This window comes from Nicotiana sylvestris, chromosome 1, assembly GCF_000393655.2.
Source record: "Nicotiana sylvestris chromosome 1, ASM39365v2, whole genome shotgun sequence".
Lineage (NCBI taxonomy): Eukaryota > Viridiplantae > Streptophyta > Magnoliopsida > Solanales > Solanaceae > Nicotiana > Nicotiana sylvestris.
Genome location: NC_091057.1, coordinates 140,560,963 through 140,633,051, shown reverse-complemented (window position 1 = coordinate 140,633,051; position 72,089 = coordinate 140,560,963). Strand labels below are relative to the sequence as shown.

Below are 72,089 nucleotides of genomic sequence, written 5' to 3'. Positions count from 1 at the left end.
GTCTTAGCCCCTTAATTTACTTTATATACTCAGATTGCACTGATCTCGAATTCAATGATCTCGTCTCACCCATTACGAACTACTCAGGCAATAAGCCACCCCAGACATAATCAAAAGCCGCATATGATGCCCCCAATATGCCAATAGGCTACCAATTCGAACGCGATACAAAAAAAAAACGAGCTCTGGAAGGAATTACCAATCCCACGCACTAATACGGACTTTCCTTAGAAAACAGGAAACAAGGCATACAAAATAGCATATAGAAAACTATACTCAACATCACACTGTTGCGGCGTGCAACCCGATCTAGATAACATACCCATGGCGGCGTGCCACCCAATCCACACATAGATCTCACATAAGGAGATGCACATCGAGCCAAATTTGCTCATTACAACAAAATACCGAGTATCGGTCGTAAGCATGATAAGTGCATAATAATATCTCTGAGGGACATATAGCGTTATAAGCTACAAAACTCAAGCACAACTGAGGTGCGATGTACAGTCTGAATTTCAAGAGCCAAGATGCTCATATAACGTCATTCCTACGCGGATTCTCAACACATAGCAATTTCTCAAGCTGTCTCACAACTCACACGGTGCAATGCATTACTACGCGAAATATCTGACAACGAAACATCAACCTAACTACTTTCCATGAGGACCGCATTACTAAAATGCACACATCTGGCCTGATATAGAGCCATTATTCACATTAAATCTATCCACCGACTGAAAGCTGATTCTGATCACACTGACTAGTCTGATAACCTTTTAAAGGTCCATAATAACTCCCATTTTTCTCATAACACACAAGAACAACCATCACAATCGGAGTAATCCTCCCCAGTTCACAACCCAATAAGCAAAGTGCCCTCCAGGCATTAATCTTCAATTTAACGACACCATCACAAACTTCATACTTGGTTTACATCTTTAATCAATCAAGTGATCACATGCCACACTTATATAATCTTTCCGTGGGACACACTCCCACAACCTACCACAACAATATCTGGAGCGTACCTCCAAACCACCGGTCGCACTAACGCTAAAGAGTGATCAAGAATCATTAACCAGGATGCAAAACCCATTTTACAAAACACCGATCTTAGGTGAGGCTGAAGACAATACCAACTTACCGTAAACATCGAAACTTATCTCCTGCTCATCCGAGCTCATGACATCTTGTCAAAATTTTCCTTCACTCGTGCCATTCTTGACCCAATAACCACAACCAGAACTGATTCATCAACATGCATCAAATCGGAACTAACATAGTACATAACTGCACAATCCGCTAACCAATAGCAAGCTCCCTAACTTGGCTCGAAGCCATAGATCACAACACACTATACTTATAACACATATACTCCATTGTTACCTCAATACCATAGTGAGATTAAACTCGATCCTTCATAAGCTTGTGGAAACACAAATCATTTAGAATTTTTAACTCTTCTGCAAATCTCACATTCACTCACACAACAGTGAAGCCCACTCTCTAGGCGATCCAATTTAAATTTCAACACATTTTATTCACTTGCAATTGAGGTCTTCTAATAGATAACATAAGGATAACACAACTTTAGAACACCCCGCAGGAAATGATCCACCTGCTTTGCCTCCAACTAACATTTCTGCATACCTTCCACCGCCATAAGCATTACGTAGTCACTTCATCTTCCTGAGTCTGTACTCATACCGCAACATGAAATTTATTTCACTCCCAACTAGGAGACATGAAAAGATTCTTCACACGCCCATAACTCGAGCTATAACTTGAATCGCGATGGACTTCAAGCATCTATTAGTTCTTCCATCATTCAGCAGACCCTCCTCATCGCTTCCAAATCATATAGATACGCCTCGCAGTACTAACATACTTATCACATAGCCACAACCATCATTTCCTCTAACAGGGACACTACCGAACATATAAATTCAAAAACACTTGTTCACACAATCAGCAACTCGGTGCTCCCGCCATAGGCAAATATCCAACCTCAAGTCCACCAGACTGGCCCACCATAAACTCACAGGGATAACACCTCGCCCCTCGATCGGGGAATCACAAGCCATTGAGGCACAACTGATACTGAGCACCCATGCGCGCATACGAACGCGTGGAAGGAATTTCAAAAGTTTCTTTTCAAGATGAATCAAGGACGCACGATAATAATTCAAGAATGTGAAGTTTTCCTAAAGGTTTTGCAGCCTCACAAGGATAAATACAGACGTCTCCATACCAATCCGCGAGACTCTACTAAACCGGCTCATGACTCGCGAGACCAAGTAACCTAGGCTCTGATACCAACTTGTCACGACCCAATTCTCGAACCTGGTCGTGATGGCGCCTCTCATGAAGACAAGGCCACTCATTCAACCCAATTCATCTTTTTAAAACAATTAATTAACACAATTATAGTATAAACATGGTTTAATAATATCCAATAGCGGAAAGTATAGATAAAATACGGAAAATCTAACCCAACTCAGCCCTAACCGGGGTGTCACAAGTCATGAGCTACTACAGAGTTTATTAAAAATTCTATAAAGTATAGAATTAAGAACAAAGTCTGAAGATATCATAAATGACAGAAGATAAGGGAGAAAACGGGTCTGCGAACACCATGCAGCTACCTCGATAACTCCGATGAAAACTGAACAGCAGAGAAACTCGCTCTATGCTTTAGGAATACCAGTACCTGCACACATGGTGCAAGGAGTAATGTGAGTACTCCGACCCAGTGAGTAATAAATAAAAATAATGACTGAAGGTAAGAAAACACGTTAAGGCACACAACATTCTATACAGAAGCAGTGAAACCATTTAAAATAACAATTCAGTGAAACATCATGTGAAATTTCTTTTAAACTGGTAAAACAGGTAATTTGGCAGTAAAATGACGAGTAGAAATCTACCCTTCGGGCTCAATATTAAAACCACAAGTAGAAATCTGTCCCTCGGGCTTAGTATCAAAATAATAACTAGAAATCTGCCCATCGGGCTCAGCATCTCAGAACAGTATCAGCCCCTCAGGCTCAGAACAGTACAAAGAAACCAGTCAATGAAATAAGAGCACATAATTATTATGGCAGATAATGCATATAAAGAATAAATGCATGAGTGCAATGCAATGTATATGACGATACCCTCTGGTACCCACTGCGGCGTGCAGCCCGAGCCATCCATATTTATTTATCGTCGACGGCGCTCACTGGGGGTATGTACAGACTCCGGAGGGGATCCTACAGCCCAAGCGCAATATCAAGCCATCTCGTGGCAGCAAATCTAGGCCCTCGGCCTCATATCAATCTCAGTATGATCACCCAGGCTCTCGGCCTTCATATCAATGTAATCAACCAGACTCTTAGCCTCAATATCAATGTAATCAACCAGGCTATCGGCCTCATTATCAATATAACACTGCTGCGGCGCGCAGGATCATAATCCCCTTGGCATTTGTAAAACAGTAGTTCTCAGCCCGAAATATCATTTAAGTTTTCAAATCTTAGAAAGATGGCTGAGTTTGCAAAACTGTATTTAAAATCTTGGACTGAGGTCAAATGATATGCAAAATATGCGAAAGCAGTGATGTCAATCCTTGAAGGATTCAAATAATTGGCAAGAAGCCTACAATTGGAAACATGACTGAGGATATAAATTCTTTAACAAAATAAGTGAGGAAAACCAGTCAAAAATCCCCTAAGGGTTCTACAGGTCGGCACAAGGCCCCAAGCATAGAAACAAGCCCAATTCACAATAATAAAGTATACGTCTCAACCAAAAATGTAGTAAAATATCTCTCGGGACGGACCAAGTCACAATCTCCAACGGTGCTCTACCCCATGCCCGTTATCCAGCGTGCAAGTCACCTCAATATAGCGTTACGATGTGAAATTCCGGGGTTTCAAACCCACAGGACATCATTTACATCAATTACTCACCTCGAACTGGCTAATTCTCTAGCTCACGACGCCTTTGCCCCTTGAATTGGCCTCCCCGCGTGTCGAATCTATCCAAAATCAGAACAAATATGTCACAATATGCTAAGGAAACAAAGCCCAAGCGAAAACATTCGAAAAATATCAAAAATCTCGAAATTAGCAAAACCCGAGCCCAGGCCCACGTCTCGGAATCGGGTAAAATTTACATTTTCAGAATCCTCATACCCTCACGAGTCTAACCATACCAAAATTATCCAATTCCGATATCATTTGGTCTTTCAAACCATCATTTTACATTTTTGAAAGGTTCCACAATTTTCTTCCCAAATTCCATCTCAAATCACGAATTAAATGATGAATTCAGTGATAGATTCATACTCTAACCAAATCTGAGTTAGAATCACTTACCCCGACCAATTTCTTGAAAAACCTTCGAAAAATCGCCAAAATCCGAGCTCTCTAGGTTAAAATATCAAATAAAACCCAAAACCTCGTATTTATAGAGTACCCCTCGGATTCCGACATCGCTAACCGCACAAAAATGAGGGCGGTCCGCGCAAAACCAGCGGGGTCCGCGCTAAAACGACCGCGGTCGCGCAGGTCTTGCTCTACAGGGACAGACTTAGGCATTTTGGCCATAACTTTTGCTACATATGTGCAAAGTACGATATCTTTATCTTTCTGGAAACTAGACAGAAAGGGCTACAACTTTCATTTTTGAATCACCTCAAAATCCCTTGTGGATCAAAAGATATGAGCTTCCGAAGTAGGACCAGTAACCTGCAGTCTTCAGTGACCGCGGCCGCGCCCACTTTGACGCGGTCAGCGCTAGGCCAGCGCGCCCAGCGCGAAAAGGAGCGCGGTCCACGCCACAACTACTGCCCCCTCCATTTTCTAAGTTCCGGGGTGTTCGTACTCGCTCAAAACTCACCCGAAACACGCCCGAGGCTCCCGGGACCTCAACCAAAAGCACCAATGCATCCTAAACATTATTCAATCTCGTTCCAATCATCAAAACACCTCGACTAACACCAAAATCATCAAATCACATCGAATTCAAGCCTATGAATCTCAAGAACTTCCAAATTCCATTTTTGATCAAAAACCCAACCAAACCACGTCTAAATGACCTCAAATTTTGCAGACAAGTCCAAAATGACATAACGAAGTTACAGAAACTCTCGGAATTCCATTCCGACCCTCGGATCAAAATATCACCTATCAACCGGAATTCGCCAAAATACTAACTTCGCCAATTCAAGCCTAATTCTACACCGTACCTCCAAAACCACTTCTGATCACTCTCCTAAGTCACAAATCACCTCCTGAAGCTAACCGAACCATCGGAACTCACATCTGATCCCTCTAACACATAAGTCAACATCTGGGTGACTTTTCCAACTTAAGCCTTCTTAAAAGAGACTAAGTGTCTTATTTCTTATTAAAACCAATCCGATTAAACTCTAACACGCCGAATACCGATAATGAAACATGAAGAAGCATAAAATGGGGGAAACGGGGTGGTAACTCACATGACGACGGGTCGGGTCGTCACACCGAGAAACAAGTTCGCGATGCTAATGTGATTCAGAAGAAAAAGTTAGACCCCAGGGTAATAGAAGTCGGCATGGGCTAGTGGAAAAAGATAAACTAAACATGAATTAGGGACTGAGTGATTTGATGGTGGTCGGCATCATGAGAACTTCATATTGCATTCCGGGGATAATAGAATGGACAACAGAGGAAGATTCATGAGAAACTTAGAGAATGGTTATTCAGGAAGACGCTTCCCTAAAGCAAGCAATGTGAGCAAAGTTAAGCTTAAAGGATTGTATGTGCCAGTTACACTAAGTATCACCCCTCGTGAGTGAGGAATTTTGTTATCCTTGGTACAGAAGGATTGCCGCAATGAGAGTAAGGGTCATTGATGATGTGAAAAGACGCCAAAGATGAAGAGGTAACACATCTACAGGTAGATCCTCGTGTCTTCAACTCTTAGTACTCCCCTAAAGGGATGAACATGGAGTGATGTGGTGTTAAGTCAGAATTAAGTGGTTCCAGTAGCTACGAAATGGTAAAGGGAGAATGTAATAAAAATAAGAAAGGGATGATATTGCACTATTCAAAGCCTATAGGTAGGCTACGATCCTAGAACATTATGCAAACACGACGTTAATCAGAAGAAGTGAGGCGTTCCTGCCCCGAATGTTATGGATAAATAAGGAGCCAGTGCGAGACGTAAGTTAAGACAAAGGAAATAACCCAAGAAAGATTATGTGCAATATTTATATGAGAATGGGATAATAAGTAGTTAGCAGTTGATTAAGGAAGAGCCTAGTTATGGCTAGACAGGAAGTTACAGACGAATCAACAGATCGTGCAAGATAAACATAGTAAAACCCAATATAGTGAATTCAGCTATGCAGTAATGTTATTGTAATACTTGAAATATATTTAGATATGAGTCAGGGGTAGTTAAAGGTACCGTATGAATGTTATGAGAATAAAAGAGAGTGCCACTAGGAAGACAGTCAAAATATCAGTTTAGAAGCAACCCTACAAGCAAAAGGGAATGGAGGTAAGCAATTACGGATATTTATAAGCAAGAAAGGACATCAAAAGGTCCATAATAAGCTCACAACTTTATAGTAATCAAGGGTTCTCCCTAAGTACTATAACGAAAGACTAGCTAAGGAAATAAGGAAGAAGGCTTCAACCTAAGCACAACGACCTAAAGAGGAAAGGGTCGTGTAACAACAGTCTCACACAATATTGTACGCACTCCAAAGGAAAGTGGCCCTACCGTGGATAATGAACGGAAAGAAAAATTAAAATTAATATTTGAAGGTCATATGAGTTGCACGAAAACTCTAGCATACGTGGAAACTAAGATAAGCTAAGTATGCACACAACAAGAGGCAAAAAAGACCAGGAAATTTAATAGCTTACATTGAAGAAAGCTAAGAAGAAACGAAAGAAATTATTCGATCAATGATCCCGAGTTGGTGACGTTATGAACACACTTAAGAGTTTGGAGTTTTATACCTACATCATATACAGCCATAGAAGATTCTGGTATAGGTTAAAATAAAGAATTGAACCCAGGTCATAGATGAAGGATTGAATTGTTAAAGGATTTTATCATAAATATTCCTCAGTGCCTATGAAATGCTAAAGTAATAACTAATACCAAGAGTCGTAGGTCGGAAGATATCTTAAGCCTACATAGAGGCTAATCAGAAAGAAGAGGAAACTAAAGAGTTACATCGACTAAGCAAAACATGAGGGACCAATAGAATTATAGACCTCAGGATCACTCTTAAGTAGCATAGGTATAAGAAAGATAGTACAGTAGCCATATTTTATAATAGCTCTATGATGAAGCCAACTAAAGAGTACCAGCCTCATAAGAAGTCAGTACAAAACTCCCACAGTATTGTGTATGCACCAGAGGTGTAAGAATTATAATAGAGCTTCAAGTTATGGACATGAATTATACCTATGTGGAAGAGATGTCATGAAAGAGATAGAAGATACGATGCGAGATTTTAAGGTAAGTAAGGTAAATGTGAACATCGTACGAGATACTCAAAGGCAGAATATGTGAATAGTCCATACTTCGGATAGAAGGCTAGAAGTGTTGGGATTCAATATCTAGTAATGATAGCGGCATAGTCAGTGGCATATCTCATAGCCTATGGTTTCTAGGTATCGAGGAGGCTAATTAAGACAGTAAATAAGTGTTAGAGACGATGTGATGTCTCGCTTGATGTCCCAGAATGACATAAGGAAATCTATGATGCAAGCAAGTTGAAAGGTTGCAAGTAATATAAATAGAGTTGTGTAGGTCGCAAGCCATTGTGTGGTGAAATGACAAGGTTCTAGAAGACAAGAGTAAGGATAAGAAAGGGCAAGTGAGAAGGTAACAAAAATGGATAAGTCCCCAGGATTAAGCCCATGAAAACAAGAAGAGCAGATGGTTTCTCTAAATTATGCAAAGCTCTCTATTGCCTGAATGAACTCAAAGGAGTCTAAGACTAGTAGCATTTAGAATGTCACCCTGGTAATAGAATGAGGGTGTAATTGTGATAGATAAAAGATGACGTTTGGGCCTTCGATTGAGTAATGATTCAACGAAGAAAAGAAATGGATCTTATGAATTGGATATGATTAAAGTACCCACGCAAGGTGAATCACATTGGGATGCTATGAGGTACAGTCATGAAAGCAAGATATCGCCTAGGGGGATCAATCTAATCATTTTAGACGTTCCCCGATAAAGCATGAATCCTAGCAGCAATATTACAAAAAAGGTTAAGTTATCAGTGGTATATTGTAGATTAATATTGAGGTGAATCAACAATGGATGGACAAAAGTTATAAAGTATGAAATAAGATTAGGTCGTCATTCTAAAGATGAACAGTAATGAAGAAGCATTAAAGGATTTAAATTTATACATATGGAATGGGCAACGAGAGTAATCTGGGATTTGGTAGCACACCTCCGCAACAATAAATTAAAGTAAGAGTTATGGCAGTAAATTCATATGAATGGTTAAATGGACCTGTGCGATGAGATATAACAATATTCGTGAATTCAACCTAGTACCGAGCGAAGAACTTTAGTATACTCATAATTTCCCAAAGGGACATCTTATCAAGCTCTACATGTGAAGCCTAGAGATTGGGCACACTTAAAAGATCAAAACTATACAGGCTTCATGATGAAAGGTAGCAACAGTTACGAGATTGAAAGGATTCTGACTACAAGTTGTGGTGTGAGAAGGAGGCCTAAGGGGGATGCCCTAGACTTTGGACTTATTCACAGAACAGTCGCCTAAATGGCAAGGAAATTCCTAAAGTATTCGGAAGATATAAGTTAAGAAAATGATAAGAGCATTAGTCAACATTCGAGGATGAATGTTCCAAAGGGGGGAATGTTGTTACACCCTGCAATATTACGTCAATATTACGTCCCGCAATATTATATTACGATAATGTTATGCTCTGCAGTAATATGTTACGATGATGTCACCATATGCGGTAATATATTACGATGATGTTATGTTCAGTAGTATTAAGTTACGACAGTGTTCTACCCTGTAGTATTACATTACGGTGATGTTACCCTTCACAATAATAAGTTACGACAGTGTTGCACCATGCAGTATTGTACGTTGAATTTGTCGTAAAGTAATTGACATCAGTCCAAGGAAAATATTATTTGGGGATTATAAAGCTCCTAAGTGATGAGTAAATTCGTGAAGGTAAGAGGGAAGTAAAATCGAGGAAAACAATTTTGTCAAAGTTTGGCATTTTGGGATAAAATACGACCTGAGCTAAAATACCCGTATTTATGGATTAGTGCCATACAAGGTACTACATGGCCATGATAGTAAGGTGTATAAGGTATGTGGGAAGTGAGTAAAATTTTAAGTAATTTGTGGTTATTTTTTAAATTATGTGGGTAATTGGTTAATTACCGGGTAACAGGACATTACCCGATTAACCAATAAGTGGATAAAAACTTAATAATCATTCCCCCAAACACGTGGCAAGAGTTCACCATGTCAAGAGTATGACTAAGAAGTCACTTATACCTAGGTGGCAACCTAGGCATAAATGAGAGATAATGACTAATTTGGTATCTGCTAAGATTCAAATCAAAATGAATTCAATATTGTTTATTCCAAGACTTCAAAGAACAAAAACATTGTTCCTTTCAAATTCCCAAGGAACCACAAAGGAAAACAACGTTTTCCTATCAAAGACTCAAGGAAACACGAAACATTTTCATCATTCCCAAATTGGAAATAGAAAAAAAATTCGTCCAAAATCTTGCCAAGATTTCAATTGAAATTTCAAAGTTCAACCATTAAGATTTAATTCCTTTCTATCTTCAATACACAAAACGTTAGAAGCAGAACAAATTCGTCCAAGAGTTCAAGGAATCTAAGTGTAAATTTTACAGAAATAGGTATGTTAAGGCTCTCCCTTCTTTCTTTTGGCATAGTCCAAATTATACTAAAGAAATGAGCAAATACACAGTTTTTATAAATTATTCTATTCATAGAAATAGTAGGGGTGTCTATATTCTTGATTCCCCATGAGAATTATTATTATCTTCTGTTCATGGGTTTCAGAATAATACGAAGTTGGAAAAGTTTATCCGGAAGGAAATATCGAGATTATTATGTATTTTTCATGCATTTTACTCATTTATACATGTGTACTGACCCATGACTAGATGGCATTATATACGCGTATATATGAAAATGTATGTATATGGGATATGAGAAAAGGTTACGGCGTTATTTACGTACCACCACTTGATCAGCTGGTATATGATGATGATGTTGCCCATAGTGGCTGAAATATGATTCAAATGGCGTTATATACGCGTATATATGTATGATATATATATGGGATATGGGAAAGTTTATGGCGTTATATATGCACCACCACCTGATCAGCTGGTATACGATGATGATTTTACCCACAATAGCTGATATGATGTGATGGGATGCCCTCAGAGGTTGATGATATTATGAAACATGTACCTATGCACGAAATGACATTCCTATGCATATGCATGACGCTAAAAGTAATGTATGATTTACAAAGTTATTTAGACTTACAGGTTGAGTCATGCACTCTATATTTTTTCTATGTCTCTTATGTGCTTATTTATGTGCCTTATATACTCGGTACATTATTCATACTAATGTTCCTTTCGCCTGGGTACACTGCGTTTCATGCCCGCAGGTCTCGATATATAGGTCGAGAGCCCTCCAAGTAGGCTATCAACTCAGCGGAAGATGTTGGTGCACTCTATTTGCTTCAAAGTTTATTGTTTGGTTAGTATGATTTAGACGTGTATTGTTCTGTATGGCGGGATTATATCCCAACCTTTATGATATTTATGTACTATTAGAGGCTTGTAGACATATGTCGTATACGTGAAAGATTGTACGGCCTTGTCGGCCTATGTTTTGAGTTTATAAATGATTACGTTGGCATATTAGGCCCGTATGTCACGTGTATATGATGATGTAATAAGAAAGATACGTTATGTTGGTATTCGGCCGAGTAAGGTACCGGATTCCCATCACAACCCATCGATTTGGGTTGTGACAGCTGCTTCGACCTCTCTTGCTACTTTATAGTAGTACAGGGTTGGCTTCGATCACAGCTTACCTCCCACGATTATCCAGTGCGGCGCCTCGCTCCCTTCACTTTCCATGGAGTGAGGTGGTACTATATACTAACTGTTGCATCCCATACCGGGGCAACGTCTCAAGAAGTGGCTTTACAGTAATGCCTAGCGAAATCCATACTAGCCAGATTTTTCACCCAGCCACTTCTTCGTTCCTTTCTACCCTTTCCGCGTCACTTTTCTCTTCTCCAACGCTTTCCTCTTCGTCGTCTCCCCTTTAGAAGATGCCATTCTGGGGAATCGAGATAAGACTCCTGATGGGATTGTGCTTGGAAGATATTGTCTTTGAGGATGCGTGCTTTAGGAGATGATGCCCGAAAATGGGCGCACCTTTGAGAATAGGCTAGGCTCTTAGGCTTTTATTATATGTACACCTTCCTGGTTCTTTGTTTTTATGTAAGGACCCCTCGTGGGCTTTTGTAATCATATGTAAGGACCCCTCGCGGCCTTTTGTAATTGAATATTCATGAATACAGAGATATTTCCTTAATTTTGATCTTTGATTCTTGTTGTATTCTATTGCATTTGTGGAGATTCTGCGTGCACGAATTTGTCTGTTGTTGCTAATACTGAACCCGGATGTGAGTATTCCTTCTGGCCTTTGGTTGATAAAAATGGCTTCGCAGGGGATCTTTTCCCGTTTCTCGAACCAAACCTGGATTGAACTACTTGTACATTTCACTCGGGCTTAATCAAAGATGTGGCTTGATTACCCTTTGGTCTCTTTTGCGAGTATAAGAGTGAGTGTCGGTGCCACGTCATGCACCGCAAACATTTCTATTGCCACATGTTGTTCCCCGTAGATGGTTTAAATCCTGTCCTTTGTCAGGAATTTCATCATTTGGTATAGAGTGGACAGTATTGCTCTCATGCAGTGTATCCACAGCCGTTCGAATAAGGCGTTATATCTCATGTCTTCTTCGATAACATGGAATTTGGCATTTTGGGTCATGCCGACCACGGTGACTGGGAGGGTAATTTCTCCTTTTGTTGTTTCACTTACCATGTTGAATCTGTTGAGGACTTGAGTAGCGGGCACGATGTGCTCAAGCAGTCCGAGTTGCTCTATAACCCTCGACTTGATAATGTTGGCCGAGCTACCTAGATCCACGAGTACACATTTTTTTTGGAAAGAATTTACAAGGAAAGAGATTACCGGTGCATCGTTGTGAGGTTGAGACAATGTCTCTGTGTCCTCTTTGATGAATGTGAGCGCATCCTCGGGTATATAACCCCGGGTTCGCTTTTCTCTGGTGATGGATATTTTTGTCCTTCTCATCATGGGTTCCTGCGGGGCGTCTACGCCACCCAAGATCATGTGGATGACATGTTGTAGCTCATTTGTTTCGTTCTTCCTAACCGTCTCTCTTTCTCGGAACTGATTCTTGGCTCGGTCACTGAGGAATTCTCGGAGGTGACCTTTATTGAGTAGCCTAGCTACCTCTTCCCGGAGTTGGTGGCAATCCTCGGTCCTGTGGCCGTGAATGTTGTGAAACTCGCACACTAAGTTATGATTCCTTTGTGAAGGATCCGATTGTACAGGCCTGGGCCACTTGGCGTATCTGATTTTGCTGATGGCAAACACGATGTCCGACACATCGACATTGAAGTTGTATTCTGATAAGTGAGGTGCCCCTGTTGGCCCCGTGTTCTTATCGAATCTGGCTCTATTGATTAGTCCCCTTGGATCTTGTCCTCAGTCTATCCCCCAATCATTGCGAGGCGGGTTATGCCTCGAGGCGTTCTTCCTGTCTTCAATGTATGACTGATATTTTTCTTTGTTTGGTTTTGGCTCCTTTACCAGGAGCCTGCTTGGGCATACTGAGCCCGAGGGGGCTCCCAACTGGTCATCTGCAGCCCTGATTTTCGATTGATACCAGTTGTGGACGTCCGACCAGGACACAGCTAGATACTCTATCAAATTCTATTTCAACTGTTTTGAAGCCACCGAGCTTCGTTCATTTAGGCCTTGAGTGAAAGCCTGCACTGCCCAGTCGTCGGAGACTGGTGGTAGCTCCATCTGTTCCATTTGGAAGCGAGATACGAATTCTCGCAGCATCTCGTTCTCCCTTTGCTTAATCTTGAAAACATCGGATTTCCTCATTGCTACTTTGATGGCACCGGCATGTGCCTTTATGAAGGAGTCTTCTAGCATGGCGAATGAGCCTATAAAGTTAGGAGCTAAGTTGTGATACCACATCATGGCCCCCTTCGAGAGTGTTTCCCCGAACTTCTTTAGTAATACAGATTCGATCTCGTCGTTTTTATGTCGTTGCCCTTCACTGCGTAGGTGTAGGAAGTAATGTGTTCATTGGGATATGAGGTCTCATTGTACTTTAGGAGTTACGGCATTCTGAACTTCTTCGGAATAGGTTTCGGGGCCGCTTCTTCGGGGAACGACCTTTGTATGAACTTCTCTGAATCCACACCTTTCTGGATAGAGGGTGCGCCCGGAATTTGGTCGACCCTGGAGTTGTAAGTTTTGACCTTTTTCTTGTTGGCTTCTATTATTTTCTCACCTGATTCGATCCTTTTGGTGAGGTGCTCGAGCCTTTTTACAATGACAGGGTCGGATATCGACCCGTTATTGCTCGACCTCTCAGGTACCTATTCGGCTGGGGGAGTTGTCCCCGGTGCTACCGTGCTAGGAGTTTTCTAGTGACTTTGCAGCTGAGCAATAGCTAGCTATTGTGCCTGCAACATTTAAAAAATAACATGACAGCTAACCTCACGTTCTTCCCTAATTGGGGTTTCCTGTGCTTCTTGTTGATCCCCTCGGTGCACGCTCATGTCAGTGTGGGAGCTTATGTCGATGCACTGGGCGTCGCGTGAGACCACATCTACGAGGAATGGTCCCGGTGCATTCGCAGGGTTTTGTGGTGGCACCACATCACCTGGAACAGCCACACCGTTTTCCTCATGGTCCTCAAGATTGTTGTTTTCATCTTCATTTACCGAGTTGGACATTTTATCCTGAAATCGAATATCTTGGACAAGAAAAAGCGTGAATGGTAACTTGCGTTATGTAGTAAAACCAGCAAAAAAATAATCACTATTATTTTTAGCCCCATGGTGGGCGCCAAACTGTTTACCGTGAAAATGGTAATAACGATTAAATTTGTTGATGGGACTCTAAAAATACGTGATCTACTTTTATGCTAGTTTGTTAAGCAGTTGATGCTAAGCATGCGAGGTTTAGAAACGAATAGAGTTAAGGATAGAGCTATAACCAAACCGGTAGGCCAATTATCGGGGCCTCGAGGTCGATTCCGGAGTTCGACTGCGAGGTATCGAGGAGGGTCGAAATATAACTAACAATTAGAATAAGATTGACGGAGGCTCTTTATGGCCAATGACAAACAATAAATGATCAACAGGTGATGATGTCCAAATCCACTACTCAAAAGTAAATGGACACGGTAGCATGCAATATATTTTACCCAACTATGAGTCGGGGTCGAATCCCATAGAGAACAATATGTAGGCGATTAGGAATATAAGAGAATTATCACTTGTTATGCAATGCCAAACATTTAGATTTTGGTTTAGAAAATATTTTATACCTAAATGCGAAAATGTAAACTAACCTAGAAAGCAAGTAAAATGATCAATGGCTACAACTATGGATGCATCCGGAATTACACTCAAGTAACGATCCAATGTATTTCACGATTTTACAAATACGAGCGAGTTTATGTTAATTAGCCACGGATAATAATTCTTAATTAGCTTCTTCCTAACACCAACAAGACTTCCTAATTGAATTATCCCTAAAATAATTAAGAGATTAAGCACACCCAGAATGGCTACAAGTAGTTCAATCCTATCCCTAGGTAGAATCTATAAAATGAGGGTTAAAACCTCAAGTTCTTGTTAATTAATCTTTCCCAACCCCAAATTATCTTTTCCAAATTTAGAGTTAATGGGCGAGTACTAGGGTTAGCTAATCCTTTTAGAAACATTAAAGAACAAGAATAATTAAAGAAACAACAACTCACTTCATAAATAAATGAAAATCATTCAATACATAAGCTCAACAAGGTATTTAATATATACATTAACTATGAATATTTCCATAAACAAGATTCAAGTGTTGGAAATAAATACTACACACTTAAATATTCAATACAAAGAAAGGAAATAAAGAAATAAACATAAATGAGTAAGAAATCCTTAATCACAAGCTTGAAATCTTCAAAACCCAAGTGTGTGTGCAAAACCTAGCTTCCGAAACTTGTTCTCTCTAGTCTCTTGGAACTGAAAATGAGACAAAGATCCTCAAAATATCTGCTAGGACGAGTATTTGTGGGTTTGGGATTGAGAACATGTGAAATACCTTAAATGCCCAGGTCTGATGCCCGTTGACTGCACCTGCGGAAGAAAACTCGCAGGTGCAGCTTTGCTAATACGGATAGCCCATCATAGAAGCGAAGAATCAATTATCTTTTGCCACCGCAGAAGCGGTCAACCGAGCGCAGAAGCGCCACCGCAGATGCAGTTTCTTTCACAGTCACTCAGTATTACAGATACGGGCCTATTCATGCAGAAGCAGAGTTTCTTCTCCAACCAATCTTCCGTAGATGCGCAATCACAGAGAGGTTTTGCATGGTTTTCACCCCTTTTTTGCTCGATTCCACTCCAATTGAATTCAAATCACTTCGTGGCATCATTTACCTGAAAATCTAACAATACACACCATCAACGACCTCATATTATAGTTAAAGGACATAAAAACTAAAGAATAGAGACTAGAATGAGCGGTAAAATCACCACTCATCAACATGTATGAAGATAATAATTGAAAGCAACAATATCAAGAGAGTATGCTAGAGAGAAAAGAAAATGTTCATGTATATTTCTTGTGGGGTAGTTGGAACAACAGAGTTTACAAAGTGCAATGGATCCCCCCTTATATATGAGGGGAAATCCCAACATAGTACAAAATACATTAATGATAAAGAAAAAGGGATGAGACAACTGACTAACTTCATGATGCAGGCTCAGACTAGCCTGACAGATTTTACCGACCCCGGCTGCACTCTTCGGAAACTCCCTATGCCCGTTGGGGCCTTGGCCAAAATTATCCCCAGGCAGGGTGAAGATAGGCCTCGATGGGGGGGTACTCAGTCCATGGTCTCGAGCCTTCGAGTTGATCTTTCGAGACACCTTATTAACGAGAAATTGGGTCCCCCGATTTCACCGTATACAATATATGTCCGTCATCGATTATGTCAAATTATGAAAGGAAATGCAATAGCCTAAAATGTATCGATTATGTAACTCATGATTGATTTCATAGCCTAAAATTTAATTGTTATCCATTTTAAGATTTAACAGTTTGGCGCTCACCGTGGGGCTACGAATAATAGTAGTGGTTTGATAAATCTCCATAACACTCTCTATTGTACGCTTGTTCTTTAAAGTCTTAATTTCAGGTTAGCTTAAAAATGTCAAATTCTCAGTCTGCCCACTTGAACATTGAAGCTGAGTCAGGCCATCATGGCAAAAATAATAATCTGGTGCCTAGCAATGAGGTGCTCCATGCTGATCCTAACAGAGTCCCAATTGTCCGATCCAACCGATACCAACTCATAGGTGGCTATCGATGTAAACCTGCCAACTGACTTTGAAAACAACATTCGTGGAGGACCCCAATCAACAGTTCAAGAAATGTCCGAGGGTGAAGGTGATGGGGTAAACCTGCAACCATCTTCGAAATGTTGCAAGCTCAACAGGCAGTGATAGCGCAACTACACAATCAAGGCCACGCCTCTGGCAGGGTCGAGCCCCAACGGTCTCGGGAGAACACCCGATGAAATGAAAAAACCACCGAGAGATCGGGTGAAGTTGAGCTAAGGGTCAATCCCGAGATAATGAAAATACTTGAAGCGTTGACAAAGCAGGTGGAATCGAGTGAGAAGAATATTGAGGCCAACGACAATAAGGTGGAAACATACCATTCCAGGGTCGATCAAATCCCGGGAGCACCCCCGACATAGAAAGGACTAGATTCCAAGAATTTAATCCAAAAGCCTTTCCCTCCGAGCACGGCACCAAAGCCGATCCCAAAGAGATTTTGTATGCCCGACATTCCAAAATATAATAGAACCACATATCCGAATGAGCATGTGACCTCTTATACATGTGTCATCAAAGGGAACGACTTGGAAGATGATGAAATCGATTCGGTATTACTGAAGAAGTTCAGGGAGATTCTGTCAAAAGGAGCAATGATATGGTATCACAACTTACCTCCAAATTCCATTGACTCATTTGTTATGCTTGCAGATGCTTTTGTGAAGGCCCACACAAGGGTCATCAAGGTCGAGACCAGAAAATCAGACCTTTTCAAAGTTAAATAAAGAGATAACGACATGATCAGGGATTTTGTGTGAAGATTCCAGATAGAACGGAGGATCTGTCTCCGATTGTAGACGATTAGGCCGTTTAGGCATTCACTCAAGGACTTAACCATCGAAGTTCCTTGGATTCATAGCAGCTGAAACAAAATTTGGTATAGTACCCGGCGGTAACCTGGGCCGACATCCACAATAGGTACCAGTCAAATATTATGGTCGAGGATGACTAACTTGGAACCCCTTCTAGGTTTGTTTATCCAATCAAAGCCAACGGCAGGTCTAAGCGAGTTGTCGATGCATGATCCAAGGCCGATCTGGGATCAGTACCAACCATATAGCGCGGATCGAAGGGGAAATGCGGCCGGGCGTCACCACACAAGGAACGAAAAGAGAAACGATCGAGGGCCCAATGGCCGAGGTATGATGAGCAAAAATAGTTTCGACAGGCCGTTCGGGGGTAGGAAAGCACCAAGATTATCAAAGTATAACTTCAACGTTGATGCTGCAGATATCGTATAAGCTATAAGGCGCATCAAGGAAACCAAGTGTCCTCGACCATTACAGCTCGACCTTACCCAAAGGGATCCTAACTTGATGTGAATGTATCATGGCACTCATGGCCACAGGACCGAGGATTGTCAACAATTGAGAGAGGGAGTTGGCCAATTGTTCAATAACGGGCACCTCTGAGAATATCTAAGTGATCGGGCCAAAAATCACTTCAGGAACAGGGATGCCAACAAATAGGCCGAATAATAAGAGCCTCAGCACGTCATCAACATGATCATTGGGGGGGTCGATGTCCCCCAATGCCCAACGATAAAGCACATTACAGTATCTATCACAGGGAAAAACGCACCCGAGATTATGTCCCGGAGGGAACCATTTCTTGCAGTGATGAGGATGCCGAGGGTATCGTAGAACCTCACAATGATGCACTGGTAATATCCGTATTTATCAATAAATCTCGAATTAAACGTGTGTTGATTGATCCAGGTAGCTAAGCCAACATCATCAGACTGAGGGTCATAGAGCAATTGGGGTTACAGGACCAAATAGTGCCGGCAGTCTGGGGGTTGAACGGATTTAACATGGCATGTGAAACCACTAAAGGGGAGATAACCCCACTAGTGAACACCACCGGGATGATCCAAGATGAAGTTCTACGTGATCGAAGGGGACATGAGGTACAACGCGCTGTTCGGAAGGCTGTGGGTTCACAACATGAGGGCGGTACCCTCGACCTTACATCAGGCATTAAAGTTCCCTACGCTAGGAGGAGTCAAGACGATCTACGGAGAATAGTCGATCGCAACAGATATGTTCGCAGTTGACGAGGTAATCTCGGTACCAGCAGTTTTGGCATCAAGAAATGCGAAGCCGACCAGAAAGGAAGAGATTAAATAGCAATCACCGATATTGTCTCGGCGAAACGGAGGAACGAGAAGTGGACGAGGAGGATGATTACGAAGTTTCGAGATCGTTCATATGGTGACTATTACAATGCCTATTTTTGGCTACTCAAAATATCGTCAGTCATGGTAAGTGATGCTAAAATACGTACTCCTCATTCTTATGTGTTTATAAGAAAGTATGTGTATTTACAAACTTTTTTTTCATGATTTGATATACTGGTCGAACAGGACTATTGGATTCGATCGAACTTGCAACTGGACTTTTAGCTCCTCCCTTATGTACATGCCATCCGAACGAATTTTAAGCTTTCAATATAACACTAGGAAATCTAATAATAATTTATATACAGAAAACAGGAGAGATAATTATAGAATTGACTACTTAAAACTGTACCATGCAATACTTTTAGGAATGTTAGTCATAATAATATAATATCTAACTGGCATTTAAATACAGTATTTTTCAATACTACCATTTTTATTAGTAGTTTAATTGATTGGGAATAAACCCTCCACAATAAATAATATTCACGGTAATAAAAGCAAAATAATAAGGTATCATCGAGATATGGTAATCAACAAGAATAAAAGAGTGACAACGACACCAACATTTTTACGTAGAAAACCCTTCTAAGTAAGAGAAAAATTACGGTCCCGAAATGAGCAACTTATATCACTTACTATAGCAAGAAGTTTTACACTTTATAGACCCAAGTAAAATATTTCAATGACCACTACAACACTCAAAAAAAATATAAACAGTGCTAATTTTCCTCCACAAGTTGCATAGGTTTCCTCCAAGCAACAAATTCTCAATCATGTATTTTTCTTAGGCACATCACACATGTCTATTACTTTGGCTCTTGAATGAGATGGACCCCATCATAATTAATACTCCTCTTACAATAAAGTTAATTTTGTTATCGTCGATACTGCATGTAGTATTTGTAAGGCTGAAGTTTCGGTTGCATTAGTGCAGTTTTCTTTTTTCATAAGTTTGGCCATGGCACTGATAATAAGATCAGTTCTTCATCTCCTAGTTATTTCCTTGATCAGTTTCGTGGTTCTTCAGCAGGAAAGTGATGCTGAAGAAGTACTAATGCTTCAAAAACCACGATTGATTAATTGCAAATTTGATAAAATATATCAATTGGGTGACTCATTTGCAGATACAGGCAACTGCATCAGAGAGAGAATTTGTGGAGCTCATACTGTATGTGGAAGATTTCCTTATGGAATGAATTTTTTTCAGAATGCAACTGGACGTTGTTCTAATGGCATGCTCATGATTGATTTCATAGGTTTGATATATACTTCATTCTCTGTCACTATTGACGTGTTTTTCAGATTTAACTACATATAAATATCGTATGTGGAATTATTTATTTAGTCTAGAAAATAATCAGACAACCTGCTCTAACAAATGTACTAATCAGTCACATGCCTTTTTATCCGCGGATGTAGAATTAGTGGAACTAGTCTTAGAGTTTTAAGTTATATCAGTGAAAGTTAACAAAAAAATATATGTATATAAAATCATGAGAATGATGATTGCCGATTCTATTTAACTAACTCAATAAAAGAAGAAGCTCTGCCTAAAGAAGTCCTCAAAGTTTTAAATTTTAGTTCTGCCAAAAATTAATTATTAATTATAATTATGATTTTATCTTACATGAATTCATTATGAATTAGCAAGTTTTACGCTATCTGGATACTGTAGTTATCCTCCTTTATTGTAGCTTGGGACCGCCGATGTAAGCGAGCTCATAAAGGCGGAGTTAGGACTGAGGCGTAGTTATTGTTGTTATTGTTATTGACATAAAAAGCATTTATGAAGGGTTAAAAAATTGATGTCAACTCATATTACAATTTCGTGTTTTTTTCCCCAATTGGTAAAAAATTGATGTCAACTCAAATTGATGTCAACTCATATATATACAACTCATATATATATATATATATATATAGACACACACTAAACTATTATAATCATCTAAAGTTTTTTTAGTGCAAATGTATGATCCATAAATCATATTCCATCAATTTTATGGTAGAATTTAATTTGTTTAATAGATCTAAATATTAGAAAAAAAATATTAATATTAATTTTTAAAATAAATTTATTTGTTGAAGGAAAAAATTAGTTTTTTAAATGTATAAAACTGGATATGTCAACCAATTTCAACTCTGTGGGCAATTAACTTCACATGATTACTCCATAATTTTTATGTTGTTAGGTGCTTTTATTAGATTTATTCTAAAACGTTAATAGTGTTTCTCTACTTTCAGAATATATAATTTAAAAATTGACATATAATAGATAACTAAATCGATAGTTTTCAAAAGTAAGTCTATGTGTCCAAAGACAAAAAAAATCCCCGTCGATTTTCAATAAATAAATTTTTTGGCATTATTTCTATTTTTAACTTTTATAAATGTTGAGTTTGTGTCTTGAGATAGAAACATAGTCATATTCGTAAAATAAATTATATGTCTATGATTTTACGTGAGGGATTAAATTTTTAAAAGTTAAAGATCACTTTTCTATATGGAAGAAATATATTGATAACGGTAATGACACGCTAATAGTTAATTCACCCAAATTGAAATAACTAATATATTTATATAAATTAAATTTTTTTGACTTTAAATTCCTAAATATTAGGAGTTTTTATATAGTCCAAATAAGGAAAGACATAAAAGCCAAGATTTTATTTAATTTTTAAGTCTTAAATATTATGAAAATGAGTAAATGACGATTTTGTCTAATGTAAAATCAAAATTTAAAGGGTAAAAAAAAAATGAATATCATCTTGCTAGGGACCTTCGTGGTTTTAATATAGTATAAATAGAGGTCAAGAGATGGTTGATGGTTCATAATTTCAACTTCAAGGGATAGTATATTTTCTGAGGTCTTTTTCCTTTGTATTTGAAGTAAAATGATTACCATATATAAAAAATGGGACAATATGCAATATAATGCTTACTTGCTCATATGGCCTTATGAATTTTAGCTAACATATACTGATATTGTAAAAAAAATTACACCATCATTAAATTTTAAGTTGTGATAGTAGGTTATGTATCATTTTTGCTTGGTTACTTATTAATAACTTATCATAGAAATATATTTATAACTATTTTTTAAATGATTTGAATTTTGTTTTCGCTATTAGTGCGTAGAATTTATTTAAACACGTACTCTACTCGTGCATTCAAACCTTTTACCAACGGACTGCATCCCAATTTATCCTCTCAATAGGTGTAACACTGATTGTGCTGTATATGCTTTCTTTTCTTTTTCACACAGCGCTGGAGTCTGGTCTTCCGCTCCTAAATCCCATCAAGGATCAAAATGCAAATTTTAGACATGGTGCAAATTTTGCAGTAGCAGGAGCTACTGCTTTACCATCTGAAATTCTGGAAAATATGAAGATGGTTAATCCATCAACCAATAGTTCATTAAGTGTGCAACTTGATTGGATGTCTTCTCATTTCGAAACCACCTGCTATACTGGTAATTAAATAATTAATTTGCTAAATACTTCCAAGTTCCTAGGAAATATGTAATTAATAATGTAATCTAATCTAACGGAAGTTGAATTGATGGATAGTTTTTTTGTCGTTCTTGCTTGCTAGATTGCCCAGAAAAATTGAATAAGTCTCTTTTCCTAGTTGGAGAAATAGGAGGAAATGAATGCACTCATGGCTTATTGGAAGGTAAGACGATAGAAGAGTCGCGAAGAATGGTGCCAGAAGTTGTCGAGGCCATCATTCATGGTGTTAGAGTGAGTTTTTGATTTTATACGGTATTTAATTTTTATTTTTTATGCGCCCATCCTACTAGTGATTTATTTACTTATACTAGTGTATATACCCGCGCGATACGCGGATCGATTCAAAGAAAAAAAGAGCAAAGAGAGATAACAAAAACATATGCATATTGCAAATTAATTTTAGCAATTGCGACCAAAATAATTAAAATAAAAGATAAATATTTATTATTATCAAGGGCCACCGACCGATCCCAAGCGGCTCTTTAAAAGAAGGCCTGGGCATGAAATATTTGATTTTCTTTTTGATTGGTAAAATATTTATTCCTCATTATGAGCTATAAGTAATAATAATAATAATAATAATAATAATAATAATAATAATAATAATAATAATAATAATAATAAAAATAATGATAAAAAAAAATTAATTTCTTGGTAACGCGAAAAATCAACTAACTTATTTAGCTTTGCTAATTTATCCAATGACTTGCCACTAACTTTTAATAAGCTACCTGGCAAAAAAAAAAAACGGACACCAAAAAAATACTCCTACTAATCCATAAGGAGTTAAAGTATGCTTCTAGATTAGTTGATTAATAAATCGACCAACTTACTTGAATTACCATCAATAGAGTTTTCAAGAACCTCAATTATCAGGAGGTTAAATTGGATAAGAACTACTTAATTATAGTCTGTTGTATTGAAGGATATAGTATGTTCTGAATCTTGTAACCAAAAAAGCTGCTAGTGGCATATGGAGGCTATTCAATATCAAAGAATAGATGTAATTTACCGGAGAAGATGAATCTCTAGTTAATTATCCAACATTGACAATTGTCTTTCCGATCATTTCTTCATCAAGGATATCGACTAACGCTGAAAGAATAGTACTTGTTTGGAAGAAATACTCTGCAATTTGTAGAAAGCAAAAAACGTGATTAAAGGACAAATACTATAAGACTTCATTTGTAATCTAGTCTAGAATATAAGATTTACATCACCTTCGTCTATGTGAAATACTAAAAACATGAAGCAAATGAATTGTTTTAATAGAAGTCAGCAATTACTGCTACAACCACAATATCTTAAATAAGGAATGTATAGTTACAGCCTACATGATCAAATGTATATCATAATAAGCAATTCCTCTTGCAGGAAAAAAAAATCAAAAGAAAAAAGTAAACATAAGCTTTAAGCAGGAAGTTAAATTCTTAAATCTTATTGATCGAATACTCTGTTTCAACTATCATTCACTATTAATTATTGAATACTTATGTTAGAAGTTAGAACAATTATAAATTAAGAGGCGTAAAACAATAGAAGATTTTAAGTCAAACAGCTCCTATAAGTATTTAATGTTTGAAGAATAATGATATTTCCATGTAGCTTCAAACTTTTGAACTTCGTCCCTTTTCTTACTGCTAGGCGTTTCTTAATAGTAGCAGTACAATCTTAATTCCTGTATAGATTTCATTTCTATTATCAGTCCTTAAGTTGCAAGATGAAAAGCTAAGCTAAGGAAAACCATTATCAAAGAGGAGTTAAAACACAACAAATTTGCTTCAAAAAGTTAATTAGGAGAAGTATGTCTAATGAATGCTATAATATTTTTGTACTGCTTCTACTGATTAAAAAAGAAAAAAAGGGCAACCCTCTTTTGTACTGTTTTACTTAGTAATAGTAATGATGCAAGCCAAAAAAGAAAAGAGATTCACAAATAACACCTAAAAGTAACTAATTTTAGAATAAAAAGTAATACTTTTAGTACCTATACAAATCAAGAATTGGACTATACATAAGTATTTCCGAAGTAGCTATAATAAAATGTCATGCTGGCTTGTAGTAAAGTGACTCTGCAAACCAAGATATTCTTGTATATGTTTGTAAGAAGATAAAGAGAATGAGAAAGAATGATGCAATTTTGCCTTTAAAAGGTTAGTTAGGAGAATTTTGTCCAATGACTACTATATATAAAAATTTTGTACTTCTACATATCACAAGAAAAAAGAAAGAAAATAAAGAGGAAAAAAGCAACTCTCTTTTGTACTGTTTCACACATCTGAAAAAAATAACAACAGGTTTCTCAATTAAGCATAATGATGATAAGTTTTTCTATCAAACAGATATCTAAAACAATCTAAAAATATCAGTGCACCAAAGTTAAGCAACATTCAAGAGATTACTCCACAAATTAAAAAGGACCTGAGAAATAGTCATAGGTTTCATGAATTGCTAGCAGTCATATTACCATCATATTGATAAATATGCTAACGAACTGAGGCCAAACATGCCTTGTCCAGCATTCATGATCTTTTATTTTGATCTATCAGTAGTACAATTTGTGGTGTTTTCATGTTATCTGGCCTTGTCCAGCATTCATGATCTTTTATTAGATCTCCAGCGTTAAAAAAATGCACAATTCAATGTTTAACATTTAACAAACATATGTTTCTCGAGAAACTTAGAATAAAATTAATTCTCAATATTCTTGAAAACTATTGTGACTAACATGGATATAGAAGCAATTATGCTTGGAACTGGATTTCAAGAAATAACCAGTGCCACATTTGATGCCAGATTGAAAAATATTTAGTTCCCCAGGAGCTTGGAGCTGTGATTGATAAGCGATAGTATTACTCCTATTATATGTTTTTTTAATAAAATTCTTTCTAAGTAATATTTCATACCTAGTAGCGGTCAATGAATGGAAATGATGGTTGGTAATCCATATTCTTTCAAGTCTACAATTTAATTGAATTGATTGACTGCAAATATAGATAGACAATTTAACAAATAAAGTACATGTGACTAAGCTGCAACAGGATATATCAATGTAAAGTACATTTGGAAGAATGCTTACCTCATTCAACTTTATCTTTCTCTGTAGCATGAGCAACTATATACTGAGTATGTACACTGAACTTGTCATTGTTGCTACTCATTTGATACTTACTCATTCAAAACTTCTATCCTCTAAATTTTGGATAACTTCTTTATACACTACATTTGTAGCTTCATTTGCTACTTTCCCATCTTCATCATAACATAAGATCTTCAACCCTTTTCTACTTGTTACTCTTGAAAGTGCAACGTATAGTTGTCCATGAGTAAACACTGGCTTCTTAAAAAATAATCCCACATTACATAATGATTGACCTTGACTTTTATTGATGGTCATGGCAAAAGATAGAATGACTGGAAATTGCCTTCTTTGGAACTTAAAAGGAATTCTTGCATCAGATGGAGTAAGTGTCATTCTTGGTATAAAAACTTTGTCTCCAGCCATTTTTCCTGATAATACTTTGGCTTCAATTACCCGATTTCCAAGTCTTGTGACGATCAATCTTGTACCATTACACAATCCCGACGATTGTCTATATTTCTTAACAACATCACAAGAACACCTACCTTCAAAGTGATAGAGTGATTTGGAATACCTGAACATTTAATACTATTTAGGAATTCAGGTGTATGTACATGTTCCAAAGATGTAAATGCATGATCAGACATACAAATTGTATCTGAACTTAAATATGATTTATCTTGGCTATTGTTGAGAGAAACCATGTAATCATTCACCGATTCCACCATTTGAAGAGTTGGTGCAAGAATTGCTCTTTCTTGAAGGTATTTTATATCTGTGAAATGTCTCAAGAAATCAGAATATGTACTTTCTATAATTCCAGATATTGGATCATCACAATTATGTATGAGAAGATCGTCGGGTATTTCTACTTTCTCAATGTCATCAATGGAACATCCAATCTTTCCATCACCTATTGCCAAGATCCAATCAGAAAATTGTTTAAATCATCCAAATCTGCACCAGATCTATTTTCTTGCAATCTCATATTTGTTGTTAGCTTTAAAACCTGACAGTGGGGCCACAAATATGAAGAATTTAGAGTTGTTTTAACAATCTCTTGCCTAGTACCTTTTGTAATTACATGCAAGATTTGTCTAAAGCCACCTCCAAGAACAATTGTTTTACCTCCAAATGGCCGATCTAAATTTGACGGATCTTTAAATCTTAGAATATCTCTAAGAGTTTGATCAAGAACTTCAAAACAGTATTTATGCATCATTGGTCCCTCATACCAAATGATCAATTTTGCCTTCACAATCAACTTTGCTAAAGGACTACCTTGTTTTATATTGCATGTTGAATCTTCAGTTGGATTTAGAGGGATCGCAAATCTTGAATGTGCAGTTTGACCTCCTGGTAACAAAAGAGAAGCAATACTACTTGAAGCAACATTTATCACTATATCGCCTTTAGATCGTACGCCAGAAGACAATGTTTTCCAGATAAAAGTTTTTCCAGTTCCTCCATGATCATATAAAAAGAATAACCCTCCTTTGTCTTCATTCACTGCAGATATGATTTTATCATAAATAGACTTCTGCTCGACTGTTAATTTCATTACTAATTGTTCATGCTCTTGTGTCAAAGAGCGCCTATTATAGCGCAATTACTCATTAATTAGTCTGTTAGCACCATCAAATTCTTCCTCATTGTAATATGGTCTTGGCATTGTCGAAAAATCGTTAAAGCTTTTTCCACAACTTTTTAAAATCTTGTCCAGCTTTTTCAAGCAACGATTTTTCAATTCATCATCTGTTAACTGTGCCGCTGCATGACATAAAAATGTTAAAGTTCAAAATAAAATATATACTCATATTTAAAACTCAACCATGTAGTTTTATGTATATATAAGTTGTTTGCTTTTGCATACAAATTATTAATTTGTTATAGAATAACATGTCTAAGCATAAATCTGGAGTACTATATTTTAGTTCTTTTAACTATATGTATTACAATAACTCAAAAGAAAAGGCTGAAATTTGTGATGTCATTTAGAACATATAAAAACAAAATGTAGCGAGAAAAAATCGGTATTATAAAATTAATGAAATTGACTTTATCAATAGTTAAAAACAGAGAGTGGTCTTCATCTATATGAATACCAAATTAAAAAAAGTAGAATATTATAGAAGTTATGAAGTATTAATATTTCTTCCTTGTTTAACATATAGCACTAAAAAAAATTAATCTAATAATTTTATCTTTTAATACCTGGATTACTCAATAATGTTCTTTCTTCATGGAGAATAACTTCTGACAATAACTCCCACGATGATTGCCAAACAATTTCTGGTCGTGACATTGAATTTGATAACAATAACATGACAAATAACTGTCTTAGATAAGATGGCATGCCCCAAGTACTTGCCTCCTTTATAGCATCAACATACTCTTTATCGTCATCCAACAACCCAAGTGCATAACATGCATCTCTAAAAGTAAGATAGTCATGATTGTTAATTCTTCTAAGTTGTTCATATGAAGTTGGACCTTTGATTACATTCAACAACAATCTAAGATAATATATCTCTTCACTTCCAGGAGTAACAAAGAAAATCCTCCCAATAGAAAATCCAGATTTTCTCCTCTTTTCCCATTTTTTTAATTTTTGGTTCCACCAAAATTTAAGAGGGAATTCTGCGTAAGTCAAATCTCTTGCTTCCGAAATTTTTTTGTTTGCCTCAAACCATCCCAAAAGCATTGATTCCTTCACAGTTGGTCTATTGGCAACATTATCAATTGGATCATCATCAGAAAAAATATTATTTTGTTCATTTGGAAGATGGAATGATAGTCTTTCCACTGATGGTTCTCTATGGTGAATAGGAAACTTAAATATTCTCCAAGTAGCTTCACATGGGGATATGTAGCGACAATCATAATACATGTTGATTTCATCAACGGTTGATGAACCATTGTCATGAGTACCTTGAGAAAAAGCAGCAGTTGCACGATCATGACCTTTATTGACATACTTAAATAAATATTTAATGGATCTTGTTTGATTGCACCACTCAACATTGATATGAGCGCCATATTTTAATAATAAAAAACGATTGTGTGGCACCACATACCTGTTATCCATATCAATACCATTTTTCATAATTGTTCTACCATTATCCCTTCTTCTATAAACAGGATACCCTTCTTCATCAACCGTTGTGGCCTCAACAAACTTTTTAGGAAAGTGCTTTGTACATCTACCATTCAGCATGCAAGGAGAAGATTTCCTAGCAGAACCACATGGGTCATGCATCATTAAATTTTTAACGGCATTGTAATAATTAGGATCATCCACTTTATCTAGTATTTCTGCCGAAATTATTCTATCAATATCTGACGCAGATGGAAATTTATTATGCTCGTGAAGAAAAAGTAAGATATGAGCATGAGGTAGTCCTCGTTTTTGGAACTCAATGGTATAAATCACTGCATTGGAAATTAAGCAAGTTTATTAAAAAAACAATTATCTGATTCATATAAATTATCATCTTTATTTAAAATAAATTGTAAATGTTGTGTACCTGCTTTTACTTGTCCAAAAACTTGATTATCTCTCAAATCCTTTATTAAGTGGTCCAATTTGATTTTGAACACCGTACTTAAAATGTCTGGACGATCTTCAGGATTCAAGTTTCTGCTCTCCACAAATCTAGTAATCTCTGGCCACTTAGGATTGCAAGTAAATGTGATAAAAAGATCAGGGTACCCGGCCCATTTACATATTGTCATAGCATCTTGATAATTCTGAACCATATATCGTGCACCCCCTGTAAAGCTTGAAGGTAGAATTATCCTTTTACCTTGGGATGAAAGATCGATGTCACCATGCAAAATAGCATCTACTAGGACTTTATAAGAATCAACTCTTAATTGCTTTTGATGAGTCCTGATAAACTTCAACCGAGAAGATTCTATCATTGTATAACCATCAACTAAAAATTGCTGAAATAATCTTCCTGAAGACACAATGGTGGGAACTTCATCTTTTCTTTCCTGAATTCTATAAGCGAAAAATTCTCGCATGCTAACACATTGCCTTCCTCTCGATGATTCATCGCCATGACTTAAAGGAATATCCTCTCTGTATCCATCTTGACCATAAGGAAAAAGCAAAGGATATTGTAGTCCTAAATATGCAGCATTTAGTTCATTTATCCTTTGTAGCTATCCAATTGTGTTTCTATATTGATATCACGATCACTTCCAGAAACTTCAAAATCACCAACCACCAAAGCAGCTACTTCTGGTATTGTTGGTAAGTTGTATCTTCTACCATCAGTACCTCTTTTCCCTATTAATCTGAGCTTAACATTGGAGTCTATATTCTCCTGGAATCGATCTCTGACCATCCTAAATGTCTTTGCCAAAACATTATTGTCATCAAACATTTGTTTTAGATCAGAAACAATTTCAGCATGAAGTTTATTAATATCTTGGCCACGACTAAAAAAAAGATATCAATAAAAGTTTTTAAATTAAATGTTATTTGCATAGTATTATATAATAAAGGTATAAGTCTAACCTGAAAGCATTGATTCTATTTGTAACTTCATTCTCTGTGTCATATATATATATATATATATATATATATATAACTGTGCAAATTTTGGAGTAGATCCTTCAGGAGGTAGTAAGCTCCCAATTTGATGATAGTTTTGACCACATAATCTGAACGTTCTTGGCCCTCTTTTCTGGTTGATAGAGACATCAACCTTACCCCCCATTGACGTAAATGAGAATATTAGGAGTTATAACTCCTAATATTTTCTCGAAAATGGCTACTTTTAGGACCTATATTAAAACCATTGCAAAATGATAAATGTGAATATAAGACGATATGAACATGTTGATATTAAAAGTTATAATTCCTCTAACCTGATCCAAATAAAAGTTGTTTTAAAACTTCAGGAGGCTTCTTAAGATTTGGAAGCTTTATTTTTCCACGATCACAACACATTGTGAATATAGGTTTTTTTGAGTTGTAATGCTTGCGGATTCTTTCTTCATACCAAAAAAGAGCACCGCACTTTTTGCATTCATATGTAGCATCTCCTATGTCCCAGTAATCTATACTTGCAATAATATACAAAGTCAAAGACAGAGATTATTGATTTATTTTATCCAACTACATTGAGTGAATAAGGAGTATCTGATAAGTACCTTCAGTGTAAATTTCGTCACATTCAACATCCACATCTAAGAAAAGTATTAGTTAAATCAATTAATAGGGATGGATTGTTAATATATACATCTATGTTTGTGAATATAGATTCTTTCTTTAATAATAACAGAAAAGTGCAAAGATATGGTTGTCATACCTGGATACTCTTCATCATCTTCATATCCTATGTTATTTGGAAACTGCCCTGTTACATGTATAATTTGTAAGTGTATATTGATCTAAGACTATTACTACTCCTGCTTCTACTCCCCTGATCATCCATAGGCTCTCCTAGAGAAGCTTCCCTTTATTGCACACTCTACTTGTAGTCTATACAGACATACTAAGTTGTCTATTCAGTTAAGACTTCAATGGAACACTGCCATTCTTTTTAATTTACTACGATTCATAAACATTAGAGGACGAGATGCGCAAGTTGAATCCAGAATTCAAGTATTGGTAAAGACAACTCAACAATCTCCATTATTACATCAAGATGATACAGTGCGTTAACGTACAGTTTTTTGACATATACTCCTAAACTTACAACTTTTAGTTGCCAGTTCACTTCTTAGTAATACTATCATTCTGAAAAAAATAGTTCCTATATTACGGGTGTTAGAACTTGAAACAATGCCAAAATATTTCTCTTGAAGATAGTCAATTAAGTAACTTCAGATTCACATAGCCACATCTAGTATAAGGTCATTATTTAAAGGTAAACCAATATCTCATAGAAACATACAGAATGACAGTGTTGTTTATTGCAACGCCGATTTCTAGTAAGAGAGTTGCAGTATTTAATTTTCATTAATCTTAACATTGTATTTTACTTTTAACTAATAACAATATGAATTTCAAATGCTTACCTTGCATTATTGGAGTTTCATTTAAATCTGGCAGAGAATTATGCATTTGCACATCTACAATGTAGTAGGATTGTTAGTATTAATTGAAAGAGTTCCTATTAAATAATAATTTTTTTAACTTTTGATATACTTTAGACGAAAAATTAATATGAGAATCAAACTTTTAATACCTTTTTCAGTTGGAGTGCCATTTAAATCAGGCAATATGTTGTCACTGTATGCACCTATGATGAGAATGTATAATTTTAAAAGTAATACAGATAGAATAAAATAAGTCAACAAAAAATGTATACAATAAAGGTGTTAAATAGATAACACCATTGAGGAACTAACCTTGCCATACAGGAATTGTATTTAAATCGGGGAGAAGATAATTTATTTGCATGTCTGCACAATGAGTTTTATATGCATCATTAGTTGTAGAACTATTAATTAACTTGGCCAAACATTATAATAAGAATAAATTATGATAAAGTAAGTTGTAACAACACAACTAATATATTAAATAGATGATATTTTGACTCACCATTTGTTATATCGGACAAAGGAGGAACTCTTTCTTCACTTCCGACAGAATAGTTTGTATTATTGGAAGGTTCAATATGATGTATTCTCATGTCTACAAAATAATGTTTAATATGCATCATTAGTTATATAACTAATAATTAACTAAACCAAACATTCAAATAAGAATAAATTTTAGTAAAATATAAAAATATAAAATGCAGAATTTTGAAGGAGGAAACTTCAGAGGCAATAATATGCACAACTTTCCTAGTGATCAGTGAAACAGAGAACTAACAAAATATAAGCTATATAAATTTTCCGTCTCTTTTAGCTCTTCTTGTTGAACCGGTACCTCTAAACCTTTTCTTACTTTGAACCACATGTTTTTCATCCTTCGGACAAAATTATTTTTATGTATTCTCACATCAAAACAGAATGAAGCACAAAAATTGAAGACACCAGAAGATTATTATTAGAAAATCTATAATCTCATAAAACAACAGATGCTAAAATTCAGAGCAATTATAAATTACACAAGGTAGAAGATGATAGGAAAAGAAATTTGGCGACAAAATAAACTTAAGCAGATATTTAGATGATCAAGATTTCCTCAAAGACCAGCAAAAATTGCTACCGCATCTAGCACACGAGTCCAAAGGAATGCATGATTTTGGATATAAATTCAAGAATAAATCAATTATCTTAAAATTTAGTCTCAGTACATGAATATGGAGTAGAAATAACCTAACACTATATTTCCACTCCCTTCTGTAATTTGCAACTATTGAATTGCAAACGTTAGAACTCGATTACTGTTGAACTTCTTCAACCAACTTCATGTTGTCAAGTCCTTTTAGAAGCTAAATTTATATGAATACTTCTATCTACTCTTTTACAGTAGATGTTTCACTATAAAGACTTATAAGTATATGAATACTTCTATCTACTACTTATAAGCTTGCAATAAAAAAAATATAAAAAGTATTTCAGATATGATAATGCTAATCAAAGAACATACCTTTGGTAACAAAGTTTTTTTTGCGCCTTTTCTGATTCTGTATGGTGTATTTGCTTGGTATAGAAAGTGGGATTTTTTGATTTTCCATGGAGAAGGATCTGAGAAGCTAGATTTAGTATGCCCTTTTGAAAGAGTTTAGAAGAAAGATGAATTGTATTGATGATCGTTATTCTATAGCATCAATTAGTGCATCTCGAGTAAGCTGATAATTTGCAATATGTTCATCTATTGAAGGCCTAAGCTCTCTAATTTTTTTTTCTCTGTCCTTTCGTTCAGCCCTTCGATTTCTTAACTTATTTCGTATCGCCCTTGGGACATTCCTGATAACTTCAGGCTTTGAGTCAGAATCATTATAGGAATAAATGTTGCGACTGCGTACCCTTCTACGTTGTCCCATTTGTTGAATTTGAGAACTCGTAGTTGAAGTAATTTGAACGTGTCCTTGTTCAGCCATATTTGAAATAGGACTAAGGAAACAATAAGAATCACTGCAACGTCTCATTGTGATAACATATTTGAACATATTGATGGATTTATACAACTATTTTAAAAGCCATTGTCAACTGAATGAAGGACAAACATCAGTAGTGGATATAAAGCTTCCTTGGTTGAGCATCGACAGGCAATAAAAATAAACAAAAGTTTGCTGAAGCTCTTTCGAATATTAAAGGAGATGAGAAGAAATTGCGAGACAAATTCTATAATTCTGAAAATTAAAAGGAAAAGTACAAACTTTATAAGTTTCAGCAATTCTGGACATGTAACAACTCAGTTAAAAACAGAAACCACATTATGCTAAATTCTAATATGAGTATTTAGCTACGCAGCGTAATTTAAGTCAGTATACTAATAAGATGACAACACAAATACAGTTGTACATAATAAATTCCAGTAGATCACATAAAATTTAGTATATTTATGTCCATGATACTATCCTATATTGCAACAAAAAACAGTAATTAAATTGGAAAAAACATTTTTCCAAATCTGTTATTCCAAAAAGACACTCTGTAAGAAAAAAATTGGGAAAATAAAAGAGCATCTTTAACCAACAATTATGTAAATCGTAAATCTGCAAACAGTGGATTAAACTTCATAACGTTGTTATTGGGCGAAAATTTAAAGACTTGAGACTATCGTGATTTTGCAGAAAAATTTGTTACGTAATATTGTCGGAGTCTCCTCTGTTTTTCTTTGTTCTTTCACCTTTTCTTGTTTTAACGCCTCCCTTATTATGTCCTTTTATTATATCATGTGATTAGTATAGTGGGGAAGTGGTTATAGTGGGGCAGTGTGGATGATTTGTGAAGGGAGATGTGAAGTAGAGGGTTGAAACATGAGGATTGTTGGGTGGGAGTGGGAAAACGTGGGGGGTATATGATAAGAAAAAGAACTGCATATTCAAAATGGTGAACTGAAGGGTTTTGAAGGCTACTCCTATTTTTGAGGTAGCTGGCGCATTTTTTCAAATAAAATGATTTAATAATTTAAAAAATTAAAAATAAGAAAACTGGAGAGAAGTTTGAACGGTTTACTCATGAAAAATTGGAACCGATTATTATTTCTAATAGTAACTTCCTAATGATTAATTACTTATTTGAATTGAGTAAATAACTACCCCTTCTTCAAATAATAGATATTTAAATATTTTAATTTAAAATTTAAAACTAATTAATAACAAATTAACTAAGTTTTGTCCTAAAAAAGAACACATGGCATTCTCTTACGCTGCCACTTGGCATAATCTCAAAGTGATGCCTTGTGCTCAACTAAGAGTTTGGCTAGTTTTATTCTGAATTTATGTGTCCATTATGTTGTATTAAGCTCAATTGTTACAATTCTTAGTTGCCTATCCAAAAGAAAAGGTTACATTTTGTTCATTTATCTGGTTTAAATATGATAAATATTTTTTCTTGGTGTTTTGTATTTTGGATGAATAAAATAAGCAACTGTGAATGCAAAAAGGCACTATCTTTACTTTTACCCTCATTCAAGCTATTGGCCTGGCTCGTTGTTGTATACATGTGCTGCCATTGAATTTCTTGAAACAGATTCTCCTATTTCCACCATAATTTTTCTTGGTGTCACGAGGAACTTAGAGTATCTCTAACTCTAAGTTGATTTTACAAAATATGGTCCTATCAAGTAATAGCAAAATAATTAAAACTACTAAGTAGAATTTAGATCCAGTAGCCTTAAGATCGATACTGATTGTAACGACTCCAACGCTCTCACCCGACCTAAGAAAATATACCTGTCATGAAGAGAATAAATTTGTTCCTTCTTTCGAGTCATGTAGAATTATTATTAATATTTCAGCAAACTTAGCACTTTATGGAAAGTAGTTCAGTCATTTAGTTGAAATGTTCGTCAACTAACTTTATGATCCATCCCTGGAGGAAGATGCAAGCTATCAATGGTTAACATAAAAATCTATCAAAAAAATGAGATAATTTAACTAACATTAATTCAAGATTGCGGACTGTCTTACGTATTTATATAGGAAAATTTTAACAACTGAAATAACCATGAACTGATTCAAATATCTTGTCCATACAGATGAAAATACCAAATTAACTAAACAGGAAAAGTTCAATACCAAGAAAAACATGAAATGATTCAAACATGTTGTTCATAACTAATAAAACTAATAAACTAACTAATAAGACAGTTCTTAGTTTCTACAACTCGTACATATGCAAACAACGTATGCTATCTTCTTCTTTTTTAAATACTCTCTTGATCTTATTTTCCGATAACCGTGCATTCGAATCTTCTTCAACCACTGCTACAGGATTAGTTAAACTATCTTGGCAGGTGTATGTGCAACATCGATCAACTCATTATCTTCAGTAGAATCCTACATATTTAAAACACAAAAACATGTGAAAATCAATACTTAATCTAAAGTTGTTGTTGCTTTATTATTTTATAACTTGCAAATCATTAAATTAAAAGAATGAATTATGTAAAATAATATTTATAATGAGTTGTAAAATCACCGTGATTTTGTTATCTTCCTGAATGACTTCGTTATTATTGAAATCTGGATCCTACAAAGAAATGTGTATCATAATTAAAATTTAATGCAATCACAAATAGGAAAACTGATAAAAATTGAGTATAGAAACATACTTTGAACGTCTCTTCTTGTGGAGAAGGAATATATTTCTTTATAATTTCCTCGTCGTCAGTAAGTCTAATAACTCTTAAGACTACATCTTTATTCTGATTATTGGAACTGTTAACCTCAACTTTAAACATGACCCTTTTTTCAACAATATTTTCTATCTCCATTGGACATGAAGAGTCGTCTGCAGCACCAGAAGTCTAACAAAAAGATATAATGATTCTGGTTAATAGAAGCTACAACAACAAAAGTAAAAAATAAATGTAATACGGTGTACACATTTTGTTTGTTCCTTATAAGAATATTGTAAAAAAGACGATGCTTCAATTCTAATAGTAACTATGTTTTTAAGCATAAGCTAAATGCGAGGAATAATACACTAAATAAAGCTATTAATATAAAAAGACTAAAGTAGAAGATGGGAAACTAAAATGAAAGCATAAGTTTTCTGATGCAAAATGCCTCTTTGTTCATTAACAATTCCTGAATTTTGTCGCCAAACTCCAACCATTTTAATAATATTTTGTAACATCATATTCAGCAACATCGTCATAGAGATGGAACCATTTTTTCTTGTTGTTTGTTAATCACTATCTTATAAAGATTGAATAGGTAGTGTTAATGTCAAAATTATTCTAGATTTCATACAATACTTGTAAACAAAAGTAGATTTGCTTGAGTCTATGTTGCTTTTTATGTGTTTAGCTGCAAAAGAACAAACCTAGATTTTAAAGAACTTCAAAACAAAATGAATCTTTAGGGGTAAGATAAAAACAGAACTTAACCTTAACTACAATATCTTAACTTTAGCGAAACTCAAGGACACCCAAAAACAGAGAAATATTGTCATACTTTTAAAGTTCAAACTTCTCAAGTAAATCTAATAAGAGCAAAGGCATACAAATTTAGCAATAAGTTTATTTGAAATTTAAAAATCATATCTTAATCACTTTGTAACTTAAACTTAAAAGAATTTTGACGTTTGGTTAAGTTAAAGTTCTTTCAAGTACATCAGTCCTCACATGCATATAGACACAAAGTGAACTACCCCATCAATAAAACGGGAAGGAGATGCAGGGGAATGGATCAGGTACCACTTCTTTCAACGTTGATGTTCTTATTTTTCTGAGCAATTGTATTATACCTCAAATTCAACATCCTTTAAATCATTTGCTGACTTTTCGATAATCTTAGTTCCATCCTTATCCCATAACAACAAAGAAATTGTGTCGGTGCAATCCATCACTTTAACTTGTAGCCTGTACCTGGAAAGAGTTTGTATTTTTAAAATCATATAATAGTAAAGAAAGTATAAATTATAGTCATACCTATGAATGACAGATTGAATCTGCTCGCATTTTTTACAATAGAATTTATTCCCCGCTTTTTCTAGTTTCTTTGAGCAATTTTTGCATGCTAAATAGCACCATCCACGGTCTAATTCAACGTGTACAATAGTTGCTACAACCCAGTAATTTCCTGGCTGCGCATAAAAATTATATATACAATTGTTATGTAGAGAAAGATGAGATAAGTAATTAAAAAGTAAAAAAAAAAAAAAAAGTAGGTACTGACATGGTTACGGTCACCCAAATCCTCAACATTTTTAACTTCAATACTTCCAGATGCTAGCTCATTAGCAACAGAGCGAGTTTTGTGAGATGAAATTTGAGTAATTCTTTGTGAGCTTTCTCCACGCACAAAAACCATTCTGTTTCATTTTTTAACTTGAGATACGTTAATAAATTGTAAGACTAAAATTTAGGATGAAATAGACTTAAATTTAGCCCAACTTATAGAGACCTGGAGCAAAAGTCAACAACTTGAGGAAGATTTGAATTGATCCAAAGCTTCGATGCGTGCCAAGTGTTCCTCACCGAATATTGTTCTGCACACTTAATGATAGGACCAAACCTGTTGTTGCATGTGAAAGTAGACAAAACAAAAGAAACAAAAATCAAAAAGAGATGAAAATATGATGTAAGCGCTTACATCGACATTCTTGTGATGTAAGCGCTTACCTCAGCATTCTTATGATGTAAGCGCTTACATCGACATTCTTATGATGTAAGCGCTTACCTCGGCAGGGCATTCAAATGCTTATAAATAGGGGTCTACATTTTCATTTGTAGAACATCCCAAAACTTCTTCTATCTCTCTTCAATTAATAAAGAGCTATTCTTTGTGTGGCCGTGGAGTAGACAAAAATTGCCGAACCACGTAAATCTTGTCTTGTCTTGTCTTGTGTAATTTATTGTTTCTCTCCTAAATATCCTTTTCCTTCTATTATCTTGACATGCTTCCTTAACAACTGGTATCAAAGCACAGACAGTGTAATTCTGGTAGAAAAGTACAGTATTGGTGCAGGTACGATTCACAAGAATAGTGCGACACTATTGATCATCGTTACTATTCACAAGCACTATTCACATAAATTGTTTTTGTGAAAAATGGCATCGGAAGAAGGGAAGGTTAAGATTGACAAGTTCAATGGCAAAGATTTTGGATTTTGGAAAATGCAAATAGAGGACTATTTGTACCAGAAAAAATTACACTTACCTCTGACCGAGGTGAAACCGGAGACTATGTCCAAAGCGGATTGGGATCTATTAGATTGTCAAGCTCTTGGTGTGATTCGTTTGACGCTAACACGAAATGTGGCATTTAACATCATTAACGAGAAGACCACTGCAGGCCTGATGAAGGCGTTATCAAATATGTATGAGAAGCCATCTACTTCAAATAAAGTCTATTTGATGCGTCGATTGTTCAACTTAAAAATGATAGAAGGTGGATCAGTCACGGAACATATCAATGAGTTTAATACAATATTAACTCAGTTGAGTTCTGTTAATATAACAATTGATGACGAAATCAGGGCTTTGATTCTACTATCATCTCTACCGGAGAGTTGGTCTGCAACAGTAACTACAGTTAGCAGTTCATCGGGAAGTACCAAACTCAAATTGAATGATATTAGAGACTTGGTTCTAAGCGAAGATATTCGCCGAAGAGAATCAAGTGATTCCCTAGGATCTGCTTTTAGTACCGAAAGCAGGGGGAAAATCAACCAAAGAGGACAGATTTATGGTCGTGGCAGATCAAAGTCAAGGAGAAGAGGACAATCCAAAAATCGCAAGGACATTACTTGTTGGAATTGCGATAAAAAGGGTCACTACAGTAGTCAATGTAGAGAACCAAAGAAGAAGAAGGAAGAAAATTCTGCAAATGTAATTGTTGAACAAGTCGGTGATGCACTAATTTGTTGTGCAGACAGTCCAGTCGAATCTTGGATTCTGGACTCAGGTGCATCCTTTCACTCTACATCATGCAAAGAATTATTGCATAATTATATTGCTGGAAAATTTGGGAAAGTTTATCTAGCAGACGGTGAACCTCTCGACATTGCCGGAAAAGGTGAAGTTCATATAAAGACTTCACAAGGCACGTTATGGAAATTGTAAAATGTACGACATGTTCCTGGACTCAAGAAAAATCTGATATTTTTGGGTCAGATTGACGATGAAGGATATACAACAACATTCGGCAACGGATCGTGGAAGATAACCAAAGGGAATTTGATTGTGGCACGAGGCTTCAAAAGGGGAACACTGTATGCAACTGCAATAGAAAGAGATACTATAGCAACAGTTGATCATGGTCGTGATACAACATTGTGGCACCGGAGGCTCGGGCATATGAGTGAGAAGGGAATGAAGCTTTTGGCATCCAAAAAGAAGTTGTCAAACCTAAAACATGTTGAATTAGGTTTGTGCGAAGATTGCATTTGCGGGAAACAAAAGAGAGTTAGTTTCTCAAAGGTGGGAAGGACGCCAAAGAAAGAGAAGCTGGAACTAGTGCATACAAATGTGTGGGGACCAGCTCCTGTAACCTCTCTAGGAGGCTCACGCTATTATGTCACCTTCATTGATGATTCCACAAGAAAGGTATGGGTTTATTTTCTGAAAAATAAATCTAATGTATTTGTTACCTTTAAAAGATGGAAAGCTGAAGTTGAAAATCAAACAAGTCTAAAGTTAAAATGTCTGAAGTCTGACAATGGAGGAGAGTATGATAGACAAGAGTTCAAAGCATTTTGCTCGGAGAATGGGATCAGAATGATCAAGACAGTTCCTGGAACACCAGAACAAAATGGTATTGCTGAGAGGATGAACATAACCCTGAATGAACGAGCCAGAAATATGAGAATACATTCTGGATTGCCGAAGTATTTTTGGGTTGAGGCTGTTAACACGACAGCTTACCTCATAAACAGGGGACCCTCTGTACCGCTGAATTTTGAAATTCCTGAGGAGGTATGGACAGGAAAGGAGGTAACTCTCTCACATCTGAAAATTTTTAGTTGTGTTGCTTATGTGCATGTAAACTCTAATGATAGAGATAAGCTTGATCCTAAGCAAAGAAATGTTTCTTTATTGGCTATGGTGATGATAATTTTGGTTATCGATTTTGGGATGATCAGAATAGAAAGATCCTAAGACACAGGAATGTCACATTTAATAAAAATGTGATGTACAAGGACAAGCTTGAAGTAGAACCAACCAACACCAGCAAACAGACAATGTCTGAAACAGTTGAGTTAGAAGAAATCTCAGAAAATGAAGTAGCTAGAGGGATTACAACTGATTCTGAAATTGAAGATGAAGAACCAGAAGCCGAATTTGAAGAAGAACTAGAAGCCGAACCTGAAGCGAAACCAGAGATAGAATCAAATCCAGAACCAAATCTGGAATCAGGACCTGAATCAAATTCGGATTCTGTTACTCATGAACCTACATTGAAGAGATCTAAAAGAGTCACGAATGCTCCAGATAGATTAACTCTCTCTCTCTCTCTTCACTATTTACTTCTTACTGATGCTGGAGAACCAGAGCATTTTGTTGAAGCAATGTAGGTGATAGACTCTGATAAATGGAAGCTAGCCATGAAAGAAGAGATGAATTCTCTTTAAAAGAATAAAACAAGGATACTTACGGAGTTACCAAAAGGAAAGAAGGCATTGCAGAACAAGTGGTTGTACAGAATCAAGGAAGAGCATGATGGTAAGAAGAGATACAAAGCAAGATTAGTAGTAAAAGGCTTTCAGCAGAAGGAAGGAATTGACTACACCAAGATCTTCTCCCTTGTAGTCAAATTAACTACTATCAGGTTGGTGCTAAGTATCGTAGCTGCAGAAAATTTGCATTTGGAGCAGCTAGATGTTAAAACTGCTTTCTTGCATGGTGACCTTGAAGAAGACATCTACATGAAGCAACCTGAAGGTTTTCAAGTTTCTGGTAAAGAAAACCTTGTGTGTAAGTTGAAGAAGAGTTTGTATGGTTTGAAACAAGCTCCCAGACAATGGTACAAGAAATTTGATGGATTCATGCATAAAAATGGTTTCACACGATGTGAGATGGACCATTGTTGTTATATCAAAAATCTTGATGAATCCTATATCATTTTATTGTTGTACGTTGATGATATGTTAATTGCATGATCTAGCATAAATGAGATCAACTTGGTTAAACAACAACTGGCGGAGGAGTTTGAAATGAAAGACTTAGGACCAGCTAAGCAAATGCTTGGGATGAGGATTAGCAGAAACAGGTCGGAAGGAACCTTAAAGTTGTCTCAAGAAAAGTACATACAGAAGGTACTAAGCAGGTTCAGTCTTCATGATGCAAAGACCAGAAACACTCCACTTGGAAGCCATCTAAATCTGTCAAAGGACCAATCACCTAAGACAGATGAAGAAAAGAAGTACATGTCCAAAGTTCTGTATGCTTCAGCAGTAGGAAGTTTGATGTATGTTATGGTTTACACTAGACCTGACATAGCCCATACAGTTAGAATTGTCAGTAGATACATGTCAGATCCAGGAAAGAAGCATTGGGAAGGTGTAAAATGGATATTGCGATATCTCAAAGGCACTTCAGGTATGGCACTTTGTTTTAAAAAGAGCAATATTATCTTACAAGGTTTTGCTGATGCAAATTTAGGTGGCGATCTAGATAGTCGAAAAAGTACCACGGGCTACGTGTTCACCTTGGGTGGTACTGCTGTTAGTTGGATGTCCTGACTTCAGAAAAGTGTTGCTCTATATACCACTGAAGCAGAGTACAGAGCAATCTCAGAAGCTAGAAAAGAGATGATTTGGCTCAAGAATTTTCTTAAAGAGCTAGGTAAAGAGCAGGACAATTGTGAGCTTTTCAGCGATAGCCAGAGTGCAATTCATCTTGCCAAGAATCCAGTGTTTCATGCAAGATCGAAGCATATCCAGTTGAGGTATCATCATATCCAAGAGTTGATAAATGAAGGAACTCTTTCCCTACAGAAGATACCAGGATCAAAGAACCCGTTAGACATGTTGACCAAAGTTGTCGGTGTTGACAAACTGAGGTTGTGCGCTGCCTCAGTTAGCCTTCAAGACCGATAGATAAAGTATTTATCTTTGGTAATTGATATATTAGCTGAATCTTTTTACAGAGTATCAACGAAGAGCAGTAAAAAAAACAAATGGTCCGAGTAGCAGAGAAAGATCAGATGGTCCTTTTACTTTCCCTCACCAATGTTGTTTTGTAAGACTGTGATTGTATCTACATTGATTCCAACACTGAATTATAAGGTGAAGGCCTTCCACATTGATGGAACAATTCTTGTTTTTACTGCAAAAATGTGGATTGTACCACATGATATATATAATCAAGTACAGAGCGAAAACTAATGTGTGTATTCATGTTTTTCCTCATTTAAGACATTGGATATCTCGTTAAAGTTGCCTTATTCGAAGGAATAATTTAGTGTTATTCCATTATGTTTTTTATTTTATCTAATACTCTTAAGAAAAAAAATAGAGTAAAATGACAGGTAATGTTGCAAAGAAATAACAAAGTTTCATTAATTTTAAAAATTAAAGGTAGTTGTACAGACGGCTCTCTCACTCAGATTCAAATTTAACAACATAAACCCAAAAAGGTTCACTTGGCCAAACCTCGTGATAAATGTCAGTTAAAATTCTACCTAAAGGTTGTCCAAGTGAATCTACTAAAATTGCTAAGGCTTCCCAATCAGATAGTATAATTTTGTCTATAGCATCAATTAGTGCATCTCGAGTAAGTTGATAATTTGCAATATGTTCATCTATTGAAGGCCTAAGCTCTCTAAATTTTTTTCTCTGTCCCTTCGTTCAGCCCTTCGATCTCTTAACTTATTTTGTATCGCCTTTGGGACATTCCTGATAACTTCAGGCTTTGAGTCAGAATCATTATAGGAATAAATGTTGCGACGACGTACCCTTCTACGTTGTCCCATTCGTTGAATTTGAGAACTCGTAGTTGGAGTAATTTGAACGTGTCCTTGTTCAGCCATATTTGAAATAGGACTAAGGAAACAATAAGAATCGCTACAACATCTCATTGTGATAACATAGGACATGCATATTATTTGAACATATTGATGGATTTATACAACTATTTATAAGATATTGTCAACTGAATGAAGGACAAACATCAGTAGTGGATATAAAGCTTCCTTGGTTGAGCATCGACATGCAATAAAAATAAACAAAAGTTTGCTGAAGCTCTTTCGAATATTAAAGGAGATGAGAAGAAATTGCGAGACAAATTCTGTGATTCTGAAAATTAAAAGGAAAAGTACAAACTTTATAAGTTTCAGCAATTCTGGACATGTAACAGCTCAGTTAAAAACAGAAACCACATTATGCTAAATTCCAATATGAGTATTTAGCTACGCAGCCTAATTTAAGTCAGTATACTAATAAGATGACAACACAAATACAGTTGTACATAATAAATTCCAGTAGATCACATAAAATTTAGTATATTCATGTCCATGATACTATCCTATATTACAACAAAAAAAAAGTAATTAAATTGAAAAAACAGTTTTCCAAATCTGTTATTCCAAAAAGACACTCTGTAAGAAAAAAATTGGGAAAATAAAAGAGCATCTTTAACCAATAATTATGTAAATCGTAAATCTGCAAACAGTGGATTAAACTTCATACCGTTGTTATTGGGCGAAAATTTAAAGACTTGAGGCTATCGTGATTTTGCAGAAAAATTTGTTACGTAATATTGTCGGAGTCTCTTCTGTTTTTCTTTGTTCTCTCACCTTTTCTTGTTTTAACGCCTCCCTTATTATGTCCTTTTATAATATTATGTGATTAGTATAGTGGAGAAGTGGTTATAGTGGGGCAGTGTGGATGATCTGTGAAGGGAGATGTGAAGTAGAGGGTTGAAACGTGAGGATTGTTGGGTGGGAGTGGGAAAACGTGGGGGGTATATGATAAGAGAAAGAACTGCATATTCAAAATGGTGAACTGAAGGGTTTTGAAGGCTACTCATATTTTTGAGGAAGTCGGCGCATTTTTTCAAATAAAATGATTTAATAATTGAAAAAAATTTAAAAATAAGAAAACTGAAGAGAAGTTGGAACGGTTTACTCATGAGAAATTGGAACCGGTTATTATTTCTAATAGTAACTTCCTAATGATTAATTACTTATTTGAATTGAGTAAATAACTACCCCTTCTTCAAATAATAGATATTTAAATATTTTAATTTAATATTTAAAACTAATTAAGAACAAATGAACTAAGTTTTGTCCTAAAAAAGAACACATGGCATTCTCCTACGCTGCCACTTGGCATAATCTCAGGGCTGACTTTCTTCCTTTTAAGTAAATATAGATACCCAGTATCTCTCTTCTATTTTATCGATGTGAAATTTGCCTAGATTGTCACTTTATATATTTATTACCTATTGATCTGTTTATCTCTTTCAGAGGGTGATTACTTTGGGGGCTACTCGAATTGTAGTCCCTGGCAATTTCCCAAGTGGTTGTTTTCCAATTATCCTAACCAAATTCATGACGGACAATTCAAGTGCTTACGATGAGCACCATTGCTTGAAAGATTTCAATAATTTAGTAATCTTCTTCAATGATCATTTGCGACAAGCCATTCAAGAGTTAAAGAAAGAGTACCCAAACATTACACTCATTTATGGTGACTACTACAATGCCTATATATGGCTTTTACAAAATGCCGTCAGTCTTGGTAAGTGATGCTAAAAATACGTACTCCTCATTCTTATGTGTTTATAAGAAAGTATATGTATTTACAAACTTTTTTTTTCAGGATTTGACAAAAACTCTCTACAGAAAGCTTGTTGTGGAATAGGAGGAGGAGACTATAATTTTGACATACATAATATTAAAAACTGTGGTGCTCCAGGAGTCTCGGTGTGTGTTGACCCGAGTGCTTACATCAGCTGGGATGGAATTCATTTGACACAAGAAGCATACAGTTGGTTGGCAAAATGGCTAATTGGTAATATGTTACCCCAATTGAATTGCCAAGCTTAAGTGTATGAACCAGAACGCATATTCAAAATAAGCGCTCTTTCTGTTTACACAGCGCAATGCTGATTTAAGCCATTGTCACGTGCCGATTGATGATATTATTGAAGCCCTATTGAAATGGCAAGTGCATTAAATTAATCAACATTACTCTCCTGAATATTATTCTTTTTATTCTCTAATTCTCTCAATATGAATAAATCAACTAGCAAGTGCGTGCTTTCTTTTTGTATGTTTTGACTATTTGTGTGTTTCATATTATTAAGGGGTCGTGTCCAAAGTTCAGACGTGACTAGAAATCAAATTTAATATTATTTTATTTCTTTATTCTCTTGATATAACCTTCTTCCCTTGATAAATTTTACCTTACAAATCAATTAGTAAGTCAACCAGGAGCAACTATTTTAGGGCTAATTCACTCAACTTTCATCTTATTGTACTAATTAGTATAAATATTTTAAGAAAAGAAGTGCGTGTGAACAGTATAAAGTGTGAACGTGTGAACAGCATAGAGTGTTCTCAAATTTTCATATGGCGTTATAAAAAATTGTGCCATGTGAAGTCAGTCGTATCAATCAATTAAGCCCGAGAACATTAAACTCTCAATGTTTAGATTATATAGATTATTTTAAATATCAATGGGAAATATTTTTATTGTTCAAGAAAAAAATTATAAATTATTTATAGGAGTAAGAAAAAAGAGGTGACTTTCTTGAACGTGTATTATACACAATACTCTTTAAAATATTAGTGTATCATGCAAGCAAATTTTACTGTCATTTAGGTAAGCCGATTATATTATTATTACTATATATATTTTATTATTTATTTACTTAGTATTATTATTATTAAAATATTTTCATCGTGAGCTTTCTGTAGAAAAAAAAAACTATACTAACAAACTTGTTATTCGAGATTGCATGAGTAGAATTTAGACCGTAAATACTAAATTAGGAGGCTTACCGGGTTCTCCTTTGAGGACGGGATCTGCAACAATTGCAATTTATCTTACCGGTCATAGAAAATCCTCACGAAGCGAATGAATTTCATTTGTCCCCAACCTACTATTCATCTCTACGATGCAGAGAATGAATCCTCTGGGGTTGCCTCCCTATCATAATTAATTAAACCTTCTAAAATGAACTTTAGGTGTGCCATATTTAACAACAAATAGCTATGGCCCTCATGGTTAAGTCTAGAAGTGAATAAATCGAGGTGTGCCGTGCCAAACAAAAATTTTAATTGCATGGCCCTCGTTTAATCAATTGTGTTTTGTCCTTAGAAATCGAGGCGTGCTATCTAGTGGAATTCTCATGGCCCTCGCAAAGTTGCAAACGCTAGTTGCTTTAAGCGCATTATTTTAATAACTTTTACCTTCCTAAATTCGGGTGCGCATTTATGTGACACAAATCTCAATCTCGACAATGTTATGCAAAATGTGTTGCGGGCCGCGGGTGAATTTATGTGACGTGGTTCAAGACGTATTTTCGATAACGTTGAATTTTCTTAAAAATTAATTAGATAAAAGCGGGTTTAAAGTTAAAAATGCACATAGGTTTGAATGTGTATTAAAATCAGTTAATAAGCCAATTATAACAGTTGAGCGACCGTGCTAGAACCACGGAACTCCGGAATGCCTAATACCTTCTCCCGGGTTAACAGAATTCCTTACTCGGATTTTCTGTTTTCATGGACTGTAATACAGAGTCAATCCTTTCCTTGATTCGGGATTTGAACCGGTGACTTGGGACACCGTAAATATCCCAAGTGGCGACTCTGAATTTTAATAAATATAATCTCGTTTCGATTGTCCTTTAATTGGAAAAACTCCCCTTATACACCCTTTCCGGGGGTGTAGGTAAAAAGAAGGTGTGATAGCATCGATACATTCCAGTTGCTCGGAAGCTATTCGCCCTCCATGGTGCCAAGCTTATAGGATCCTTTGCCAACTATCCCAAGGACACGGTATGGCCCTTCCCAATTCTGGCCCAGCTTCCCTTCATTAGAGTTTCGGGTGTTGAGAGTAACCTTCCTTAGGACCAAGTCCCCGATCTCGAAATATCGGAGATTTGTTCTTCTGTTGTAGTATCTTTCGATTTTTTGCTTCTGGGCAGCCATCCGAATCAGGGAGGCTTCCCGTCTTTCGTCGAGCAGCTCGAGGGCCGTTGTCATGGCCTCATTGTTCAAGCCCTCATTAATGTGCTGGAATCTGGCGCTTGGTTCCCCGACTTTCATTGGTATCAGTGCTTTGGCGCCATATACTAGAGAGAAGGGTGTTTCCCCGGTGCTTGATTTTGAAGTTGTCCGATATGCCCACAACACCTCGGGCTGCGTTTATCTCCATTTTCCCTTGGCGCTCTCCAATTTCTTTTTCAAGTTCTGAATGATGGTTTTATTCGTAGATTCGGCCTGGCCGTTTGCACACGGGTAGTAAGGCGTTGACAGGATTCTCTTGATTTTGTTGTCTTAAAGGAATTGTGTTACCTTGTTCCCGATGAACTACCTCTTGTTATCGCATGTTATTTCGGATGGGATCCCGAACTGGCATATGATATGATCCCATATAAAATTGATGACTTCCTTCTCTCTTATTTTCTTGAAGGCCTGCGCTTTCACCTATTTTGAAAAGTAATCAGTCATAAACATAATGAATCTAGCCTTACTTGGCGCCGTCGGCAAAGGGCCGATAATGTCCATTCCCCATTTCATGAATGGCCATAGTGATAAAATGGAATGCAGTTGCTCGTCGGACTGGTGGATCATGGGAGCGAACCTCTGACACTTGTCGCATTTTCGGACGAATTCTATGGCATCTTTTTCCATGCTGTCCCAATATTAGCCCGCTCTAATCACCTTTCAAACTAAAGAATCTGCCCCGGAATGATTTCTGCAGGTGCACTTGTGGATCTTTCGGAGCACATAATCTGGGTCGCCCGTTCCCAAGCATAGCGCCAGGGGGACATCGAAAGTTCTCTTGTATAGAGCCCCATTTTCGTCGAGCGAGAACCGGGCTCCTTTGGTTTGCAGGCCCTCGATTCTTTTGGATCTGTGGGTAACTTCCTGTTCTTTAGATAAATGATATATTTATTTCTCCAATCCCATGTCAGGCTGGTGGAGTTAATCTCCGCTTGACCTTCCTCGACCATAGATTTGAACAATTGGACGATAGCTCCAGGGAGCAGGTCTTCTTCTTCAGCAGAAGATCCCAGGTTCGCGAGGGCATCAGCCTCGCTGTTATGCTCTCGGGGTACATGGACTAAGGTTCATTCTTTGAAGCGACGTAATGCGATTTGGATTTTGTCCAAATACCTTTGCATCCTGTCCTCTCGGGCTTCGTAGCTTCCATTCACTTGTCTTACTACGAGGAGTGAATCACATTTTGCCTCGACAGTCTCGGCCCTCAAACCTTTGGACAATTCTAAACCTGCAATCATAGCCTCATACTCGGCTTCATTGTTAGTTAGTTTTGCGGTTTTTATGGATTGTCTGATTATGCCGCCAACGGGCGGCTTTAGGACTATACCGATCTCGGATCCTCTTATGTTTGTGGCACCATCTGTGAATAGGGTCCATACCTCGGAGGACATGCATAATTTCAATAGAAGTTCTTTCTCTACCTCGGGCATGAGGGATGGTGAGAAATCGTCCACGAAGTCCGCCAGGATTTGGGACTTGATGGCCGTCCGAGGTTGATACTCCATATCATACCCTCCGAGTTCAATGGCTCATTTGGCCACTCGACCCGATAACTAAGGTTTATGTTGTACGCTCTGATAACTAGGGATTATGATGCATGTTACACTCCTTCTTGCTTAAATTTTGATTAAAAATGTGTACAAAATAGTCCCAAAGACTCACATGTTATACTTGATTGTAGGGTTTGATCAACAAGGTGACAATTTGTCAAAACCAGCTCAAAAAGGAGTGAAACATGCACAAGTACTAAGAACAAGGTCAAGCTCAGTAAAACAGGACTAGTGCGGACGCACACCATTCTGTGCGGTCCGAAAACATGAAGTTCAGAGAGTATGCATTTCAGGCAGCCAAGCAATGCGGCCGCAGAGTATTTTGTGCGGACCATTGACTTCATTGCAGCCGCACTCGACTTTGTGCGGTCCGCAAAGCTCAAGTTCAGAGAGGTTCCATTTTGGAGGAACCTAGCCAATGCGGTCCGCAGTCCATTTTGTGCGGACCGCAATAGAAGCCACCGCGGTCGTGGTGCATTTTGTGCGGCCCGCAATGGCCAACTTCAGAGAGCATATTAGTTTAGCCAAGAGCCTTAGTGTGTCCGCATTCGATGTGCGGTCCGCACTAGCCCCGCCGGGGTATTTTTGTCCAGAATTTTCAGCTTAGTATAAAGAGTTTCTTTTTCCATTTTTAGGTCATCAGTTGTATTTTAGACCGAAGCTGCAGTCATGAATAGTTATCTTTTACTATTTTTAGTAATTTTAGCTTAGTTTCATCATTGAATCTTCAAGTTTTATCTAGCAATTAATTATTATGGGCTTTTCTTCATCTATTTCTTTATTTTATTCTATAATCATGAGTAGCTAGACCCATTAGCTAGGGTTGTGGCTCAACCCTAGTGTGGGTAATTGATGGGTCTTGTATTTTATTGCTTGATTGTCTATGAGTATTTGATATTTGGACTAATTTAGGGTTTTAATGTTGAATTAGTGGTTGCAAATACTAGTTTATGCCTAGTTGACTTTGGCTCTTCTTGAGAAAGAGAGCCTAAGTCTATGAAATTGGTCCAACAAGGAATTGGGGCATATTCAAGAGATTGATAGCCCCAATTAAAGGGTTAAACCTTGAGATAGTAATACCCGACTTGAACCTTAATTACTTGCACAAGTTATCATACCCAATTGGTCTTGAGAAATTAAATTAGGGAAAAATCGCTCGAACTACCGAGAGGTATAGAGTGAGTAGAATCGTGCAATGGCTATATCATACTCCCCAAATATGACAATCTAGCCTTAGACTCAAGAATCCATCAATTAGCCACCTAGGAGAAAGTCACTACCCTAGTGCCTTTTATCTATTTGAACAACCTTCAATAGTTTACTATTAGCTTCACTTAGTCTAATTGAGCATCTTAGTAGTATTAATTTAGAATTAATATCAAAACCAACAATGTTTAGAAGTGCAATTAGGAACAATTACGCAACTCCAATTTAGATAGAAACTCAACTCCAATATCTAGCTCCCTGTGGAAATCGATCCCGACCTTCTTGGGTAAAAGCTGCTTCGACTACTCTTGCTACTTTGTGGTAGTACAGTGTTAGCTTTGATCACACTCCGGTGGGGATAAGTTGACAGAACGCAGATATGGTGACACTGAAAGTAAAGCTTCAGCTGGCGCGAGGCGCTTATCAGTGCGAAAGCCAATTTTTTCAGATGAGGATACCGGGTTTCGGCGTCCCCCAAGGTTCGACTTACATAATAAACAAGAAATTGTGTACCTTGCTCTTCTCGAACCAATACGCCGCTTACCACTATTTTGGACACAGCCAGGTATAGGTATAGTGTTTCATCCTCTTTGGGTATGTGCAGCAAAGGCGGACTAGTCAGGTACCGTTTCAGTTCTTCTAGGGCGTGTTGGCATTCTAGAGTATATTCAAAGTTGCTCTTTCTTTTGAGTAGGGAGAAGAAATGGTGGCTTTTGTCCGATGATCTTGATATGAATCCGCCCAGGGCCGTTATCCGCCTTGTCAGCCGTTGGACGACTTTTACATTGTTCACCACCGTGATCTCTTTGATGGCTTTTATTTAGTCGGGGTTGATCTCGATCCCCCTATTTGAAACCATGAAGACCAGGAATTTTCCCAAACCTACTCCGAAGGCACACTTCTCGGGGTTGAGCTTCATGTTGTAGCTTCTGAGGATGTTGAAAGTTTCCTGCAAATGGGTCGAATGGTCCTCAACGCGCAGGGATTTGACTAGCATATCATCAATATATACTTCCATTGATTTACCTACTTGTTGCTCGAACATTTTATTAATTAGGAGCTGGTATGTTGCTCTTACATTTTTTTTTAGCCCGAAGGGCATTACGTTATCGCAATATGTAGCATACTTTGTGATGAACGAGCGCTTTTCCATGTCCTCAGGGTTCATCTAGATTTGATTATAGCCTGAGTAGGCATCAAGAAAAGTGAGGGTCTCATGGCTGGCCGTAGCATCGATTAGACGATCGATATTAGGCAACGGGAAGGAATCTTTGGGGAACGCTTTACTTAAATCTTTATAATCTACGCACATTCTTAGCTTGTTCCCCTTTTTGGCACTACTACTATGTTAGCCAGCCATTCGGGTCACTTTACCTCCTTAATGGATCCGATTTTAAGAAGTTTCTCTACCTCATCTTTGATAAAGGCATGTTTTATCTCGGACTGTGGTCTTCTCTTTTACATTACGGGTTTGAATTTGGGATCAATGCTCAGCTTGTGGGAGGTTATTTCCGGCAAGATTCCTGTCATATCTAGGTGGGACCATGCGAAACAATCAATATTTTTATTAAGAAATTGAATAAACCTTATCTTGAGTTCGGGGGTCAGCCCCGTTCCCAAGTATACCTTGCGATCCGGGATGTGCTCGATCAAAATGGTCTGTTCCAGCTCTTCGACTGTTGATTTGGTCGCATCCGATTCCTTAGGGGCGACAAAGGTTCGGGGGGCAAAGAAGTCTTCCCCATCATCATTTAGGGTCTGTACGTTTCCCTCCTTGTCCGAGACCGGGCATGTGGGGGTTGGCGTCTCATGGTGGACCGCGAACATTTCTTTCGCTGCCTGCTGTTCTCCATGTTTGGTCATGATGCCATCCCTTATGGGAAACCTTATCACCTGGTGCAAGGTTGAAGGCACTACCCTCATGTTGTGTATCCAAGGCCTGCCGAGTAAGGCGATCTATCTCAAGTTGTTGTCGATGACCTGGAACTCGGTGTTCTAGATTGCGCTAGACGTGTTGATCGGGAGGGTGATCTCTCTTTTCGTTACTTTACCGATCATGTTGAAGTCGTGGAGGATTCGAGGGACGGGAACGACCTGGTTGAGCAGCCCCAGCTGTTCTACTACTTCTAACCTGATTATGTTGGCCGAGCTACCTGGATCCACGAGCACGCGCTTTATCCTGGTGTTGTTTAAGAGAAACAAGATCACTAGCGCGTCGTTGTGCGGTTCCATCATAGCCTCGAGGTCCTCCTCGCTAAATATGATGGTTTCTTCGGGTACGCGATTTCGGGTCAGTCCTTCTTCTATAAAGGAAGTTCTCTTTCGTTTGAACATGGGTCCTTGGGGAACGTTGGTTCCCCCAATAATCATGTGGACGTTATGTTGTAGAACCTTCCGTTCCGTCCGGGTTGAATCCGGTGGTGTACCGGCCTCTAAAATAGTTGTGTCCTTCTCTCTGTTGTTTTCGAGGTTCCGGTTACCCATTTTACTCACCGATCTAGGCGCTCTGTAAAGAAATCAAAGATCTTGGGCCAGAAAAAGTGTGAAAGATAACTTGCGTTTGTGTAATGAAACTAGCAAGAAAATAATCACTATTATTTTTAGCCCAACGGTGGGCGCCAAACTATTTACCGTGAAAGTGGTAATAATAATTAAATTTGTAAAATGGGATTCTAAAAATACGTGATCTATTTTTATGCTAGTTTTTTAGAGCAGTTGATGCTAAGAGTATGAAGTCAAACCGAGTGGCTTGCGGCCCGAGCATCGGACTGGTTAATGAAGGACCTCGAGGTCGATATCTGGCTCGATCTCGAGCTATCGGGGGTAGTCGGGAATGGGAAACAGTTAAGATATGATCAAACAAGGCTCTTTATGGCCAATACCAAGGAATAAATGATGAACAAGTATAAAAGTGATAAATACTAAAGTGGCCTTGAGAGAACAAGTTAGAGAGAAAAAAGTTGATCTTGTGGAGAATAGTTGGAGCAACATCAGCCGAGAGCTTTACAAAGTGATGGGGATCCCCTTTATATAAGAGGAAAATCCGTTATAGTACAAAACGTGTTAACTTTAAAGGCGTGGAGATAGGATGGCTGGACGTGACATCTTGAAATAGACCCCGGATAGGTCAGCCTTGTCAGATTAAGTCGTGTTCCTTAGGAACTCCCCTCTAGCCTGCTGCAGCCTGCTATAGCCGTTGGAACGAGATTACCTTCGGACCGGTACCTGACGACCCCCGAGGGTGAGTCTCGACCTTGGCTTCGAGCTTCGAGGAGCATGACCGCGAGATGACCCTATGACAGGGAAATCAGGTCCCCAGATTCACCGTATACAAAATTCAAATGTTCAAGTAAGTTGGTATTGACATTCTGTGTAAGAGGCCTTGTGTATTGAGTTGCGGATTCGTGATTGTCTTTACAAAATCAGTACAATTGCACTACAAAAAAACAGCATTTAGCAACGGATTTTAGCGACAACCTTAGTTCCGTCGCTGTTTAGCGACGGATTGGCTACTGAATAATAGTTTCGTTGCAAAAAAATCCAAAAAATAGTTAGTATATAATATAGCGACGGAGAGATGAAATCGAAAAATCGTCGCTAAATATTGGCGCCCTCAATTTAACTACAGATTTAGCGACAAAACCTGAGCGACAAAATTTATTTACCTACAGCGACGGCATTAGCAACGAAATGTCCGTTGCTATGTTTAATTTCTTTATCAAAATTTTTTTAAGCTCCTTGCTACGGAAATTTCCGTCGATAATGTTATATCTAGTAAAAAATAATATCATTATTAGCGACGGAAAAAGCCGTAGCTAAATCCGTCGCTGAATACCACTTAATTATTTATCCTAGGGCACAAAATTGGTAAAAGTTCGGTGTCTTCTTTTTCTAACAGGGTAGAACGCTGGGAGCAAATATAGGTGGCTGGGAGCAAAATCAATGGAAAACACACTTGAGGGCAAGAACAAGAGCAAAAATTAGTAGCCAACGTGAATCTAAGGTGTGTAGATGGGTTTAATTTGTTTCTTCTTCTGTTTCTTATGAATCAGTAGCTTGATGGTGGTGCTAATGACTACGAATACTATGTTCATTACACTGAATATGAGTGAACATTTTCAAATTAATTGTTTTCTTTTTATTTTATTTGCATCAATTTGGAGTAGCTAGGGCTTGGAGCTTTATCAGATTTTAATTGTAAAAGGAGGCTTTTTTGTATGTAAAGTTCTTTTCTTTCATGGTTGGACTTGTGTTTCTGGTTTAATTTTTAATATAGGATCTTTTTTACGTGACTAATTAGGTTTTCACTATATTTGTATTTGCTTCTTTTACAGTTTTACTGACTCTTTATGTGTTTGTCTTGGTGAAGAGGTTATGTGTTATTAGCAAAATTGGGTTTTAATTTGACTTAAAATGGATATAGAATAGTATCTATCAAGTCTTGACTTTGGTTGTGATAAGCAATCTTTCATTTTTTACCCTTGATGAAATCTCCCAAAGTGAAAGATCCTTTTATTATTCAATCTCCTTTGTTTGTAAGAAGGTTTGGAGTATGTAATTTTTGTTCTCCCCACTTCACCTTACTAGAGTTTTAGTTTGTTTTATATAATTTGAAGTTGAATTTGAGAAAGTCTGTGGATTAGTTTTTACTGTATCTGCTATTCTACTGCGATTTGATCTTGTGAGCTTTTTTTCTTATTTTAGTTGAATAATTGCCATTTATGGCTAACTGTAGTTCCTGCACTTCCTTTTTCTCCATATCAGCAAGCATGTTCTAAAAACATTATTGACAGGTAAAATAATGTGTCACTTTCTTTTAAGTTATTCAAACAAAATTTGCCTTGTAGAATCAGTTGATCATCTTTGGTAGATATTTACATCTATTTGGCTTCGAATTTCATCTTTGTTTGGTATATGAGAACTTTTCTTCTGCATATGAAATATTAGTATTTCACTGATCTCCCTGTAGCCTTGGTATGATTGAGAATATATCTATATTTATTGCTATTCTTTGATGTCTAACTTCTCACTCATTTCCCTAAATTTATCGCTTACTATAAAATTTGATAATCTAGCAGTTGGGAACAACTTTGGAAAGATCCCAAGTGTGTTAAAAAGTCAGAAATAAATGCAAAGAATCGTCGTGGCGGTAGGAGTGGAGTCTCCACTGGGACTCACACAGGCGGCTCTGTCACCACTGGGGAGTATCGCAAGAGACTTGTAAGTATATCGCAACCTTAGCTTTATTGCAACTCTGAACTTAAAATTTCTTCTTGTTGGTGTTAAGAATTACTCATAATTATATAATTATATGTCTGCTCTTATTTCAGAATTGCTTATATTTATATGTCTGCTCTTATTTCATACCTGCAACTCGTCTGAGAATTCTCCTACCTGCAAAATAATAGTTAAAGATTGAGAAATTTTTATTCACAATGACACAGTAAATATTTGATTTTTTTATAGTTTAAGGTAAAACTGGGAATGACCCTCTTACCTTCAGCCATGAGTTTAACATGTAAAAAATGTTTGTCTGTGGATTTCTATGGCAAAAGACACAAAGCTGAGTCATGCCATTGGACTTTCTTCTTCAGAAAGTGTAAAAAAGCAGAGAAGTTTGGTATCTTAAGGGAATGACCGAAAACCTCATATTATGAGCCTTATAGAAATTCCTAGAATTGTTTTGTTGGCAAAGAAATAGAGGTTTAATTAAGACTAAAGAAGTTGTACAAAAAAAATGGAGGAGAAAATGGTAGAAACAATAATACAGTTAATAGAACAAATATGGATTTGAGCACTCATAAAAAAATAAGAGGAGGGCAGGTATAAGAGAAGCTTTTTCCACAAAGGGATAAGTAATTTCACTGGTTTAGCATATGATCTTTCATTTTCTTTCATTCTCACTCACTTTGTCCCCCTCTCATTTGTAATTATTATCTGCAACATAATAATATGGAAAGTAATTAGGTGCAAAATAATTAAGATGAGTTGTCTGCTCTTATTTCATTTTTTGGTGTAAGTAAGAATTCCTAGATGGGAAAAGGTTAGATGGGAATACACTGGTAGTCTAGGAGTTTGGTCGATTACACCTATTGTTTTATCTTTCCTTTAGACTAGCTTTCATTATCGAGAATGAGAGCAAAAGCTGTGTCGGTATGTAATTTTGATTCTGACCAGGTTATTCTATGTTTAAAGATTGAATGCATATTGACGTTCTTTTGCTGTCAATATAAGTTGATTATGCAAACGCTATAACACCCAGTACACTTCCCTTCTTCAAAGGTAGACCAGCTAACGTGCACTGTAGGGAGTTCCATCTTGGATACTGAATTTGGATGGTTAACTGAAATGATGATAGAATTTAAAGTGATTGAACTACAATGGTTGTGCAGTAAATTTGGTCAGTGTGTGACATATAATGTGCCTTTGTCTACTGCTTATCACTTAATCAAAAAGGGGGTGGTGTTTGTCTACTGCTTATCACTTAATGTGCATTTGCCCTGCACTAGTTGACATTGTATAAACATTAGCCAATTCAGTATGTTTCTTGTGCAGTGGCATTTGAAAAACAACATCTAATTTGAGTGAATAAAAGCATGTATCGTTACTTTATATTTTTTCTTGCTTAGTTGTTGAATTGGAAATTGAGTAGTAATTGGATCAAGAGGTTAAGCTAGCCTTCCATTGTAAAGTGAATTTGTTGGCAATATTCCGCCGTTTAATTACATTGAGCAGGATATATAGTGCAATTACATTTCCATCAGTTTACTGTGTACTTTACTGTGTACTGTTTATCTGTTTTGTGTTGGTGGTAAATTTTGCATAGCATCCTTTCAAGTATATCAAAAACCAATGTTAACCAAGTGTCTGGCCTAGCAGTTTATGGCCATCAGTTTTTTGTCCAGTCCTTTTACTTGCAAAAGTCTGGTCCACAACATCGCATACAAGAGTGTTTTGTGCAGTTGTCAACTGCTTACTTTCAGCCACCCCTTGCACTTGTTTTGCCCATGTATTGGAAGCCTTAACACCTGAAGGAAATACATCAAATACTGTCACAGCATTTTGAGCCGTTGATGATGGTTTCAGCCCTGTATTGGCAGCCTTAACCCTTGTATTGAATCAAACAAAATTGAATCTCTGTTAGTTACAAGTTCAGAAAGATTAGAAGTTAGAACCTTTGCTATAGTAATATTTTCATCCTTTTAAAAATAAATTATTTTTTGTATAGGCTGTTGAAAAGGGTTGAGACCCAACACCAAGTGAGTTACATTTGTACGTCCATACACATGGGCATGATGGAAAATCTTTTCTTGATGAGAAAGCTCGGGTCGTGCATGTAAGTTCAATATTTTATAATCTTATTTACTATAATATAAAAAGAGTATGAAAAGTATCCTCTCTGTTGGTTAATTAAATGCTCAACATTCTTGACTATTTTAATTTCAGTACTTATTACACCTCTTTTACAGGAAAGGTATCAGGAAATATTATAGGAACAAACACAAACTCAATCTGATATTGATCAATATAAAGCATATTACGAAGACGCGGGAGGGGAAAAGAAGAGAAGAGTATATGGTATTGATCAATGTAAAGCATATTACTGTTCATGGGGTTCATCCATCGATTTCAGATGATGACCTTAACCCCTAAGCCTCGTATTTGGAAGTTTTTTGGTTTGAACTTTATTGTTGGTGTTATGGATAATTAGAACTTAATTGTATTAGCTATATGCATTTTGGACCTTGAAGTATGTTAATTTATATGAATTTTAGTTATTATAAAGGATATCTAATAATTTACATACAAAGTGCATGAGCAGAGAAAATTTAATATGCTAAATAAAAAGGATCTAAAAGGGAAAAATATTGCGACGGATATTTTTTGCAAAAAAAAATAAATATATAAAATAACATTGCGACAGATTGCAACAGACGATTTTGGTCGCCAAATGCAAAGCTGAAATGAGTCTCAAAATATTGGCGACAGATTTGCGACCGAATTTTTGTCGCAAAAGTATACCAACGACGAAATGCATTATGAATTTAGCGACAAAATTTTCTAATATAGCGACGGAAATTTTGTCGCTAACTGTAGCAACGGATAGTGTTCGTCGCTAGAACATGGCTAATATTGCGACGGATTCCATTTTTCCGTCGCGAAGAGCTTAGCAACGAGCAAATAAGCAATAAATGGTAATCTGTCGCTAATCCTGATTAGCGGCAGAACAAGGCTCTTTAGCGACGGATTGTGTCAGTCGTTAAATGCTGTTTTTTTGTAGTGTTAGTGGTATAGAGGTGCAGAATTTGCTACCTGGTGCAGAAGGTCGTGGGAGCGTATCCCACTGGAGAATTGTATAAGTGTGACATGTTAGTCACTTTATTGTTAAGTATTGAAACCAAGTATGGAGATTCTGGTACTATCACTAATGTGAGAGTTTATACCAGAAAAGCGCTTTATTCCTTTGGTTGTAGACTGTGGGATTTTGCTCTGAATTGGGCGACTGCTTGTGTGCGTCATGAATAAAGCCATTATGGAACCTTGAAAGGTTGTTAGACTAGTATGGTGTGATCAGAATTGGATTAAGGTCTATTGGTGGGTCTAATGTGATTATATGATCTACGTCAGGTCAGATGTGTTTATTCGTCATAGCATTTCTAACCGAGGAGTCTTCGGGCGTTGGATGTTATTCCCGTCATTACCTATTCCATGTAATACTCTATCGTGCCGGTGGGATGTGAGACGGCTACATTATTCGCACGTGTTGTGATCTTGTGTAGCTTGTGGTGTTATATGAGCAAGATGGCTCTCGAGATGTAGGTCATTTATTTCACCTTAGTCGTGCTTGGGTTTTTGTAGCTATGACGCTATCTATCTCCCTAGGGTTGTATTATGCACTTGGCATGCTTGTGATTGCTATTCGGGCATTTTGTAAGTATAAGCATTTTGGCTTGATGGGTTTCCTTATTGATTATTATGAGTGGATCGGGTGGCACACCGCCATGAGTATATTGTTTGGATCGGGTGGCATGCAACTACGGGCATGTTGTGTGGATCAGGTTGCATGTCGTCACAGTGTCATACTTGGATCGATTTGCACGCCACAACAGGTCATATCTGGATCGGTGACGAGCGGAAAACGCACACTTAAATATGCTCGATAGTCGAATATATTAAATATAATATTGTATCCACAGGGATTAGAGTTAAACAGTCATTATCGTAGTTTGTAGCTAGATTGCTATCCAAGATGATCAATAGTTGAGATTTATGTGATTTAAAACTAAAATTTACTAAGAGTCTAACATATTGGCTAATGACAATTGACGCAAGTAATGAGTAAGGGAAGATATCAATGGGAGAAAATAGGGTTGATAGGATAGGTGCAAGACAAATGTTTGGGACCTAACTCCAGATAATTCACTTCTAATGTTAAGTGAGTTTATCGAATTCACTCAATTATTTGTTCACATATTCAGCCGAAACTCTTCTCTCGATTAAGTTTCAACCTCATAACAACAACAACAACAACAACACAACCCAGTAAAATTCCACCAGTGGGGTCTAGGGAGGGTAGAGTGTACGCAGACATTACCCCTACCCCAGAGAGGGTAGAGAGGCTATTTTCAGGAGACCCTCGGCTCAGAGACAATCGATCTGTACCAACAAAACCTGAAAAATAATATCAACAACCTGAGAGACAACGAATAAATGGAAAAACAGTAACACAAATATTATACAAAAGTATGAAACACAATATGAATCGCTAACAGTGCTTGAGAAACCACTATCATACTCGTCGGTACAAAGAGGGAAACCGGGACAAAGAGGAAAATTGCTCGACTACCTTTTAACCTACAACCCTAATGCTCAACCTCCACACCTTCCTATCAAGAGCCATGTCCTCGGAAATCTAGAGTCTCGCCTGTCGTGCCTCTTTTTTCCCTCAGTGGAGAGGAGTCCGGGTTTCAACATTCATAGGGTGTGATGACTCATTTCCTTTTGGGAATTAGGTATTACGTTTTGAAGAGTCGCCACCTAACAATTTTAAGGTGCGTTAGGGCACCTACTAGGTTTATCTACAACTACGTTTGATAACCAGAGATAGGGTAAGGGCTTGAAATTATCCTAAGGGGAAGGTGTTAGGCACCCCTCAGGATCCACTAGTGTGGTTCCCGGCCAGACAGTTTTTGTGAATTTGTGCAATTAGCAAACAAACAAGTAGGTCTCAATAATAGGGGATTTAAATTTAAATACACAAGCGTTTGAAAACAATTATTGAAAGGCAAAACTTTGAAAAAAGTTATAATCTAAGGCATGCTTATGAATGTAAAGGGAGTGTCCTAGGTTTGTTTGTAATATGGATCACATTAATGCAATACCAGGTATGACACTCCTCAAAAGAGGGGAGACACATGGTATTAGCGCACCGGTCATCATATCCATATCTACCCTTCCCACCCCGTGAAGGTAATAAAAGCGAGGGTTGATCTTGACCACTATTGCATGTTGTTACCCATCCCTTCCTATCAGTCCCGAAGGAATTTATGACTCCTATTTCTATAAGAAGAAGGTTCTAGGCAGACCCTCAGGTTTAAAGGCAAAACACTAAGGCGACATACAAAACAAGTAGGACTGCATTTAAAGAGGGAAAACATAGAAAACAAGCAGAAGGCTCAGTTATACCTCAATAAATAATGCACATAGACAACATGACTTATACACAGTTAAGGTCTAACTTTAAAATCCTAAGCAGGGTGTTTAAGTGATAACATCAGAACCAGATTTATACATGACTCAGAAAAGAAGTTTGAATCAGGTTTGCCTACTGATTTTGACAGTTGATAATTAAACAAAAGGCAGATCCAGTTTTATTAACGTTATTACCTAAAGCTTGCCTAGGCGCAAAGCGAGATGCAGTAGTTGTTCCATGTCATTAAGACAGTTTGGAAATTGTTTTTATTACCTAAATCATGTTGTTCTAGTCGTAGAGATTGTTGCCAATTTTTTCCAGAAAACATCACAATGTGAAAAGTATTACTTTACTACCCTTTTCATGAATCAGTAGTCAACTAGGCATTTTTTTAAATAAAATGCAAACAGGATCCTAGAACATGGTATCTAATATGCACATGCAAATTGCAAGGTTAAAAACATAATCCCTAAGGCATGATTTCTAAATGTACAAAAGAGTTGCAGAATTTTTGAAATAACAATTTCTGAAAGTTCTAGAGTAACAGCTTATATGCCAATGTTTTTATTGTTGTAAGAGAAGGATTTTGAAGTGATGAAAAGCATGGATTAGTGATGGATGAGATGCTGAAGCAGGAAACAAAGGTCTTAAGAGCATGATCTCTAATGCATAATTAGGAATATGACCCTAGTAACATGTTTTCTATTGCACAATAAGGAATATAAACCTAATAACATGCTTTCTACCCTTTAACAACTATAACATACATATTTCCCCATCCCTTTTGACTAGCCACCCCAATACTTGTTTACAAATTATTACAGACCATGTGATAGAATTACGTAAGAAATGAAAAATAAGAAGTTACAACTATTGGAAGCCTGATTCTGACTTCCTCCCTGAGTTATGTAATAAACCAACTCAAATTCTAATATTGTTCCAAAGCCTTTCTCATATATAAGTGTGTCAGAGTTCCCTAAGGACCTCAAGCCAGATTGTATAACCAAGAGTAAGTGCAGTGTAATAGGGCCAACTCTTATGTGTCCAGGTTCAGAGGGAGCTCAAGGGTCCCAAAGCAAGGCTCACACAAGAGGGGCAAAACCTAATGATCTAAGAGTGCATGTGAGAGTACTAGGTATAGACTCAAAGGAGTAGACTTGAAAAATAGTTTTAGAAACAACATGTTTGAAGTGAGTTTGTAAAATAGCAGAAGGATTGCCTAATAAAAACACAATTTTCGAAAAGGAAAGGGACTAGGAGTAACAACAACACACACCAAACAAATTTAAAGAGGAGTGCATGTTTCAGCAGTTAAAACGGGGGAGTAGGGGGTTGGGGACATAGAGAACCCAAACAAGAAACACACAATTAGTCATGAGTCAAGTACATTAGAAGACATGAACAGGAACAAGCAAACATGCTGATTACATTTGAACAAAGGAAGGCAGAATTTTAAGCATGTTGAGTAAAGCAGTAAACACGAAGTACAACTTAACAGCATGAGCAATTAAGTTAGTACAGAAAGACATAAGGATTGACAAACAAGGGAACACATTGAGTTGAGTTTCAAAATTTAAACTAAGAACATACCAGATGAAGGAGCAAAGTGCAGAAAAAATTAAAGCAATCAGAGTTCCACAGTCTAGCCTTGGCTTTCAGCCGGCTAGACAAGGCAGTAGCACAAGTAATAGAGAAAGAAAGAGAGTTTGAATGTGTAAGTGTATGTTTTTTGAAGTCAGTTGTTCGTGTTATTATAGAAGAGAGGGTAGGGTATTTATAGCTTTGAAAGCGAGTAGAAAATAAGGTAACAAGTGAAGGTTTAACACAAATATGAAAATAATCACAATCAGAATCCCATTAATACAAGTACTTCCCTTTAATCAAGGAATTACTGCTCAAGCGGATACTAACAGGGTTAATTAAGGAATGAAAATCAATTTAAGAAAGATTGATATTTTACCAAATAAGGGATAGAAAAAGTATAGAGTATATAATTGACTCTAGGTACATAATATACTTAATTTGGGGAAAGGATTCAGCAGGGTAAAACATCACAGCAAATAAAGGAAGGAAATCAATCAACTTAAACAAATGAGTAAAAATTAGGGGTTTATAAGAAAACCTTTGCAATCAATCGTAACTTGAGGAAATCAAGATCAATCAAGAAGGAATCATGATTTTGCACTTTGCCATATAAATAGAGAAGAATGAACAAGAGTATCAGACATGCAAGGCCAATCATATTGACAAAAGAAGCAACTAGATGAACACAAACATACAGCAATAACAGGAGTAGGCTAGGGACTCAGTAGTAAAAGAACCTACTCGAAGCATGGTTGTCAACAAAGTCAAGTAGTCATGGCTAACACGTAGAACTATAGTGAAACCAACCAAACAGGTAAAGAAGATCAACACACAGAAACAAGAAAGTCTTCAAAAGCTCACAGTAACAAGTGAGGAAAATATAAGAAATTAGGGTTTTAGCAGAGTTGAGTTAAAAAGGTAAGAACTCAGAATCAGCCAAGTTAAACAACGAAAAGGATCTAAACACAAAGAACTTAGTCAAAACAAGTATACAAAATAAACAAAGGCAATTCCAAACCTCGGATAAAACCAAAGTACTTAGGGTATTAACATGATGAACCAGGTAGAAGAAAAACATAAATAAACCATTTAAATATAGTAAAACCATAAAACAATACTAAAGATCGGAGAATAAATCTTTTAAAAGAGGTTAAGGAAACCTTAATCGTTGAAGACGAAGAGTCACATTGAAAGAAATCGAAAAACGTTTGAGAAAACACCAAGAGGTTCATAACATGCACAGATCTAAGACAGATCTGAAAGAAAATCGGAAAGCTCTTGAAGCTAGGGTTTCAGAGAACCCCAAAAAGTGAAAAGACTTCGAAAAGTTATCGATCTAGCCGGAAAAGCCATGGATCTGACTCGAACGGCCATGGATGGCCGGAAAAGGACCATGGATAGAAGTTGAGTAAGGTCTGGACTAGATCTCTTCGAGATCTTTCCATGAAATCACGAAAACACGCAGCCAGGAGATATAGGAGACCAGTATACATCTCAAACATCCATGAGAGTCCATGGATTGAGTGAGAACCGAAGGGGATTATGGTTAATTTGGGTGGCGACGACTAGGGTTTAGGCGAGGTTGCAGAGAGAATTGGAGAGGAAGGGGATTCAAGGGTGGTGTGTTGGTGGAAATGAATTAAGTTAAGGGGGTCGTTTGGGTTTATTTTAGGCCGGTGGAATAGTGACCGTTGATCTAAATGATCAAGGGCTCGGATTAACTGGGGTAGGTGGCAATCCGGGTTTGGGTTGGGTTTAAAAGGGTTAGGGTCGGGTTTAAATTAAAATTGAGCTGGGAATTGGGGTCCGATTTGGGTTATAATTAAAATGCAAAAGGGGTTGTTATTTAAATAGCCAGTTTTTCCCTTTTAATTTATAAAAATAGTAAATGGTTTTTGAAAATTAATTTAAAAGTCCAAAATGATTTATAACACATAAATAAAAATTAAAAAATACAAGATCCAATTTTATGTGTATAAAACATAATTAAACCTTTAAAAGGCTAATATTGCAATTATGTGCAATTTAGCTTTAAAAATACTAAAAAAAATAAAAAAATATGTAAAAAATTACTTTAGCCATATTTAGGCATAAATATGAAAATCCAATAGATGAATTATCAAAATAATAAATTTTGGAAATAATTATTGGGATTTTATGGATAAAAAGGGGAAATAAATTAATTAAAAACCTTTAAAATATGTAAAAATAATAAAACCCTTGGACATGCTTATATATACATACATATGCTATTTAGAAGGTATTTTGCATATTGACAATATTAGGGAAAAATTGGGTATCAACAGTTGTCCCTCTTTATCTAAGAAGAATGAAAGAGTTTCCGGGAAAAGAAATGATGACCAATTTTGACCGAGCGAAATGGTTGGAAGAAGATTTAGGCCGCACCCTGGCTTCTGAGTTGCCTACATATCCCTGATTTTACAGGAATCAGGCCATATATAGTTCAGGATCCGTCGGCGGAGTATGCCGATGGAGACTTTTAAGAACGGACGCAATATCTAGAGCCGGGTGAGTGATAGGTTTACGAGAATGGTTAAGTTTGATATGGCTTGGGGAACTTGAGCGGGATCGCTCCTGCTGGGGGTAGTCGTTGCTCACCGTCTTACCTGCAATTAAGCAATACAAGCATATATTGTGCATAAATTAAATATGATGCAAATTCTCGTTGGACCATGAATGTTGTCTTTGGATGGTTTGGAATGGCGTCCTCAGACCATGACGTCCTAGGCCATGAAGCGTATGATAAAGAATTCGTAGGCCATGAAATGATATTCTCGGGCTTTGAGGATGGTGCCTCCGAACCATGACGCCTTTTAATAATGATATGCAAAAGATTGAAAGAGATCCTCAGGCCATAACATGGTGTTCTCGGGCTATGAAAATGGTGCCTACGAACGATGATGCCTTTGGATGAGTTGGCGATATTTCAGCCCATGAAAGATGCAGTAGTATGATGCGGACAAGACAGAGCTTAGTCTTGCGAATTAAAGGGCAGAGCTTAGCCCGTAAGAGAACGAGATAAATAGTTCTTGAGATAGCGCTTAGTTTCGAAGAAAATTGGAGGCAGAGCTTAGCCTCGAAAGGCAGAAAAGTAGCCTTATGAAAAGATGCGAATGCAGATGGAGGTAAAGCTTGACCTCGGAAGACCGAATGGTAGCCTTAGGCAATGCAAATGAAGATGGAGATAGCGTTTAGCCTCGGAAGGCAGAATGGTAGCCTTATGCAAATTGGAAGGAAGAATAGTAGCCTTATGCAATGCAAGAATGCAGATGGAGACATCGTTTAGTCTCGGATGGCAGAATGGTAGCCTTATGCAATGGAGATGCAAATGGAAACAACGTTTAGTCTCGGAAGATAGACTGGTAGCCTTATGCAAGAATGTAGGTGGAGACAGTGTTTAGTCTCGGAAGGCAAAATGGTAGCCTTATGTAAGAAATAAAATAACAAATGATAGTAGAGTTTTCTTAGCTGATAGAAGATTGCGGCATTGTGATTACTGGGAGCATTGTGACATACGGGACATCACTGGTGTGTGTTGATAGAAAATGTTGGCAAGTGCAACAGTTCGGAGAATCGTATTCTTGAACAATGTTTGTTCCATGGGCATACATTACGTTTCATGATTTCGCAATCCTAGTACCTATGTCCAAAGAAAAATCGTGTGTTTTGTAAGGGGGGTCAATTCGTATCCCTACTGGCTTTGCTTGACTCGTTTGGCTTTGATTTGGTGATATTGTATGTATCATTGGGGTAGCGTTGCTAAACAAAGCAGTTTCAATAATAAACATGCATGATTTTGTAAAGATGTGTCATAAGTGCACAATAAAAAATAATTTTTTTAGATGAACCGATGACTGTGACGTGGCTCGGGACATTGCAACCTCTCTAGCTATTAAATTTTGAGGGTCCCCCTCAAAATTCTGCCCCAGTTTAATGGGTTGACATTCTGACTGTTGTTTGAGCAACGATAGTCTGAAATTACTTCGGAATTTTGAGGGTCCTCCTCAAAATTCTGCCCCAGTTTCCATTTGCGGGGGAGGGGGGAAGTGAAATTTTATTGAATTGTGACCGAACCAATAGGGATGCCTACTTATCCCCTCTTAAACGGAAATCAGGTTAGGCATAGTTCAATTTACATCATATGAGGAAAGCATAACGATTACACATAGTAGCGCTTGATTGCATCTGAATTGATCGGCTTTTGCCAGACTTCTCCGTCCATTTCTGCAAATATGAGGGCTCCTCCTGTCAGAAACCGGTGAACCATGTATGTACCCTGCCAGTTGGGAGAGAACTTCCCTTTAGCTTCATCTTGATGCGAAATTTTTTTTCTTTAATACTAGCTGCCCTAGTGTGAACTCTCTTGGCTTGACTCTCTTGTTGAAGGCTCTGGACATTCTGTTCTGATAGAGTTGACCATGGCAAACTACATTCATTCTCTTTCTGTCTATAAGGTCTAGCTACTCATAACGACTCTTTACCTACTCTGAGTCGTCGAGCTCAGCTTCTTATATGATCCTTAGGGAAGGAATTGCTACCTCAGCGGGAATGATATCCTCGGTACCATAAACCAGCATATAGGGGGTTGCCTCAGTTGATGTGCGGACTATGTTGCTATACCCGAATAGAGCAAATGATAACTTCTCGTGCCACTGTTTATGCTTCTCTATCATTTTCCTCAATACCTTCTTGATATTCTTGTTGGCGGCTTGTACTACTCCATTCATCTGAGGCCTGTAGGCTGTGGAATTCTTGTGTCTGATCTTGAAAGTTTCATACACAGCTTTCATCAAGTCGCTATTGAGGTTGGAGCCATTATCAGTAATGATTGACTATGGAATTCTAAATTGACAAACAATGTGGTCACGGACAAAGTCTGCCATAACTTTCTTAGATACTGCTTTGTAAGATGCTGCTTCAACCCATTTGGTGAAATAGTCAATGGCTACTAGGATAAACATGTGTCCGTTGGAAGCGGCAGGCTCAATTGGTCCAATAACGTCCATTTCCCAGTCGGCGAACGACCATGGTGAGCTTGTTGTGTTGAGCTCGCTCGGAGGTACCTTTATCATGTCTATATGTATCTAACAGTGGTGAGATTTCCAAACATACTGGATGCAGTCCGTTTCCATAATCATCCAAAAGTAACTAGCCAGGAGTATCTTCTTTGCTAAGACAAAACCGTTCATATGTGGACCACAGGTCCCAACATGAATTTCCTCTAGTAACTTGGATGCTTCCTTTGCATCGACACATCTTAATAATCCTAATTTAGGAGTCCTCCTATACAGGATTCCTCCGTTGTAAAAGAGGTTGTTGGACAATCTCCGAAGTGTGCATTTCTGAGTAGGATATGCAAGCTCTGGGTACTCTCTTTTTGCCAAATATTCCTTGATATCATGAAACCAAGGCTTTTCGTCTGCTTCCTCTTCAACATGGGCACAGTAAGCTGGCTGATCATGGATTTTCACCGGAATGGAATCAACGAAATTCTTGTCTGGACGCTATATCATAGATGATAGGGTAGCCAATGCATCGGCGAACTCATTCTGGACTCTGGGAAGATGCTGGAATTTCGTCTTCGTGAACCTCTTTCTCAATTATTGTACATGATGCAGATACGGGAGTATCTTGGAGTTCATAGTTGCCCATTCTTCACGTACCTGATGTACAAGTAAGTCTAAATCTCCTATTACTAGCAGTTCTTGAATATTCATGTCAATGGCCATTTTGAGCCCTAAGATGCAGGCTTCAGACTCGGCCATATTGTTGGTGAACGGGAACCTGAGTTTGGCAGATACCGGATAATGCTGACTAGTTTCTGATACTAGGACTGCTCCTATGCCAACTCCTTTGAAGTTTGTTGCTCCATCAAAGAACATTCTCCAACTATCATAAGATTCTGCGATGTCTTCTCCTATGAATGATACCTCTTCATCAGGAAAATACATTTTTAGGTGTTCGTATCCTCCATCCACGGGGTTCTCAGCAAGTTGATTTGCCAGTGTCTATCCCTTGACTGCCTTATGAGTTACGTAAACAATGTCAAACTCACTCAACAGGATTTTCCACTACGCTAGCTTGCCAGTGGGCATGGGCTTCTAAAAGATGTACTTCAAAGGATCCATCCTTGATATAAGATATGTAATATGGGCATAGAAGCAATGTCACAGCTTCTGAGCTACCCAAGTCAAAGCACAACAGGTGCGTTCCAATAGAGAATACTGGGCCTCGTACGGGATGATCTTCTTACTGAGATAATAAATGGGTTTTTCCTTCCTCCCTGTTTCATCATGCTGCCCTAGAATGCAGCTGAAAGCTCCATCTAACACTGTAAGGTAGAGTAGTAAGGGTCTACCTAGCTCGGGCGGGACTACGACTGGTGGTGTTGACAGGTACTTCTTGATTCTGTCGAAGGCCTTCTGGCAGTTATCGGTCCATTTGGTTGCGGCGTCCTTCTTTAACTTTGTAAAGATTGGCTCACATATAACTGTAGACTGTGCTATGAATCGACTGATGTAGTTAAGTCTTCCCAGGAAACTCATCACATCCTTCTTATTCTTTGGCGGTGGTAATTCTTGAATGGCTTTGACTTTCAATGGATCCAGTTCTATTCCTTGGCGGCTTACAAAAAACCCAAGCAATTTCCCAGCAGAAACCCCAAATGCACACTTTGCGGGGTTCAATATCAGGTTGTATCTCCGCAATCTATTGAAGAACTTCCTCAGATCTTCCATGTGGTCAGTGGCCTTCTTGGATTTGATAATAACATCACCACATATACCTCTATCTCCTTGTGTATCATATCATGAAAAATGGTAGTCATGGCCCTCATGTAGGTAGCTCCTGCATTCTTCAGGCCAAATGGCATCATCTTGTAACAGTACATTCCCCACAGCATAATGAAAGCCATTTTCTCAGCATCTTCTTCATCCATCCAGATCTGATGATAACCAGCGAAGCAATCGACGAATGACTGTAACTCATGCTTGGCACAATTGTCGATCAGGATATGTATATTTGGAAAAGGGTAGTCGTCCTTCGGATTGGCCCAGTTTATATCCCGGTAGTCGACACAGACTCTAACCTTCCCATCCTTCTTTGGCACTGGCACAATATTGGCTAACCATGTTGGGTATTCTACTACCCTGAGAACCTTAGCTTTGACCTGCTTGGTGACTTCTTCCTTGATTTTCAGACTCATAACAGGCTTGAACTTTCTGAGCTTTTGTTTTACCGGTGGACATGTTGGATCGGTTGGCATTCTGTGAGCCACAATAGATGTACTCAGACCAGTCATGTCATCATACAACCAGGCGAATATGTACACATACTCCTTTAGGAATTCTGTGTATTCTTTCTTTTCTGATGACGCTAGGTGAATGCTGATTCGTGTTTCCTTGATGTTTTCTGCATCTCCCAGGTTGACAATATCGTTCACGTCCAAGTTGAACTTAGGTATATTCTCAAAGTTCTCAACTTCTTTGACAATCTCGTCAGGTATGTCATCTTATTCTGAATCAATGTCCATTTGTTGCGTTGTCTCATTGCATGTCACAGTCATTGGTTCATCAAGATAAGTAATAATAATGATGTATTGGTAAAGTAAGGAAAGAAATGATAGACATAAATATTAATTCATAAGAAAAATCAGAAATGCTTTGAATAACTGTTTTGAACATTGAAGATATTATTGCGGGAATTGAAAATGCGAAAAGAAAATCATTTAGTAAAAACAATGAATAATGCTTGTTTTAGCTTGCTACCCCGAGGCTCGTCGGGCTTTGGTTGTTCTGATAGTCCAATTCTTGAGATATGCCCTTCTGCTTACAGCCTGTATGGAAGGGCCTTCCTTCCCCTCCTCCTCGAGAATAACACACCAGTCTATATTACTGTCTTCTAGGAACAAGTTCTTCACTCCTGCAAGCGCTTTTTCTTTATCTGACCCATAAATAACTTCATCTTGTTGGAAAGTCTACTCCAGATGCAGTATTGGCTGCTCCAGTGGGTAGTAAGGATCGTGCCATGGTGGCAACCAGTTGTTGAATTCTTCCCAGGTTTATTCATATCCCAAACCGAAGGTAGTGCCTTGTTTCTTGAGTTTTATGGGTTTAGAGATTCCTTGGAGGTTCTTGCCGAGCCCTTTGCCAGGTTCGTACCTACTCCAACTCAGTATACTCTCGATTTTACTATCCTATCATTTATCTTTGTCGATATAATTGAACCCGCTCAATGTGGTGTTAAGTATCTCTACCCAACTTCCTTCTTCCCTCGATCGCTGGAATTGTCTGGTGACTGTATATAGGGTTACTACTGTCACCGTGAATGATCATTTCCTATTAATTCCATTCTAACTTTACTGCCTGATGCAGCGTTGATGCTACGGCCCCAGCAACATGAATCCATGGTCGTCCCAGTAGCAAGTTGTAAGACGCTGGTACATCTATCACCTGGAAATCAACTTCGAACCAGGTTGGTCCCATCTGCAGGCATAGACAAATCTCACCAATGATTGACCTCTGAGAACCATCGAAGGCTTTCACATTGATTGCTCCATCCTTTATCTTATGTAGTCCTTTACCCAGCTTCTTGAGTGTTACCAGCGGACAAATGTTAAGACTGGAACCTCCATCAATCAGGATTCTGGTAATGAAGTAGTCTTCGCATTGCACAGTGATGTGTAGTGCTTTGTTGTGCCCCAACGCTTCAGGTGGTAGCTCGTTCTCATAAAAGGTGATCTTATGGCTTTCCAGCACTTGTCCTACCATATTAGCCATTTCCCCGCTAATGATATTACTTGGTACGTACGCTTTATTTAGCACCTTCAACAAAGAATTCTTGTGCATCTCAGAATTTTGCAGTAGAGAGAGAATGGATATTTGTGCTGGCGTCTTGTTTAATTGGTCGATGACTGAATATTCCTTGGCCTATATTTTCCTCCAAAGGTCGTCCGGACCTGTCTCAATGAGAGGTGGCCGATTGGAGGCCTGCTTGCTTGATTCAGCCAGATGTTCAGGGGTATAGACTCTACCAGTTCTTGTCATACCCTGTGCTGCGACAGTTTCTTTGATCATGACTTTGCCTTTCATTCTCGCCTCGGCTGTATAGTCCCAAGGTATAGCATTTGTATAGAATGGTTGCATGGTATACATCGCCTTTGGGACCGGCGCGACTATCCT

At 37.3% G+C, this 72,089-nt stretch overlaps 2 protein-coding genes and 1 long non-coding RNA gene across 4 annotated transcripts; 2 read left to right on the top strand and 1 right to left on the bottom strand.

Moving 5' to 3' along the window:
• Positions 1-19,879: 19,879 nt before the first annotated feature.
• Positions 19,880-45,892, top strand: LOC104243872 (GDSL esterase/lipase At5g03980-like). 2 transcript variants are annotated; one of them, XM_070168517.1, is made up of 5 exons: positions 19,880-20,247; positions 22,257-22,463; positions 22,622-22,734; positions 45,085-45,358; positions 45,440-45,892. In XM_070168517.1, the coding sequence occupies exons 1-5, from the start codon at positions 19,950-19,952 to the stop codon at positions 45,664-45,666; spliced, it is 1,119 nt and encodes a 372-aa protein (XP_070024618.1). In that variant the 5' UTR covers positions 19,880-19,949; the 3' UTR covers positions 45,667-45,892. The 2 variants fall into 2 exon arrangements, with proteins under 2 accessions (XP_070024618.1, XP_070024612.1); XM_070168511.1 differs by having other exon boundaries at positions 19,881-20,247; positions 22,586-22,734.
• Positions 27,002-28,720, bottom strand: LOC104214157 (uncharacterized). Its single transcript, XM_070168521.1, has 2 exons — positions 27,800-28,720; positions 27,002-27,355 (listed from the first exon to the last, which is right to left on the bottom strand). The coding sequence occupies exons 1-2, from the start codon at positions 28,689-28,691 to the stop codon at positions 27,195-27,197; spliced, it is 1,053 nt and encodes a 350-aa protein (XP_070024622.1). The 5' UTR covers positions 28,692-28,720; the 3' UTR covers positions 27,002-27,194.
• An 8,216-nt stretch (positions 45,893-54,108) lies between the features above and the next one.
• LOC104214534 (uncharacterized) lies at positions 54,109-58,388 on the top strand. The gene is made up of 4 exons (XR_011405747.1): positions 54,109-54,615; positions 55,691-55,832; positions 57,841-57,948; positions 58,082-58,388. It is a non-coding gene; the product is annotated as an uncharacterized lncRNA (long non-coding RNA).
• Positions 58,389-72,089: the final 13,701 nt, after the last annotated feature.

What these genes read in the sequence shown, in the direction of transcription:
- LOC104243872 (XM_070168511.1), top strand. Translation starts at nt 19,950, where the DNA reads ATGGCACTGATAATAAGATCAGTTCTTCATCTCCTAGTTATTTCCTTG. An exon ending in CCATCATTCATGGTGTTAGA is followed by an intron (nt 22,735 to 45,084) that starts GTGAGTTTTTGA and finishes TATCTCTTTCAG; the next exon opens with AGGGTGATTACTTTGGGGGC. An exon ending in ACAAAATGCCGTCAGTCTTG is followed by an intron (nt 45,359 to 45,439) that starts GTAAGTGATGCT and finishes TTTTTTTTTCAG; the next exon opens with GATTTGACAAAAACTCTCTA.
- LOC104214157 (XM_070168521.1), bottom strand. Translation starts at nt 28,691, where the DNA reads ATGAAAAATGGTATTGATATGGATAACAGGTATGTGGTGCCACACAAT. An exon ending in AACATTATTGAGTAATCCAG is followed by an intron (nt 27,356 to 27,799) that starts GTATTAAAAGAT and finishes TATGTCATGCAG; the next exon opens with CGGCACAGTTAACAGATGAT.